This window comes from Lolium perenne, chromosome 4, assembly GCF_019359855.2.
Source record: "Lolium perenne isolate Kyuss_39 chromosome 4, Kyuss_2.0, whole genome shotgun sequence".
Classification (NCBI taxonomy): Eukaryota; Viridiplantae; Streptophyta; class Magnoliopsida; order Poales; family Poaceae; genus Lolium; species Lolium perenne.
The window spans coordinates 327,499,343-327,570,973 of record NC_067247.2 but is presented as its reverse complement, the minus strand read 5'-3'; the positions used below and the strand labels follow the sequence as shown (position 1 = coordinate 327,570,973).

At 44.2% G+C, this 71,631-nt stretch overlaps 5 protein-coding genes and 1 long non-coding RNA gene across 8 annotated transcripts; 5 read left to right on the top strand and 1 right to left on the bottom strand.

Moving 5' to 3' along the window:
- The first annotated feature begins 24,353 nt into the window (after positions 1 to 24,353).
- On the top strand, positions 24,354 to 26,435 carry LOC127296394 (3-ketoacyl-CoA synthase 1). The gene has a single exon (XM_051326456.2). It carries the CDS (start codon positions 24,492 to 24,494, stop codon positions 26,133 to 26,135), a length of 1,644 nt encoding a protein of 547 aa, XP_051182416.1. The 5' UTR covers positions 24,354 to 24,491; the 3' UTR covers positions 26,136 to 26,435.
- A 19,469-nt stretch (positions 26,436 to 45,904) lies between these two features.
- LOC127296390 (uncharacterized) lies at positions 45,905 to 47,086 on the top strand. The gene has a single exon (XM_051326451.2). The coding sequence runs from the start codon at positions 45,960 to 45,962 to the stop codon at positions 46,827 to 46,829; it is 870 nt and encodes a 289-aa protein (XP_051182411.1). The 5' UTR covers positions 45,905 to 45,959; the 3' UTR covers positions 46,830 to 47,086.
- Positions 47,087 to 48,984: 1,898 nt separating this feature from the next.
- LOC127296389 (uncharacterized) lies at positions 48,985 to 50,152 on the top strand. The gene has a single exon (XM_051326450.2). It carries the CDS (start codon positions 49,037 to 49,039, stop codon positions 49,928 to 49,930), a length of 894 nt encoding a protein of 297 aa, XP_051182410.1. The 5' UTR covers positions 48,985 to 49,036; the 3' UTR covers positions 49,931 to 50,152.
- Positions 50,153 to 53,101: 2,949 nt separating this feature from the next.
- Positions 53,102 to 56,327, top strand: LOC127296392 (uncharacterized). 2 transcript variants are annotated; one of them, XM_051326453.1, is made up of 4 exons: positions 53,102 to 53,693; positions 55,334 to 55,472; positions 55,688 to 55,774; positions 55,973 to 56,327. In XM_051326453.1, the coding sequence occupies exons 1-4, from the start codon at positions 53,579 to 53,581 to the stop codon at positions 56,133 to 56,135; spliced, it is 504 nt and encodes a 167-aa protein (XP_051182413.1). In that variant the 5' UTR covers positions 53,102 to 53,578; the 3' UTR covers positions 56,136 to 56,327. The 2 variants fall into 2 exon arrangements, with proteins under 2 accessions (XP_051182413.1, XP_051182414.1); XM_051326454.2 differs by lacking the exon at positions 55,688 to 55,774 and having other exon boundaries at positions 55,973 to 56,326.
- A 125-nt stretch (positions 56,328 to 56,452) lies between these two features.
- Positions 56,453 to 59,863, bottom strand: LOC127296393 (uncharacterized). 2 transcript variants are annotated; one of them, XR_011743874.1, is made up of 3 exons: positions 59,561 to 59,863; positions 56,791 to 57,840; positions 56,453 to 56,646 (listed from the first exon to the last, which is right to left on the bottom strand). It is a non-coding gene; the product is annotated as an uncharacterized lncRNA (long non-coding RNA). The 2 variants fall into 2 exon arrangements; XR_011743875.1 differs by having other exon boundaries at positions 56,791 to 57,825.
- Positions 59,864 to 60,295: 432 nt separating this feature from the next.
- On the top strand, positions 60,296 to 61,381 carry LOC127296391 (uncharacterized). The gene has a single exon (XM_051326452.2). The coding sequence runs from the start codon at positions 60,335 to 60,337 to the stop codon at positions 61,199 to 61,201; it is 867 nt and encodes a 288-aa protein (XP_051182412.1). The 5' UTR covers positions 60,296 to 60,334; the 3' UTR covers positions 61,202 to 61,381.
- The last annotated feature ends 10,250 nt before the right edge of the window (positions 61,382 to 71,631 follow it).

The window sequence follows — 71,631 nt, the reverse complement described above, 5'->3', positions numbered from 1 at the left end:
AACATTTTCATATGGTTCAAACTCAAATTGATCAACTCACTAAAGTGCAAAATGACTTGTTGGGAAATAATTCTAAAGAAAAACATGCTTATGAAGTAACAACTAGAGGTGGTGTTTCTACCCAGGATCCACTATATCCTAAAGGACATCCCAAAAGAGTTGAACAAGATTCTCAACGAACTAAAACTAGTGCTCCATCTAAGAAAAAGAAAAAGAAACATAAGAATGTTGTAGAATCCTCTGAACCTGTTAATGATCCTAATAGTATTTCTATTTCTGATGCTGAAACTGAAAGTGGTAATGAACATGATAAATATAATGATAAGAATGATACTCCTGATAAAGAAGAGGTTGAAGAAGAACCTGAAAAGCATGCTAAAAATAAAAAGTATACTAAAGAAGATTTTATTGCTAAGAAACATGGTAATGAAAGGGAACCTTGGGTTCAAAAGCAAATGCCTTTTCCTGCTAAGAAACTAAAATCAAAGGAAGAGGAACACTATAATAAATTTTGTGATTGGATGAAACCTTTATTCTTGCAAATCCCTTTGACTGATGCTATTAAATTGCCTCCTTATTCAAAGTATATGAAAGATATTGTCACTAACAAAAGGAAAATTCCTAATGAGGAGATTTCCACTATGCTTGCTAATTACTCTTTCAATGGTAAGGTTCCAAAGAAGCTTGGCGACCCAGGTATTCCGACTATTCCTTGTTCTATTAAGAATAATTATGTTAAAACTGCCCTATGTGACTTGGGAGCCGGTGTTAGTGTTATGCCTTTCTCTCTTTACAAGAGACTTTACTTAGATAAGTTGATACCTACTGATATATCTTTGCAAATGGCTGATAAATCTACTGCTATTCCTGTTGGTATATGTGAGGATGTTCCTGTTCAAGTTACTAATAACTGCTTGATATTAACTGATTTTGTTGTGTTGGAAATGCCTGAAGATGATAATATGTCTATTATTCTTGGGAGACCTTTTCTTAACACCGCAGTGGCTGTTATTGATTGCAATAAGGGAAAAGTTACTTTCAATATTGATGACAAGGAGCATACCGTTTATTTTCCCAAGAGGATTGAGAAAGCATGTGGAGTTAATACTATTTCTAATGTGAGAACTATCAAAGTTGGAACTATCGATTGTCCTATATATGAGCCTAAAGAAGAATATCAAACTCTTGTGATTGGATCAATATCAATACAATTCAAGGTAACATAATTGATTTGAGGTTTAATTCTTCTTATGTTATGTAAAATTTATTTGGTGGCAAGACTTGATCAACCTTGTTAACAAATTCATTTTATATGCATAGAAGAACTAAACAACATCTCTTTCTTCCTCCACTTGTTCTACTTGCTGTAGCACTTTTGTTTTGTAAAGTTCCTTAGTTAGTTAGAGATTTCAAAAAAATTCCTGGCCAGTAATAATAAACTTAATACCCAGAAATGTGCATTTTTCAAAATTTTCAAAAATCCACAAAAATTATACCGTTGGTCCTATTTTTCGACGAGGCACCATGGGATTGATCTCCACTTAGGCAAAAGCCTAAGCTTGGGGGGAGGTATACCAGCATCACTCATTCTTTGCATATTATGGTTGCTGGATACTTGTATATACTTGTTTAGTTTCTTTGAGTGGTTTTCTAATGAGAGGAAGATGATATTTGGGGAGGTGCTGCCTGAAAACAGATTCTGGACTGTTACTAGAAAAATTCGTGCGCACAGCCAGAACGTTATTTTGAGCTGCAAATTTTTGTGCATGTTCCCCATGTTGTTATCTAACTTTAATTAGTTTAACACTTTTCGATCTGAGCTACGGAAGATTTTTGTAAAAATCGATTTCTGTACTGCTGTCAGGTTTTGGCAGATTTCTGTCATCCTGCTTTTATGTGTTTCTTCTAGTCTTCATTCTCTTGTTTTTGTTTTGTTTCTTTCCTAAAACACAAAAAGATCAAAAATATTTCTGTTGTTTCTCTTTACCATTTGTTATTTTGGTTTCTTGCTTTCATTTTGCTTTATTTGCTATCGTTAGTTTGCTATAAGAAAACCCAAAAAGATTTTGCTTTGTTTGCTTGTTTCCTTTTGTTCTTGTTTCAAATTCGAAAACACCAAAAATATTTGCTGTTCTTCTTTGGTTTTGTAAAGTTCTTTATGAATTCAATGGTCTTCGGTGGCTGGAGCGTGGTTTTCATTCCATATCATTCAAGCTACACAAGTGAAAAGGCAATAATGACGATCTACGACAATCTGATTGTGGTGAGAGGCTGGTATGAACTCTATTTGTTTTTATTTTTGTACATATACTCATCCATGTGAGCATGCTTGGTTGGTTCATGTGAGGTATATGTCACTTAAGAAAGTCTAGTAGTTCATGATCTCTCATGTTAAGCTTCAATTTATTAATATGAGTAGCATGTCATGGATGTTTGCTTGCATTGTTTTATTCATAAATAGATATGATATTGTGGTATCCTCCTCTGAATAATTTGTTTGAATTAACTTGGCACATGCTCACGCATGCATATGACTGAACAAAAGTCAATTAAGCCTCAATGATTTACATTGCTTCAGAGTCCTTGTATCACTTTTATGCCTCTGTTAATTTATTTTGCCGCAAGCATGATTATGACAGTTACTGCTCTCTTGATTTGTCGCTCCCTAGTCTTTTGCTAGCCTTCACTTGTACTGAGCGGGAACACTGCTCGTGTCTCCAAACACATGAAAACCAAGTTATTCCAGAGTGTCCACCATAAATACCTATGCATGGCATTTCAAACCATTCCAAGTAAATTCTCATGTGCTACCTTTAAAACCCTTCAAAATGCTTCTCAATTTGTGTTAACGTTTTATAGCTCATGAGGAAGTATGTGGTGTTTATCTTTCGATCTTGTCATTTACTCCGGACGGACTTTCACCAATGGACTAGTGGCACATCCACTTATCCAATAAATTTGCAAAAAGAGCTGGCAACGGGGTTCCCAGCCCCAATTAACTAACTTTCATAAATTTACAAATAGACACTCCTCCATGGTATGAGATTGTTGGCAGGCACCCGAGGATTCGGTTATCCATGGCTTGAGAAAGAAAAGGTGGGGAGGAGTGTCATCTAAATAAAACTAAAATAAAAAGGCACTCCTTCATGGTATGAGATTGTTGGCAGGCACCCGAGGATTCGGTTAGCCATGGTTTGTGAAAGCAAGGTTGGAAGGAGTGCCACCCAAAAATAAAATTTCATGGGAGCCGCTCTTGAAAGTCCGGTTGATGAGGTAGTTAGAGTGCCCATTACCATTCGTTGACAACAACAAACACCTCTCAAAACCATTTTACTTCTGTCTTTATAAAAATGAAAAGCTCTAGCGCATGTTAATCCCTGCTTCCCTCTGCGAAGGGTCAATCTTTTACTTTTACATTGAGTCTCCATCCTTTCTTTGAGTACTTTCTTGAGAGCACAACTGTCATTCTTAGTGTAATATGCTTGTCTCAAAATATGATTGATTGTGGTATAACTTTGATGCTTTTATCTTTGACAATCACTATTTCTAGTCTTTCTATGAACTTCAGAGGTGCCTGAGCATTTATGTTTTGCTGATCAAATATGGGCAAGCGAGATACCACTCTATCATACTCTTTTATGAACATTGCAATCCTGCTTATATACATGATTCATGATGCTTATTATTAATTGTCGGTACCTTTCCATGATTGACATAGCTATTAGATGATCTTATTTGCATGTATCTTATTATGAACTGCCTAAGTATTAGCCATAGCATGAGAATATTTACATCATATGAACAAATGTGTTCGTGAAAGTTCTTTTATCGCTCAGTTGTTAACTGAATTGCTTGAGGACAAGAAATAAGCTAAGCTTGGGGGGAGTTGATACGTCCAAAACGTATCTACTTTCCCGAACACTTTTGCTATTGCTTTGCCTCTAATTTGTGTATTTTGGATGCAACTAACACGGACTAACGCTGTTTTCAGCAGAACTGTTCTGGTGTCTCGTTTTTGTGCAGAAATCCAACTTTCAGGAAAATCCTCGGAATTTATGCAGAAGGTCCTATTTTCCCAGAATATTGGCGGAGCCAGAAGGGCAAGCCAGGTGGGGGCACGAGGGCCCCACACACTAGGCCGGCGCGGCCCAGGAGGGGCCCGCGCGGCCCTAGTGTGTGGTGGCCTCGGCTGGCCCCCGACGCCCTCCTTCGGACTACTTATTGCCTTCGACCTAAAAACGCACGGGAGGAAGTCAAAGTCGCCAGAAACCCTCCAGAACGCCGCCACATCGCGAAACTCCGTCTCAGGAGCCAGAAGTCTCCGTTCTGGCACTCCGCCGGGACGGGGAATTGGAGGAGATCATCGCCATCATCACCACCGACGCCTCTGCATCGACCAGCCATGTTTCCCCCATCCATGTGTGAGTAATTCCCCCGCTGTAGGCTGAAGGGGATGGTAGGGATTGGATGAGATTGGTCATGTAATAGTATAAGATTGTTAGGGCATAGTGCCTAGTGTCCGTAATTGGTACTTTGATGATATTGTTGCAACTTGTTATGCTTAATGCTTGTCACTAGGGCCCGAGTGCCATGATCTCAGATCTGAACATGTTATTATTTCATCATGATATTCATTGTTTATGGTCTTACCTGCAAGTTGTATACACATGTCGCTGTCCGGAACCAATGGCCCCGAAGTGACAGAAATCGGGACAACCGGAGGGGATGGTAGTGATGTGAGGATCACATGTGTTCACGGAGTGTTAATGCTTTGCTCCGGTACTCTATTAAAAGGAGTACCTTAATATCCAGTAGATTCCCTTGAGGCCCGGCTGCCACCGGCTGGTAGGACAAAAGATGTTGTGCAAGTTTCTCATTGCGAGCACGTACGACTATAATTGGAACACATGCCTATTGATTGCTTTGTACTTAGACACCGTTTTATTATTATCTGCAAATGCCCTGCTTGATTGTTACATGAGTTTCTCTCATCCATGCAACGCCCGTTCATCCGTCCCCGTGCCTACAGTATTTTAATCCTGCTGTTTACTATAATCACTGCTGCTGTCTTTGTTACTCTGCTGCTGTTATTTCACTACTGCTACTGCTATAAAACTGTTACTACTGATAAACTCTTGCGAGCAAGTCTGTTTCCAGGTGCAGCTGAATTGACAACTCCGCTGTTAAGGCTTTCAAGTATTCTTTGTCTCCCCTTGTGTCGAATCAATAAATTGGGTTTTACTACCCGCGAAGACTGCTGCGATCCCCTATACTTGTGGGTCATCACCTGCTTCCCTCTGCGAAGGGCCATTCTTTTACTTTATGTTGAGTCAGTGTACCTACTTCTTTCTATCTTAGAAGCAAACACTTGTGTCAAATGTGTGCATTGATTCTTACATGTTTACCTATTGCACTTGTTATATTGCTTTATGTTGACAACTATCCATGAGATATACATGTTACAAGTTGAAAGCAATTGCTGAAACTTAATCATCCTTTGTGTTGCTTCAATGCCTTTTACTTTGAATTTATTGCTTATGAGTTAACTATTATGCAAGTCTTATTGATGCTTGTCTTGAAAGTACTATTCATGAAAAGTCTTTGCTATATGATTCAGTTGTTTACTCATTGTCTTCACCATTGCTTTGAATCGCTGCATTCATCTCATATGCTTTACAATATTGTTGATTAAGATCATGTTGGTTGCATGTCACTTAAGAAATTATTCTTGTTATCGTTTACCTACTCGAGGGCGAGTAGGAACTAAGCTTGGGGATGCTTGATACGTCTCAAACGTATCTATAATTTCTTATGTTCCATGCTTGTTTTATGACAATACCTACATGTTTTGTTCACACTTTATATCGTTTTGATGCGTTTTCCGTAACTAACCTATTGACGAGATGCCGAAGGGCCAGTTCCTGTTTTCTGCTGTTTTTGGTTTCAGAAATCCTAGTAAGGAAATATTCTCGGAATCGGACGAAATCAATGCCCAGCATCCTATTTTTCCACGAAGCTTCCAGAACACCCGAGAGCCGCCAGAGAGGAGCCCTGGGGGCCCACACGCCAGGCCGGCGCGGCCCAGGCCCTGGCCGCGCCGCCCTATTGTGTGGCCACCTCGTCAGCCCTCCGACTCCGCCTCTTCGCCTATTTAAAGGTCCCTGACCTAAAACCTCGAGACGGAAAAGCCACGGTACGAGAAACCTTCCAGAGCCGCCTCCATCGCGAAGCCAAGATCTGGGGGACAGAAGTCTCTGTTCCGGCACGCCGCCGGGACGGGGAAGTGCCCCCGGAAGGCTTCTCCATCGACATCACCGCCATCTTCATCAACGGTGCTGTCTCCCATGAGGAGGGAGTAGTTCTCCATCGAGGCTAAGGGCTGTACCGGTAGCTATGTGGTTAATCTCTCTCCTATGTACTTCAATACAATAATCTCATGAGCTGCCTTACATGATTGAGATTCATATGATGATGCTTGTAATCTAGATGTCATTATGCTAGTCAAGTGGATTTTACTTATGTGATCTCCGGAGACTCCTTGTCCCACGTGTGTAAAGGTGACAGTGTGTGCATCGTGTGGGTCTCTTAGGCTATATTTCACATAATACTTATTCACTGCTATGAATAGCATAGTGAAGTGCTTATTTATATCCCTTTATGATTGCAATGTGTTTTGTATCACTATTCATCGATGTGCTACTCTAGTGATGTTATTAAAGTAGTCTATTCCTCCTGCACGGTGTAATGGTGACAGTGTGTGCATCGTGTAGTACTTGGCGTAGGTTATGATTGTGATCTCTTGTAGATTATGAAGTTAACTATTGCTATGATAGTATTGATGTGATCTATGCCTCCTTCATAGTGTGATGGTGACAGTGTGCATGCTATGTTAGTACTTGGTTTAGTTGTGTTGATCTATCGTGCACTCTAAGGTTATTTAAACATGAATATCGAATATTGTGGAGCTTGTTAACTCCGGTATTGAGGGTTCGTGTAATCCTACACAATTAGTGGTGTTCATCATCCAACAAGAGAGTGTAGAGTATAGCATTTATCTATTTATTCTGTTATGTGATCAATGTTGAGAGTGTCCACTAGTGAAAGTATAATCCCTAGGCCTTGTTTCCAATACTGCAAACACCGCTTGTTTACTGTTCTGCTGCATGTTTACTTCCTGCAATATTACTACCATCAACTGCACGCCAGCAAGCACTTTTCTGGCGCCGTTACTACTGCTCATATTCATTCATACTACTTGTATTTCACTATCTCTTCGCCGAACTAGTGCACCTATACATCTGACAAGTGTATTAGGTGTGTTGGGGACACAAGAGACTTCTTGTATCGTGATTGCAGGGTTGCTTGAGAGGGATATCTTTGACCTCTTCCTCCCTGAGTTCGATAAACCTTGGGTGATCCACTTAAGGGAAACTTGCTGCTGTTCTACAAACCTCTGCTCTTGGAGGCCCAACACTGTCTACAAGAATAGAAGCACCCGTAGACATCAGAGAGCAATTTGCAAGACTTCAACAAGCAAGGACAATCAAGAAAAGTATTCCATATTGAGGTCGAAAACATCATCATCATCAAGCTCAAGTGGAATGTGCAAGCAAAGGTTTGTTCTTGATAGGTGTTCTCTTTTACCGGTATATATCATGTTGTTAGCTGGGAGACCAGGTTTAGGATCGATGGTCGTACTATTAACAGTGGGTCTCGAGTGAGGAACTTGATCGTACCATTCAGAGAGAGCTCAAACTTTTCATAATTGGTATCATCTTTCTTGGGTCTTATTTGGGTCTTATCTTTGTGAGGATTTAGAGCTTCTGAATATACTCATAACAAGCTCTAGTTCATCGAAAGAGGATTTCATATGAAAAACTTGTTGCATTTTTTATATTGAAGTTTTTTCCAATTCTTCATTGAAGGAGGTTCCTCTAAATTTGTGATAGAATATCCTCTATTGGTTCTTAAAATTTCCGTCAAAATTGATTTCATCCTATTTAAAGTTTGGATGTGAATCATGTAGCAGTTTTTGTTTTAGTTGTTTCTGTCTTTGGGGGTGGCATTTCTGGTGTGTGGTGTGTGCCACACTAGAACCATCGTAAGGATCAGAAGTTCTAGTTAGAACTTGCGGGGCAAATCGATGTCCCGTAAATTTTGAGTCGGGCCCGAGTGGTGTGCCTCTCGGATGGGGATGCAGATGGCCCTGAGATTCAGGATGGAGATAGGGCGAAATATCCGGCCCTCGTGGCCATGCTTGACTTCGTATATTCCAAGCCCCCGGAATCTCCAACCCTCACTTACAACGGACTTTTCGGTTCCTCGGATCCTGCAACAGCTAGAATTTGGAGGGACCTATAAAAGGACCCCTTCTCTCCCATGGGTTGGCTTCTTATTCTATTCATGTCTCCTCCATTGTTGACTTTGAAGAGGCTGCCCTAACAATCTATTCCACCCATGTTGTTGACTCTTTTTTAGGGAAAATAGATGGGAGATCTAGATGTACATTTCCACCAATCAATATACTTTCTAAGTTAGGATAACCTGGATCTAGATCTTGGAGTATTTTGTGGATTTCCTCTTATGTTCTTCCTCACTTACTCCCCGATAACTTTTGTAGCTTTGGTGGAAACTGGGAGTGAAGGATTTGAGCACCTTCTGCGTTTTTTACATTGCATTTACTGGATAGGTTTAAGTTCCCTACGAAGATCCAGTGAGGTGAGAGTTTGTGATCTTATTACTCTCGGTTGTTTGTACTCAGAGCTTGTTCCTACTGGATACTTGGAACAGACGGATTTCTGGACTTGTGGCTTGGTGGATTACTTGGGGCCTCCAATTAAGTTGTGGAGATTTCCTAAAGCTTGAGGCAATTTTTGTGATTAATTGGGAGCATTTAATTAAGTTGTGTAGATGATGCGTGCAGTTGACACACGTCCGTTGGAAACCCCAAGAGGAAGGTGTGATGCGTACAGTAGCAAGTTTTCCCTCAGTAAGAAACCAAGGTTATCGAACCAGTAGGAGTCAAGGAACACGTGAAGGTTGTTGGTGACGGACTATAGTGCGGCGCAACACCAGGGATTCCGGCGCCAACGTGGAACCTACACAACACAATGAAAATACTTTGCCCCAACGTAACAGTGAGGTTGTCAATCTCACCGGCTTGCTGAAAACAAAGGATTAACCGTATAGTGTGGAAGATGATGTTTGTTTGCGAAGAACAGTAAAGAACAAGTATTGCAGTAGATTGTATTTCAGATGTAAAGAATGGACCGGGGTCCACCGTTCACTAGTGGTGTCTCTCCCAAAAGATAAATAGCATGTTGGGTGAACAAATTACAGTTGGGAAATTGACAAATAAAGAAGGCATAACAATGCACATACATATATCACGATGAGTACTATGAGATTTAATCAGGGCATTACGACAAAGTACATAGACCGCTATCCAGCATGCATCTATGCCTAAAAAGTCCACCTTCAGGTTATCATCCGAACCCCTTCCAGTATTACGTTGCAAATAACAGACAATTGCATTAAGTATGGTGCGTAATGTAATCAACACAAATATCCTTAGACAAAGCATTGATGTTTTATCCCTAGTGGCAACAGCACATCCACAACCTTAGAACTTTCTGTCACTGTCCCAGATTCAATGGAGGCATGAACCCACTATCGAGCATAAATACTCCCTCTTGGAGTTACAAGTGTCAACTTGGTCAGAGCCTCTACTAGCAACGGAGAGCATGCAAGAACATAAACAACACATATGATAGATTGATAATCAACTTGACATAGTATTCCATATTCATCGGATCCCAACAAACACAACATGTAGCATTACAAATAGATGATCTTGATCATGATAGGCAGCTCACAAGATCTAACATGATAGCACAATGAGGAGAAGAAAACCATCTAGCTACTGCTATGGACCCATAGTCCAGGGGTGAACTACTCACACATCAATCCGAAGGCGATCATGGCGATGAAGAGCCCTCCGGGAGATGATTCCCCTCTCCGACAGGGTGCCGGAGGCGATCTCCTGAATCCCCCGAGATGGGATTGGCGGCGGCTGCGTCTCTGGAAGGTTTTCCGTATCGTGGCTCTCGGTACAGGGGGTTTCGCGACGAAGGCTATAAATAGGCGGAAGGTCAGAGTCGGAGGGCTGACGAGGGGCCCACCCCATAGGGCGGCGCGGGCCCCCCTCTGGCCGCGCGGCCCTATGGTGGCGGCGCCTCGTCGCCCCACTTCGTAACCCTTTCGGTCTTCTGGAAGCTTCGTGGAAAAATAAGATCCTGGGCGTTGATTTCGTCCAATTCCGAGAATATTTCCTTTGTAGGATTTCTGAAACCAAAAACAGCAGAAAACAGCAACTGGCTCTTCGGCATCTTGTCAATAGGTTAGTGCCGGAAAATGCATAATAATGACATAAAGTGTGTATAAAACATGTGAGTATCATCATAAAAGTAGCATGGAACATAAGAAATTATGGATACGTTTGAGACGTATCAGTAGATTTCCCAAACTTGTACCAGATTGGTGACCGCTCTTAGGAGCCCAATAGTAGATCGATGTTTTCCCTTTTTGTGGGAAGGCTCGAGGAGAATGTGTTGAGTCATTGCGTTTGGGGAGCATTGAGCCTACACACCGCACCAACGGAGAGTATCACACACAAGGGCGTTAGCTCCGACATACATTGATGTCTGTGCGACCCTTGGTTATTCCTATATGTGAAACTCTTTACTTATGCACTTCACTTATTGATAGTCTTCATGCTTGAAGTTATATATCTTACTATCATATGTTGTTTTTCTTGTTTAGCATTAGTTGTTTGTGCACATAGGTGAATCCTAGTATATAATTAGGTTTTGTGTTTGACCAAGTAAACACTAGTTAAACTGCATTTGTTCAAGCCATTTTCGTAAAAAAATTAAATCTCCTACTCACCCCTCTAGGAGACATCTGTGTGCTTTCACCTAGCGACACTTTTCCACCCCAACAACATTTTGGCTAGGTATTAACTTCATCTTGAAAAATGAGGTCATATCAAGTCTCGAGATTGTCACCCATAGTGTTGTTTCTAAGAGCATTGTCAATTTTTTCTGGTCAGAGTCCATGAAATTTCTTCTAACTTACTTGCAATGCATGTAATAAAAAGAACAAATATAACTTGGGATATATAACTCATTTTTTAACTAGATAGATAACAAGGAAGGCACTCAAGGTAATTCATACATCCATAAACTACATAAAGCTTTTGAACTTGAATATAATGTTTCAAATGTTACTTACCACTTTTTATTAGGTATTATATTAAATTATGTATATACCTTCGGAGGTAGAAAGTTCATTTCCTTGTTTATTACTTTTGGTTTTTCGTGAAGCCTCAAAGTTCACATAAATATGGAAGGATTTATTTTCAAGGACAAAGAGTACCAACACCGAAGGCACCGGAGAAATCCCACAACTGGACCTAGGGTTGTATACACAGTTTTAATTTAGTATTTACATTAAATTATATCTAATTCCTGTATTTAACTTCGCCATAAACCATTCGCTGAGACGTTCGTCTTGACCTAAAACGAGATATTTATAGCCTCTCGAATTTTCCCCGCGATGCATGATAAAATATGGAGACACAAAAAATAGAGATGTTGCGCATAAAGTTGTCGATAGAGAATTGATTGGGGAACCTCTGTCAGAATCACCCCGAGTCGCATCCCCTCCCTGGTCATAGCCTCATTCTTAATCTCCGCCATTCAAAAGGATTATTCTATCCCCTGGATGATGGGTTTGTGGTAGTAGATCGGTTATACCTCTCCATGAACTTTTATCTTTATAGATTTTGCGTGCCTTACATGATTAAGGCTGAATACTTATTGCAACTCTGATGGTGGAACCTTTTTATGAATTAAATTATCCTATAAAATTATTGTTATGTTATATCTAGATATATTTATAGACCCATATTATTTCTCCCGTTCTAGTTGCATATGTAATATAGTTGCACTATGGCGTGTTGAAGGGATGAGGGACTCCAAGATTGACAAAAACCATGTTTAAACATTGAGACCTCGAAGGCATATGTTGGAAACTTCTTTCTTAATAATTGCCTTGAATGCAAATGGATATAGCCTTGGGATCAACCGCTAGGGGTTTAATTGCTTATGAGTATGGATGCACTTAGTTATGTATTCCCCTAGATTTATTATTCTGAATGCAATTCTTCTAGTATTTTATCCCTCAAAGGTGGAACACGACGAGAGAATGGTGTGCGTTAGTTAGGGTAGTTGAATTGATTATTCAGACCCAAGGACAAAACGGGAGACATACACTTTATGCTTGTTGGTATTTCTGGATTACTCCACTAGGGATAGAAAAAGGAAAGGTGCCTCGCAGTAGTCGACCGAGTACCAACTTCATGTCATAGAATGTAGGCAATGATCCATACTTAGTACCTAATCAACGATGCTATGTGGATGCATGCGCTTAAGAAGAGAATTATTTTCAACTTCCATGGATACATGGTATGTTGATATTAGGACGGGATGCCCATACAGATGTTTCACTTTCTATCATATGGTTGCATTTTGGATAAGTCATTGCATATCTATGCTTTATTTTGTTCCACCATGTTTACTAGAGAGGGAGATGAATTGAACACATGTACCCCACTATTTCTCTTACACATTTGCAACTCATCTTTTACTTGCCCTGTTTATTTACTTCACTAGTTATTTACCCATCATTTTACTTTTATGTTGTGATGAAAGCGCAAAGAAGGCTATGTAAGTGACATAAGTAGTTTGAGAGAATAAATACCTCAACTATTGCTCCATCCGTTGGGTACTTTATATTTCCACATTAATCCGTGCCACAACTATCACGATGAATTCACAAGAGGAGAGCTTGATGTGGCATGGAAGACATGACAAGTGAAAATGTTGCCCCAATGAGCATCAACTCTATCCCTAGAATAATAAAGAAGGCGGATGGAGTTACTTAGGTGCAATGCACAAGATTAAAATATCATTGTTATGTATATGAAGGAGATGACGATCAGGCACAAGGAAGATGGAGGTGCCATTGGTGCTCAAGTGAGTGACATGTTCTAATAGAGGCGATATGAGTGAGACATAGATCAACCTTTGTGTTGTTTAGGGATAGAAGTCATGGGCAAGTTTACTGAGTTTGAGGACACGAGTGCAACAGTTATGTCATCACTAGTAGAAAAAACCCCCTTTAGTACCAGTTCCAGAGGGCCTTTAGTACCGATTTTTGAACCGGTACTAAAGATCCGGTACTAAAGCCTCTCCTCTTTCGTACCGGTTCCTTACGAACCGGCACTAAAGGTGTCTCCACGTGGGCACGGAGGAGCCCGTGGGGCTGGAGACCTTTGATACCTGTTCGTAACACGAACCGATACTAAAGGTACCGGTGCAATTTTTTATATCAATTTTTTTTATCTAATTTTTCGCTCCCTCTTTTTATCTATTTTTTCAAATTATTTTCCACTCCCTCTTTTTATCTATTTTTTCAGAATTTCTAATATTTTAGTTATTTGACAAGTTTAGTCTCTAACTACACTTACCTCTAGTCAAATTACTTACTCGTGGTCAAACTTCCCGCTCGGTCATCCATCCTCCCACTACTCCAGCACTAGCACGCTTAACTTCCGAGTTCCTTCTCATCTCACTTCCAAGTGCTTCGCGCGCATGTTATTGATAGTAGTATCATATCAATCCTACGAACATGTTGGTCACGATATCACATTTCTTTATTGTTTGAATTCCACATGATTATTTTAATAAACAAAAGTAAAGATTTAAAAATAATATTGAATAAATAAATAAACAATAAATTTTTAATTATTTTTTACTTTTTAAATATATTTTAAATTTTAATTTGTTTTTGCAAAATCTAAAACCTAAAAATTTGTAAATCTAAAAATTTACTAACCTTTAGGGTTAAGTAATAGTAATCTTTATGCAGGAAAGAATTATTAATTTAAATTTTAAAAAATAAAAAATATATAAAATCCTGAATTTCTGGTGAAAACTAAAATACTCCTGCTTTCATATTTCCATTTGGAATTTTGAGAATCTAAAAGTTGGCTAACTGGATAAACCCAAGTAGAATCGGATGTAACTTTTTCCCACGATTATTTTGATATATTATATGCTTTTTTCCGACGTCGTATGCAAAAGTTAATACCATTTTACCTTTTTCTAAACTTTTTATGCAAAAAAATTTGAAATTCAAATTTCTTAATTTCACCGAATAGTAGGTTACATAACATACAAGAATCTGAAAACATTTTATTTTCTAAATTTTCTATCATTTTCTTTTGTATTTTACAGAGCAAAAAAGGAGATCCAGGGGGGTGGAGGTGCGTGGGGAGCTGATGTCTACGCACGCTTCTATTCCTGTAGACAGTGTTGGGCCTCCAAGAGCAGAGGTTTGTAGAACAGCAGCAAGTTTCCCTTAAGTGGATCACCCAAGGTTTATCGAACTCAGGGAGGAAGAGGTCAAAGATATCCCTCTCAAGCAACCCTGCAATCACGATACAAGAAGTCTCTTGTGTCCCCAACACACCTAATACACTTCTCAGATGTATAGGTGCACTAGTTCGGCGAAGAGATAGTGAAATACAAGTAGTATGGATGTATATGAGTGGTAATAGCAATCTGAATAAAATATGGCAGCGAGTAAACATGCAACAGAACAGTAAATAAACGGAGTTTCAGTGCTTGGATACAAGGCCTAGGGATCATACTTTCACTAGTGGACACTCTCAACATTGCAATCATAATGGAATATAAATAAGCACTTCACTATGCTATTCCGAATTACTCTCTGGCAAGATAACGAACTCTAATTCATCATGTAGGCAAACCTTAAAGATGTATTCCCAAGTACTAATGAACACCCCACGCTGTCACTTTGAGCATTCATAGGAGGTACTAACACACCACAATTTCATAGAGACATCCAACTCAAATCATAACCCAGTGAACAAGTATTCTGTGAAATATAGCCTAAGAGACCCACACGGTGCACACACTGTCACCTTTACACACGTGGGACAAGGAGTCTCCGGAGATCAAATAAGTAAAATCCACTTGAATAGCATAACGACATCTAGATTACAAAGCTCATCATATGGATCTCAATCATGTAAGGCAGCTCATGAGATCATTGGATTGAAGTACATGGGAGAGAGATTAACCACATAGCTACCGGTACAGCCCTTAGCCTCGAGGGAGAATTACTCCCTCCTCATGGGAGACAGCAGCGGCGATGAAGATGGCGGTGGTGTCGATGGAGAAGCCTTCCAGGGGCACTTCCCCATCCCGGCGGCGTGCCGGAACAGAGACTCCTGTCCCCCAGATCTTGGCTTCACGATGGCGGTGGCTCTGGAAGGTTTCTCGTACCGTGGCTTTTCCGTATCGAAGATTTAGGTCAGGGGGCTTTAAATAGGCGAAGAGGCGGAGTCGGAATGGGTACGGAGCCACCACACAATAGGGGGGGCGTGCCCCCCCCTTGGGCCGCGCCAGCCCCATGTGTGGGCCCCCCAGGGCTCCCCTCTGGTGGCTCTCCGGTGTTCTAGAAGCTTCGTGCAATTATAAGATGCTGGGCGTTGATTTCATCCGATTCCGAGAATATTTCCTTACTAGGATTTCTGAAACCAAAAACAGCAGAAAACAGGAACTGGCACTTCGGCATCTCGTTAATAGGTTAGTTCCGGAAAACGCATCAAAACGATATAAAGTATGAACAAAACATGTAGGTATTGTCATAAAACTAGCATGGAACATAAGAAATTATAGATACGTTTGAGGCGTATCAAGCATCCCCAAGCTTAGTTCCTACTCGCCCTCGAGTAGGTAAACGATAACAATGATAATTTCTTAAGTGACATGCTACCAACATGATCTTTATCAATACTATTGTAAAACATATGAGATGAATGAAGTGATTCAAAGCAATGGAAAAGATGATGATTAAACAACTGAACCATATAACAACGACTTTTCATGAATAGTACTTTCAATACAAGCATCAATAAGTCTTGCATAACAGTTAACTCATAAGCAATAAATTCTTAGTAGAAAGCTTTGAAGCAACACATAGGAAGATTAAGTTTCAGCAATTGCTTTCAACTTGTAACATGTATATCTCATGGATAGTTGTCAACATAAAGCAATAGGTAAACATGTAAGAATCAATGCACAGTTGACACAAGTGTTTGCTTCTAAGATAGAAGGAATAGGTAAACTGACTCAACATAAAGTAAAAGAAAGGCCCTTCGCAGAGGGAAGCAGGGATTAAATCATGTGCTAGAGCTTTTTAAATTTTGAAATCATATAGAGAGCATAAAAGTAAAGTTTTGAGAGGTGTTTGTTGTTGTCAACGAATGGTAATGGGTACTCTAACTACCTTATCAACCAGACTTTCATGAGCGGCTCCCATGAAGGACGTTATCTCTACCAGCAAGGTAGATCATCCCTCTTCTCTTTTGTTTACACATGTATTTTAGTTTCATTATTGATGACACTCCTCCCAACCTTTTGCTTACACAAGCCATGGCTAACCGAATCCTCGGGTGCCTTCCAACATTCACATACCATGGAGGAGTGTCTATTTGCAAAATTAAGTTGCTTACTGATGGATCAGGGCAAAGCATGTGAAGAGAATTATTAATGCAAGTTGTAATTTATTGGGGCTGGGAACCCCATTGCCAGCTCTTTTTGCAAAATTATTGGATAAGCGTATATGCCACTAGTCCATTGGTGAAAGTCTGTCCGAAGTAAATGACAAGATCGAAAGATAAACACCACATACTTCCTCATGAGCTATAAAACATTGACACAAATAAGAGATAATATCTTTTGAATTGTTTAAAGGTAGCACATGAAGTATTTGCTTGGAATGGCAGAGAAATACCATGTGGTAGGTAGGTATGGTGGACACAAATGGCATAGTTTTTTGCTTAAAGATTTGGATGCACGAGAAGTATTCCCTCTCAATACAAGGCTTTGGCTAGCAATGTTGTTTGAAGCAAACTCAAGTATAAAACGGTGCAGCAAGACTCACATATGAACATATTGTAAGCATTATAAGACTTTACATCGTCTTCCTTGTTGTTCAAACACCTTAACCAGAAAATATCTAGACTCTAGAGAAACTAATCATGCAAACCAAATTTTAACAAGCTCTATGTAGTTCTTCATTAATGGGTGCAAAGTACATGATGCAAGAGCTTAAACATGATCTATATGAGCACAACAATTGCCAAGTATCAAATTATTCAAGACATTATACCAATCACCACATGCAGCATTTTCTGTTTCCCACCATATAACAATGAACGAAGCAGTTTCAACCTTCGCCATGAACATTAAGAGTAAAGCTAAGAACACATGTGTTCATACGCAACAACGGAGAATGTCTCTCTCCCACACAAGCATGAATTTATTCAAACAAAACAAAAACAAACAGACGCTCCAAGTAAAGTACATAAGATGTGACCGAATAAAAATATAGTTTCAATAGAAGAAACCTGATAAGTTGATGAAGAAGGGGATGCCTTGGGCATCCCCAAGCTTAGATGCTTGAGTCTTCTTGAAATATGCAGGGATGAACCACGGGGGCATCCCCAAGCTTAGACTTTTCACTCTTCTTGATCATATATCATCCTCCTCTCTTGACCCTTGAAAACTTCCTCCACACCAAACTCGAAACAAACTCATTAGAGGGTTAGTGCATAATCAAAATTTCACACGTTCAGAGGTGACACAATCATTCTTAACACTTCTGGACATTGCCCAAAGCTACTGGAAGTTAATGGAACAAAGAAATCCATCCAACACAGCAAAAGAGGCAATGCGAAATAAAAGGCAGAATCTGTCAAAACAGAACAGTCCGTAAAAACGAATTTTTTAGAGGCACTGGACTTGCTCAGATGAAAAAGCTCAAATTGAATGAAAGTTGCGTACATATCTGAGGATCACGCACGTAAATTGGTAGGTTTTTCTGAGTTACCTACAGAGAACCCTGCCCAAATTCGTGACAGACAGAAATCTGTTTCTGCGCAGTAATCCAAATCTAGTATCAACCCTACTATCAAAGACTTTACTTGGCACAACAATGCAATAAAATAAAGATAAGGAGAGGTTGCTACAGTAGTAAACAACTTCCAAGACACAACAAAACAGTAGCAAAATAAAGACATGTGTTATCTCCCAAGAAGTTCTTTCTTTATAGCCATTAAGATGGGCTCAACAGTTTTAATGATGCTCACATAAGAAATAAGAGTTGAAGCAAAAGAGAGCATAAAGAAGCAAATTAGAAACACTTTTAAGTCTAACCCACTTCCTATGAAAAGGAATCTTGTACACAAATAAATTCATGAAGAACAAAGTGACAAGCATAGGAAGATAAAACACGAGTAACTTCAAAAATTTCAGCATATAGAGAGGTGTTTTAGTAACATGAAAATTTCTACAACCATATTTTCCTCTCTCATAAAGATTTTCAGTAGCATCATGAACAAACTCAAGAATATAACTATCAAATGAAACATTCTTATCATGAGCTATATGCATAAAATTATTACTCCCCACATAAGCATAATCAATTTTATTAGTTGTAGTGGGAGCAAATTCAACAAAGTAGCTATCATTATTATTCTCATCAAGTGTAGGAGGCATAGTATAATCATAATAAAATTTACTCTCCATAGTAGGCGGCACCAAAAGACCACTATCATTATAATCATCATAAATAGGAGGCAAAGTATCATCAAAGAAAATTTTCTCCTCAATGCTTGGGGGACTAAAAATGTCATGCTCATCAAAACCAGCTTCCCCAAGCTTAGAATTTTCCATATCATTAGCAACAATGGTGTTCAAAGCGTTCATACTAATATCATTGCTACTAGCATGCAAATAAGGTTCCATAGGTTTTTAAATTTTCGCAGCAAACAATCCATGTCTTAACTCAGGAAATAGAATAAGAAGCTCATTGTTATTTTCCATTATGCCTAACTAGTGTAAACAAGAAACAAAAAGATGCAATTGCAGGATCTAAAGGAAATAGCTTCGAGCACTTACAACGGCAACAGAAAATTACTTAGTTACCTGGGACCGGAGTGTGAGTGCCTTTTACCTTTCCTCCCCGGCAACGGCGCCAGAAAAGTGCTTGATGTCTACGCACGCTTCTATTCCTGTAGACAGTGTTGGGCCTCCAAGAGCAGAGGTTTGTAGAACAGCAGCAAGTTTCCCTTAAGTAGATCACCCAAGGTTTATCGAACTCAGGGAGAAAGAGGTCAAAGATATCCCTCTCAAGCAACCCTGCAATCACGATACAAGAAGTCTCTTGTGTCTCCAACACACCTAATACACTTGTCAGATGTATAGGTGCACTAGTTCGGCGAAGAGATAGTGAAATACAAGTAGTATGGATGTATATGAGTGGTAATAGCAATCTGAATAAAATATGGCAGCAAGTAAACATGCAACAGAACAGTAAATAAACGGAGTTTCAGTGCTTGGAAACAAGGCCTAGGGATCATACTTTCACTAGTGGACACTCTCAACATTGCAATCATAATGGAATATAAATAAGCACTTCACTATGCTATTCCGAATTACTCTCTGGCAAGATAACGAACTCTAATTCATCATGTAGGCAAACCTTAAAGATGTATTCCCAAATACTAATGAACACCCCATGCTGTCACTTTGAGCATTCATAGGAGGTACTAACACACCACAATTTCATAGAGACATCCAACTCAAATCATAACCCAGTGAACAAGTATTCTGTGAAATATAGCCTAAGAGACCCACACGGTGCACACACTGTCACCTTTACACACGTGGGACAAGGAGTCTCCGGAGATCACATAAGTAAAATCCACTTGAATAGCATAACGACATCTAGATTACAAAGCTCATCATATGGATCTCAATCATGTAAGGCAGCTCATGAGATCATTGTATTGAAGTACATGGGAGAGAGATTAACCACATAGCTACCGGTACAGCCCTTAGCCTCGAGGGAGAACTACTCCCTCCTCATGGGAGACAGCAGCGGCGATGAAGATGGCGGTGGTGTCGATGGAGAAGCCTTCTGGGGGCACTCCCCCCTCTCGGCGGCGTGCCGGAACAGAGACTCCTGTCCCCCAGATCTTGGCTTCGCGATGGCGGCGGCTCTGGAAGGTTTCTCGTACCGTGGCTTTTTCGTATCGAAGATTTAGGTCAGGGGGCTTTAAATAGGCAAAGAGGCGGAGTCGGAAGGGGTACGGAGCCACCACACAATAGGGGGGCGCGCCCCCCCTTGGGCCGCGGCAGCCCCATGTGTGGGCCCCCCAGGGCTCCCCTCTGGTGGCTCTCCGGTGTTCTGGAAGCTTCGTGCAATTATAAGATGCTGGGCGTTGATTTCGTCCGATTCCGAGAATATTTCCTTACTAGGATTTCTGAAACCAAAAACAGCAGAAAACAGGAACTGGCACTTCGGCATCTCGTTAATAGGTTAGTTCCGGAAAACGCATCAAAACGATATAAAGTATGAACAAAACATGTAGGTATTGTCATAAAACTAGCATGGAACATAAGAAATTATAGATACGTTTGAGACGTATCAGGAGCAGGAAAACCTTTAGTACCGGTTCGTGACACGAACACGAACCGGTATTAAAGGTCTATCTAAAGGTTTTCCGGCTGACGCAAACCCTTTAGCATCGGTTCGTGACACGAACCGGTACTAAAGGTCCCGCACAAACTGGTACTAAAGATTGTCAGCGGTCTGAGCAGTGCAACCGGTACTAACGCACCCTTTAGTACCGGTTCGTAAGGAAACCGGTACTAAAGGCCTAGACGGAAGCCCCTTTTTCTACTAGTGCATCCACAAAAGCACATCAAGGGCAAAGCCGCAACATCTCAGATACATATCTAGAACAATCAAGTGCCACCTCCAGAGTTTGTTGAACCCTACAAAAAAGAGTGGCACACCAACTGTAGTACGATTCTATAGGATGAGATTAGACCAGCCATGCGAATTTTCCTAAAGTGGTTAGAGATCCGTAGTACTCCCTCCGTAATTATTTACCTCGTGTTCTAGGTTTAGTCAAAGTCAAACTTTGCAAAGTTTGGCCAAGAATATAAGAAAAAAACTATTTGCATTCATAATACCAAAAACCATGCATATGATATAAAAATATATTCTATAACGATTATAATACAGTAGATCGTACATTGTTAGTGTTGATACATATTTTTCTATATATGTATTCAATCAAACATTACAAAATTTGACTTTGATGAAGTCCAGAATGCGAGGTATTTGTGACCGGGGGGGACAAGGGCAGTGACTAGCTTAGTCAAGTTAGAGATATAGTTCATTTTTGTCGATGCTTGGTAGCTGTCAGATCAAGATTTTATCATCTCAATTTCAGAAAAAAAAAACTTAGAAGCGGAAGGGAATCTGGTGAGAAAACGCAGACCTTTGAGCAGACTGGTCATTCATCCTAGTCCCAATCCGACTGATCCATCCAACCACCAGAGTTTTTTGTAGCCTCGCGAAGTTGCAAGTGATGGAGATCCATGAATGAATGCTGCAAAACGTTTTCCATATTCAAAAACCAGAATAGACCTGTTAGGTGAAGGAAGATCGAAGGAGCTAGCTCGTGTCATATGTGGTGCAGCAACGGGCCAACAGCGCTGGGAGCTAGGAACCTGTCACGAGGCTGCCAAGATTTCTGGTTTTAAAATGGAGGAAAGCTAGGTCAACCGAATGAATTGATGAACGAACAAAGAGGCAAACAGTGCAACACGGCTGACCTGTGCCGCTGGATATAGCTCGCGGCGTTGGCTGCCGCTGCCAGGCGGATAGATCGATCACGTAGAGTACGTAACGTACGTACGCGTCGTCTACCTGTGGCTCCTTAATTCCAAGTGGTTGAGCGCCCGCGGTAACCACCGCCATTAATTGGCCACCCTCCCTACCTGTCTACCTCTCTTTCTCCCGTCTGCTGACTGACTGCTACCGCGCGCGTGCCGGGCCCGCACCCTGACCGTTTCTTCTCCTTCCCTCCGGCCGCGTCAATCCAGGAGTAAAACCCAAGGTCGTAATTAACATAATTAACTGTACGTACCACATTCGGATTACAGTACCCTACACGAGTCATAGTCATCCTCTATTGCATGTATGATTCATTCATCATAGAGTTATCTTTTTTGCCAAATTTTAGCTACAATATTTTATGTCACACTTTTATGGCTGATCGTAAACTATTTCGAAATATAACCCATAGGTTCAGCGACCGCCCGGTATAGACCAGAAGTAGTGCAGGTCGGCAGTAAGGATGGTCGATGCCATCACCGAAGTGAGGGCATCTCCAGCGGCGCGATGCATTTTAGCGTCCGCGCGCATCCGTTTGTGTCGGCCGAAATAGTCGAAATCGATCGCGCGTCCGTTTGCGTCGGGGGTGGCTCCAGCGGCAGGACGCATTTTGTTTTGGCTGAATTATTTTTTTAATACATGAAACATAATTTACATAGTTAAAACATGAAAAAAAACCCCAACGCCTACTGCTGCTCCTCGTCGCCGTCGAGCACGATGAGCTCCGGTATCACCCACGGCCAGCTGCCATCCGGGGGAGCGTACGCCGGGCGCGCCGGCGGTGCTGGAGGTGGAGGAGGCGCCCAGGGCTGCGGCGGTGGAGGCGCCCAGAGCTACGGCTGTGGCGGCGGTGGAGGCGCCCAGGGGTATGGTTGTGGCGGCGGTGGAGGAGGCGCCCAGGGCTGCGGTGGTGGAGGCGCCCAGAGCTACGGCTGTGGCGGCGGTGGAGGCGCCCAGGGGTATGGTTGTGGCGGCGGTGGAGGAGGCGCCCAGGGCTACGGCTGTGGTGGCGGTGGAGGAGGCGCCCAGTGGCTGCAGCCGTGGCGGCGGTGGAGGAGGCGCCCCAGGGCTTCGGCTGTGGTGGCGGTGGAGGAGGCGCCCAGGGCTGCAGCTGTGGCGGCGGTGGAGGAGGCGCCCCAGGGCTTCGGCTGTGGCGGCGGTGGAGGAGGCGCCCAGGGCTGCGGCTGTGGCGGCGGTGGAGGAGGTGCCCAGGGCTGCGGTTGTGGCGCCGCCGAGTCCTGTAGTGCCAGTCGAAGGGCATCCATCTCCCGTGCATGAGCCTCCCCAGCGTGACGGGGAGCGGCACCCTCTTGCAGCCGCTGCCGGAGGCCTCGAAGTCGTTCTTCTTCCCCATGGTGTTGCGGCGGTGGTGGTGCGAGTGGAGGTGTGGGGGAAGGAGGAACGCGGCCGGTGGTCTTTTAAGCGCGGCCGCGCGCGGGATACAATGGCATTGAAGGCAGCGCAGAAGCCCAGCCGCCGCCCGCTAGTGCGCGTGCAGAAGAGGCAGCCGCGCCATTGATGGCGAAGGCTGCGGCGCAGACGCGGAAGCGCTGACCGCCGAAGCGATGCCCTCGATGCAGACTCGCTGCCAGGCGGACCCGGTGGGGAAGCGAGCGGACACTTTGCGCGTCCGCCGAGCGTCCGCATAGACGCAAACCTGGCGCATATTTGGGCCAGGTTTGCGTCTCCGTGGACGGCCCGTCACTTGGTCGCCCCGCTGGAGGTGGTGCCAGACGCATTTCCGGTCCACGCGGAGCGACCGTTTGCGTCGCGCCGCTGGAGATACCCTGAGGTGCCGAACCCATTGAATCCATTTCTTGCGAAATTTATTAGTGACTTCATCCTCAATGAGATTTAGTAACTCTAAGTTGGTGTATGGTTCAAACTTTTTTTTAGTCTAAAGCAGTCGTATCTGCTATTCGATTATATAGAAAGAGTTATATGCATAGAATGATCCCCGGGTCCAAAAGCCATACATTGCTTGATTTATAAGAAAAAACAAAATGAAAAACCACACAAGCGAGAAGACCCATCATCCACAATGCAGATAGGTTCAATTCTGTTTGCAGTCAGTTCATTGAGTAGTACTATAGCAGCTATTTTTCTCCATGAGTATTACAACTTACAAGTACATGAATACAAGCCGTTGGTTACCTTCTACACAGTTGTACTCCATACCCCATGACTCTATGGACTCCAAGTCTACGTACGAGTAGAAATTTGGGTACGCGCCCAACTCTACGCACGTACTAGTATACGGTTCAATTCTGTTTCCAGTCGTGTGACTGACGTGTCGTAGGTGAGTCAGTACGCCGATATGGAATACAAGTGGAGCAAGCTTCCGTCGCTGCACCCTCGTTTGTTTGGGCGGGCGCCTATAAGTTTGATCGACCACCCCGGCAACCGCACAAGCCACAACTTCGTTTCCGAAGCGGGAGAGACGAGACCGTCGCGTTCTCTTCCGGCGCGCACCCTATATATTCATCAGCCACCCTCAACCCCGACTCGACTCACGCTTCCGATCCCGGCTCCCGGTCCAACTCACGCCAAAGGCGACTCGTTTCGAGCTTACGGAAGAAGAATCCATGGAGCCGGTGCCCGCGCCGTCGGCGGTCATGGAGCGGGAGCGCCTCACGGCCGAGATGTCCTTCCGCGGCGACGCCGCCCAGCAGCCGGGCCTCGAGCGGCTGCCCAGCATCATCATCAAGATCCGCCGCCGCCTGCCCGACTTCGCCCGCTCCGTCAACCTCAAGTACGTCAAGCTGGGCATCCGCCACGGCGGCAGCCCCACGTCGTACCTGCCCATGCTCTGCGTCCCCGTGCTCGCCTCCGCCGCCTACTCCTTCGTGCGCCTCGACGTCATCTACCACTCCATCGACCTGCTCACCTGCGTCGCCTGGCTCGGCACCGCCATGCTCCTCCTCACCGTCTACTACTTCAAGCGCCCGCGCCCCGTCTACCTCGTCGAGTTCGCCTGCTACAAGCCCGACGACCAGCACAAGATCTCCAAGGACGCCTTCCTGGAGATGACCGACAGCACCGGCGCCTTCAACGACGCGGCGCTGGAGTTCCAGACCAAGATCACCACCCGCTCCGCGCTCGGGGACGAGACCTACCTGCCCCCCGGCGTCCAGGCGCGCCCGCCCAGGCTCAACATGGCCGAGGCAAGGCTGGAGGCCGAGGCGGTCATGTTCGGCTGCCTGGACGCCCTCTTCGCGTCCACGGGCATCAACCCGCGCCGCGACGTGCGCATCCTCATCGTCAACTGCAGCCTCTTCAACCCGACGCCGTCGCTCGCCTCCATGATAATCCACCACTACAGGATGCGCGAGGACGTCAAGTCCTTCAACCTCGGCGGCATGGGTTGCAGCGCCGGCCTCATCGCCATCGACCTCGCCAAGGACATGCTCCAGGCGCACCCAAACTCCTACGCCGTCGTCCTCAGCACCGAGAACATCACGCTCAACTGGTACTTCGGCAACGACAAGTCCATGCTGCTCTCCAACTGCATCTTCCGCATGGGCGGCGCCGCCGCGCTGCTCTCCAACCGCCGCGCCGACGCCGGCCGCGCCAAGTACCGCCTGCTCCACACCGTGCGCACGCACAAGGGTGCCACCGACGAGTGCTTCAACTGCGTCTACCAGAAAGAGGACGACGGCGGCAAGGTGGGCGTCTCGCTAGCGCGGGAGCTCATGTCGGTCGCCGGCGACGCGCTCAAGACCAACATCACCACGCTGGGTCCCCTGGTCCTGCCTCTGTCGGAGCAGCTCAAGTTCCTCAAGTCCCTGATGATGCGCCGCGTCTTCCGCGCCAAGGGCGTGCGCCCCTACATCCCCAACTTCCGCCGCGCCTTCGAGCACTTCTGCGTGCACGCCGGCGGCCGAGCCGTGCTGGAGGAGGTGCAGCGCAGCCTCAGCCTGGAGGACAAGGACATGGAGCCCAGCAGGTGCACGCTGCACCGCTTCGGCAACACCAGCAGCAGCTCGCTCTGGTACGAGCTCGCCTACGCCGAGGCCAAGGGCAGGGTCAAGCGCGGCAACCGCGTCTGGCAGATCGGCTTCGGCTCGGGCTTCAAGTGCAACAGCGCCGTGTGGCGCGCGCTCCGCGACGTGCCGGCAGTGTCATCGCCCGCCGCCAACGCCGACGCCGCGCCGGGAGCGGAAAAGATCAGGAGCTGCAACCCCTGGGTGGACTGCGTCGCCAAGTACCCGCCCAAGGCCTACGTCTGATTCTGAAGATCGATTATGCATGCTGCGTGACTACTTCACACCAACATTACATGATTCTTTTCTCCTCACGGTAAAGAACAAACCTGCAGTGGGGAGATTACATACAGTACTCCATATATGTTTTCATTTCTTCTGCATTTCCCTCCCGTAGGTAACTGTAAACAGTGCTAGTTTCTGGAACTCAGATTCCATGAGCAAGCAGTGCCATTGTTTTCAGCTTTTGTACTGGCACTGGCTTACACTGGTTGCCCATCAAGTGTGAATTACTACAAACGATAAATACAATGAAATTTCAAGCTACATGAATTCTATTTTTTGTTTGTACTATCTCACATGGATTCTATTTCCGATCAATGTCAGTGCTAGGCCTCAAACTGGGATTCAGTTATTGAATCTCATCACGCGAGACACTATTTCAGTTCCGAAAACTGTCAGGTCAGGCGTTGCTTCGATCAGGTCCCGTGATATCCATACAGGAGGATACAGCCAACCCAACCAAGGAAGGAAGAGTCCATGCTGCTGCTGTGTTTGGTGCAACCATACAAGACATTATGCAGGAAATATGTGTGTTTCGAGTACGACCTCTATTTAGTTTGCGTGGAAAACATCCAGTTCAGGGCATGCTTGATTAATGTTGGTATGGTAGTTCGGTGTTGGATTGACTTGCCAATCCATGCAGTTACAGGTCACTCGTCAAATTAAGTGCGGCATCGTCCGTCTATTCTGCGTGACCATCAAGCGACGCTCGTCTGACTTTCTGCATTCATCATAATGTACAACGGTCAAAGAAACGAAAGGTGTTTATGGAGTTACGAAAAAAGTAACACTGCTACTACTACTATTTGACAACAACATATTCATACCAAACATAAGTTTTCGTGTAGGAACTAGAAAAGGCAGAAAACATACAAATTGGAAAATTTGTTGCTCAACTACTTTGCCCTGTTTCTTGAGAATGAGTTTGGTTTATCCCACAGTACCTATGCACATCCATAGTTTGCAAATTTAGCAGCGCTGCATCGTCCCCAGATAATGGTTGGATGTGATTGCAGATATTAATAAGCATAGCCTGATACACTTGGTTGGATAGAGTCTTTTCCATTTAAACCCGGCAGCTAAGCAAACACTCCTTGACAGCTTAGCTCTACCAATCCTCCATAAAACCCTTCTTTTTAATCACATTTAGGATGATGGCAGCAGAGAAATGCCATTTAAGACAAGCTAATCTTCAAAGAGAAACCGTGGCAAGAAAGATCAGGGAACTTCAAAGTGGCCAAGCAACAGCAGTGAGAAAGTGACCAAACAACTCTCAACCGCCAACCAGCCACTTTAGGACTTGTAAGAACGCATGAGAAAATCTAAACGGAGGCCAACTCAAAACCGGAGTCCAAACCATTCAATTCTGACCGCGCCGCGGCACCGGATACAGCCTGCAGACCTGCATTCATTGGGCGGCCACTTTCGTGAGGCGCAACAAGTTGAATTCTCTCGTCGAGTTGATGATGAGGCGATGGACGGCAGCCGGCTGCACAAGGTACCACTACAGATATGGCACTATGTACCGGCATACGGTTACGGTTACAATCTAGGACGTGCTGAACGGTGGCCAACCACAATTCGTACGTCTCCAGACGATAGATCATAAGAGCAGTAGCAGAACCCTTTCACTTGTGAAAGTTTGGGTTAAAGTATCTTACCCCTTTCGGAGCACACCTTGCGTGTTTATATAAGGAGTTTAATCTAACAACTCCAAAAGGAATATACATGGTTTGTTACAAGGAAGGGTCTAGATTACATAGTCTAGATAACCACTCTGACCTTATCAATACGGGCCATACGGCCGGTGGGATACAACACGAACACGCACACGTCACATTGTGTGACAAGCCTAACTCGCTAACACACCCCCTATATCACAACTTATCTAGGTTGAGATTGTTACGAAAGGCTTCGAGCTGGCGAACCGTCAACGGTTTTGTAAACCCATCTGCAACTTGATCTCCTGTTGGTATAAACTTTATATCCAATAATCTTTGAGCCACTCTTTTTCGAACAAAATGATAATCAACTTCTATATGCTTAGTTCTTGCATGAAAAACTGGATTAGCTGAAAGATAAGTTGCACCCATGTTGTCACACCATAACCTTGCAGCCATAGGATGAGAGATTCCCAACTCGGTGAGTAATGTTTGTACCCACATGACTTCAGCCGTAGCATTAGCAAGGGATTTGTACTCAGCCTCTGTGCTAGATCTAGAAACAGTAGCTTGTTTTCTTGCACTCAATGATATAAGATTAGGACCAAGAAAAATAGCAAAACCACATGTAGATCTTCTATCATCTGGACAACCTGCCCAGTCTGCATCAGAGAAAGCACCACAAGCATAGAAGGTGATTTACTGAACCTTAGCCCAAGATTAGATGTATCCTTAAGATATCTTAAGATCCTTTTAACAACAGTCCAATGAGTAATGGTTGGTGCATGCAGGAATTGACAAACCTTGTTGACAGAAAATGAGATATCTGGCCTTGTGAGAGTTAAATACTGTAAAGCACCAACTATGCTTCTATACCTTGTGGCATCCTCTACTCCAAGAGGATCTCCTTCGTATGCAGACAACTTTTCACTAGTTGACATGGGTGTATTTGTAGGTTTGCACGTTAGCATCCCTACTCTCTTAAGGATATTTGTAGTGTACTTTTCTTGTGTCAAGAGTAGACCATCATTTGTCTTCTTCACCTCAATACCAAGAAAATAGTGAGCATCACCAAGATCCTTTAGGGCAAACTCCTTCTGAAGATCTCGAAGAAGAGCTGTGGTTGCCTTTTGACAAGAACTAGCAACAATTATATAATCAACATAGATAAGCACAAAGATAGAAATATTCCTCTTAAAATAGAAGAAGAGTGAAGTATCAGCCTTAGAGGGCCAAAAACCAAGTGCTTGAAGTTTAGTGCTTAGCCTTGAGAACCAGGCTCTTGGGGCTTGTTTCAACTCAGGGTGGGCATTCGGTTTTAACCGAAATTTCGGTTCGGTTTTTGCGGTTTTTGAACAAATTCGGTTTTCAAAAATGGTAACCGAAATTGGCATGAAAATTTAGGAAACCGAAGATTCGGTTAACCGACAAATTCGGTTCGGTTTTCGGTTAAAACCAAATGAACCTACTCACTTGAACAAATAGTAGGCATCACCGAAGAAAGCAAATAGTGATTGACATATCAACACAAAAAGCATCAACTGCGCAAGAAATCGACAAATGAGCACCAATCGTGGAGGGATGCTATTTGGTAGGCTGTGGCACTCGTGGTACAGGTGCATCACTCGTGAGCAATTAAAAGGGGTAGCTAAGACTTCGAGCGACGTGTTCTATTATGCAGGCTTCAAACTATATTCAGAAAAAGCTAGTACATCAAAGACCAAAGTCATACATTGAATGAACAATTTTTGGAGCATCAAACGCAATTGGGCTTCTATGAATGATCGGTTTATGCACAAATTGATGGTAGGTTACTCAATTCGGTCAACTCGGTCTTGCTCGGTTGGTGGGGCTAAAAACCGAATTCTACCAAATTTAATTCGGTTAGTATAAATGGAAACCGAAAAAATAACGGTTAATGGAAAAAAACCGAGATTTCGGTTAGTTCGGTTTCGGCTTCGGTTCGGTTTTCGGTTTCACGGTTTTTATGCCCACCCTGAGTTTCAACCCATACAAGGCTTTATCAAGTTTGCAGATGTACTGAGTTTTTCCTTTGACTTCATACCCAGGTGGTTGTCTCATATAGACATTTTCCTCCAGAATACCATGGAGAAACGCGTTCTTCACATCTAGCTGTCGAAGATTCCACCCCCCTGGAGACAGCAATAGACAAAACAAGATGAATAGTAGCTAATTTTACTACAGGACTAAATGTGTCCTCATAGTCAATCCCACATCTCTGCTTAAATCCTTTAGCCACTAAGCGTGCTTTATATCTATCTATACTACCATCAGCCTTGTGTTTAATTTTATAAACCCACTTGCAATCTATTACATTTTTGTCTGCATGATTTGGTGGAACTAAGTGCCAAGTTTTATTCACCATGAGTGCCTCATATTCTTCATCCATTGCCCTTTTCCAATTTTCATTTTTAGTGCATCATCTAAATTACTAGGTTCTCCTGAAGCAGCGAGATTCGCATACCTGACCATATTTTTGTATTGTCGCGGTTGTATTTTCCCAGCTTGCAACCGTGTAGTAACACGTGGCACAGGCGGTGCAGCACGTTGTGTCGGCACAGAAGATCTGGCAGCACCTGGGGTGGATCCCGGGGCAGATCTTGTCGGGGCAGCAGTGTCCTCCTCGGAGTCATGTGTCATATCTGCCTCGGGATCAGCTGGCTCCGTACGAGATCCGGGCGCGCGCGCCGGTGTGGCTTGGTGCAGTAGTAGAAGGCGACGCAGACGATCCCGCTTGCCGCTCCGAGCCACGTGGGTGGTCCCCACCCATCGCAGGGTTCCGCGCGCGCACAGACGCTTGGCCTGACGTGGCGCGCGCCGGTTGGAGGTGCGGTCAACGAGACGATCCGGGCGACGCGTTTTCAGCAGTTGAGGACGCGTTTTCGCCAGAGGTGGGTCCCGCATGACCCTGGGCTTCCGTGCCGGCACGATGGAGCATGCGATTACGCTCCGAATCGCTGTGTTCAACAGCAATTTCAACTCCGTTTTCTGCATTGCTGTTTACAACTTCAAGACCATTGTTAGCTGCAGCAGTAGTATGAATATTATTCTCAATTGGATCAATTCTAAATTCGCCCCCATGATCAAATTGAGAGGGATTTAGGAAGATGGGACGGTAAAAGGAGAATTTCCGAACGAAGCGCTGGCCTGCATTGGCATGGAGTTTGGCAAAAGGAAATATTGTCTCATCAAAGATAACATCCCGAGAAATATAGATTCGATCAGAATTAATATCAAGACACTTGAAACCTTTGTGAAGGTTGCTATATCCTAGAAATACACATTGTATGGAACGGTATTCTAGCTTTCGAGCATTAAATGGTCGAAGGTTGGGGTAGCAAGCACATCCAAAAATGCGCATGGACTGATAATCGGGTTTGATTTGCTCAAGAACTTCTAGAAGTGTAGAGAAATCAAGAAGTTTAGTGGGGAGGCGATTGATGAGATATACCGCAGCAATGAATGCTTCATCCCAGTATTTTAGTGACATGGATGCTTGAGCAAGAAGTGATAGACCAACTTCAACAATATGCCTGTGTTTTCTCTCAGCGGTGCCATTCTGTTGATGTGCATGAGGACAAGAAACATGGTGAGTTATACCAATTTGTTGAAAGAAGGAATTTAATCGTTCATATTCACCTCCCCAATCGGATTGGAGAGTGATGATTTTCCTATCAAAACGCCTTTCAACAAGTGCTTGGAACTGATGAAATATGCTAAACACTTCAGAACAATGTTTAATCAAATAGATCCATAGAAATTTGCTGAAATCATCAATGAAGCTAACATAATAGTTCTTACGACCAAAAGAATCAGGGGCAGGTCCCCATACATCGGAATAAATCAACTCTAGAGGATGATGTGAAACACTAGTGGATCTCGAATAGGGCAATTGGTGACTCTTTGCCTTTTGACAAGCTTCACACACCGACTCATTAATTTTACTAGAACAAGGAAGTTTATTGTGACTAATGATTTTCTAAACTATGGGAGAGGCCGGATGGCCTAACCGACTATGCCATCTATGATGGGATGGCTTGGAGACTCCATAAGCTTGCTTGGATGATGGTGAAAAGGATGATGACTCGGGAACGGGGTAGAGACCATCTTGGCATGGTCCATCAAGCAGCACCTTCCTCGTGACCTGATCCTTAATGCAAAAGAATTCAGGATGAATTTCAACAAAAGTATTGTTATCTCTAGTGAGTCGATGTGCGGAGGCAAGATTCTTTGTGGCATCAGGAACATGGAGAACATCTTTTAGATGGATATTTTGATCATGAGTGGGAATAATAGAATTACCAATATGAGCAATATTCATACCTGCACCATTGGCAGTGTGCACCTGGTCAGCGCCATGGTAGCGTTCATGGGCATGCAGCCTTTCTAGTTCACTTGTGATGTGATCGGTGGCGCCGGTGTCGATGTTCCAGCCGCCACCGCCATTTTTGTTGTAGTTGACGTTGGCGGCTGTCCGCTCGCGAGGGACGAAGTCCTGGTCGAAGCGGTACCATCAGTTCATGGCGGTATGGCCCGCCACGTTGCAGAGCTGACACAGTGCACGATCACCACCACCGTGGTTGCCACCGTTGTTGTTGTAGTTTCCGCGACCACGACCATTGTTGTTGTAGTTGCCGCGGCCACGGCCGTAGTTGCCGCCGTTTTGGTAGCCACAATTGTTGCCTCCGTTGTGGTAGCCTCCTTGGCCACCATTGCCACCTCGTTGAGGATTGCCACGGCCTTGATCACCTCGGCCTCCACCACCACGACCACCGAAGCGACCACGGCCACCGCGAGTAGCGGCATTGACAGAAGATTGGGAGACTCCATGGAGCATCCGTTGACGACTTTCATAAGAAAGGAGCTGCGAATAAAGTTCGCTCACCGTGATTGGCTCGGTTCTGGCGAGGATGGCGGCGACTAGCCCGGTGTAGGAGTCGTCCTTGAGGCCTGCGGGGATGTAGGAGACCATGTCTTCATCTTCAAGGGTCTTCCCGGCGGAGATCATCTCATTCTCTAGAGATTTCATCATGGTGACATATTCACCCATAGATTTGTCGCCCTTTTCAGCACTGGAAAGGGCGATGCGAGTGTTGGTGGTGTGTGCACACGACCTGGCCGCGTACATATCTTGCAGAATCTCCCAGAGCTCGGCCGCCGTCTTGACACCAGCGGCGTAGGGGAGCACTTCCCGTGAGAGAGATCCCACAAGGAAGCTAAGGACCTTTTGGTCCGACGCCACCCAGTCTTCATAAGCTGGGTTCAGCTCGGTGACGGTCTCGTCACCCCTTTTTACTTCAATCTCTTCCTTGGGTGCCTTGATGGAGCCATCTAGGTAGCCCATGAGGCGGGCACCCCTGACAGTCGGCAGGACTTGGGTTTGCCAGAGGATGTAGTTTCCCTTGCCCAGCCGCTCCGTCACGCCTATCCCGAAGGTGGAGCCTCCCGAAGGATTTTGCGTCGAGGAGGAAGAGGACATGTTGGCTAGCGATGATGGCGTGAGATGGGATCAGCGGCGAGGGGGGGGGGGCTTTGTCGCTAGATGTGTTTTAGGAGGGATAGCTCTGATACCATGTGAAAGTTTGGGTTAAAGTGTCTTACCCCTTTCGGAGCACACCTTGCGTGTTTATATAAGGAGTTTAACCTAACAACTCCAAAAGGGATATACATGGTTTGTTACAAGGAAGGGTCTAGAACATAATCTAGATAACCACTCTGACCTTATCAATACGGCTGGTGGGATAGAATACGAACACACACACGTCACATTGTGTGACAAGCCTAACTCGCCAACATAACTAAAGAAGGAAATTGTGCCATCTACTAATTCACTAAATCATAAGACCAAAATTTGCAACAAGGATATCATCTGGTACAAATTTGAACTAAAACCACCACAAGAATTATGAAACGGAGAAAGTATGTATTAACCATTTTTTTGAGGAAGATGCATGTGGTGTGAGCCATGACAACCTGCTTTCTCCTATTATCTTGTTTAATATTGTTGCTTACATGCTCGCAATACTCATCTAACTAGACAAAATAGATAGTGTTGAACCATATGTTTAATTATTATTTTTAAAGGTTAGATGCACATTTTTCTTGTATAATAAATGAATGATTTCTATAACCTCGTGAACAATTATTTTAGACCATGTGAACAATTTTTACTCATATGAACATTAACTCGCAAACAATCAATTGAATTCTACGAACCTTTGGATGAAGCTTGGAGAGCAGCAGACATAATATTTTCATGCTATGGCAACAGTTAGGTACAGAAGAAATTCCATTGTCAGTTTGCCAGTGGTGATAGATATGAAGAAATGGTTGATTTGGCTCCGAATTGCTATACAAACAGAATGGGTACTTCCAGAGGTATTGACATATGCCTAGATCTCGAAAATTTGTTGAAGAAGGTGGATAGTATAGATGAGCTAACAAAGCCTTTCTCTGAGGAAGAGATGGGTCTTGTTATCACAAAAATACCGAATGATAAAGCGCATGGCCAGATGGGTTTAATGGTTTAGTCTTCAAAAAGTGTCAATCTCTAATTAAACATGACTTTTATAAGTTTGCAGATGATTTCTTCCATTCAGATGTGTTTGGAGAAGGAGAGTACTCAAGCATCAGACCTACCCCCCAGGTGGTGGTGTCGCGCCACTCCGGGGAGCCCCTGCCCTTCCCCAGCCACCCTCCTCTCTCTCTCTCTCCCTCCCCTCCCCCGCCTCCACTGGAGGTTGCTGGCAAATCCCGCGTGGCATGGCGACGGGGGGCCTTCTACACGGTGCGACCTTGGGGTGGGGTGGCAGCCTCCCGAGTCCCGACATCCCCATCGTGGTGTTGTGCATGGTGGCGGCGTCCGGAGCATGGCGGCAGGCAGTGGCGGCCGGACCTGATCTCGGCCCTTGGGGCCTGGAGGAGTCTGCGACGGCTGCACCTCCTACGTGCAACAGGCTGCTCCGCCCGCATCATATGGAAGACGGGACGGCGGCCCCGAGCACGGCGGCAGAGACCTTGCGGGGTGAGGATGGTGTGGGTAGCAGTGGCTAGTACCGCGTGGCATGGCAGTGCTCCTTTGCCGGCATCCGCCGGGAGGGCCTGATCTCAGACACGACGCGAGGCTCGTTTTTGGGCCGCATGGACTTGATCTGGGACGTGCAGGCCTCGTCTGCTGTTTGTCCACCGATCTCTGAACCTTCTTCGTCTTCGTTGGGCAGGGGATGGTGGCGTGGGGCCCTAGCATTGAAGAATAAATGTGGCGGTCCTAGGTTTCCTCTTCTACGAAGATGTTGGCCATCCTAAGGTCGGTCCTTCTTCATCTGGCCGGAGTGGTGAGTTCCGGAAGGCTCCACAAGAGAATCTAACAATGCACCTTATGCCTGGAGTTTGCTAGATCGGCTGGTATTCAGTCATGCGCACTCACACTTTTATTTCGACCATTTGGTTCTGGGGGGAGCAACGCGAAGCTCTGCTCTGTGTTGCCATCAGATGACATTCTGGTCCATTTGAAATCTGAGGCGGAGAAAATAATGAAGGCCGGATTGGAGGACTAGCAATGGAGGTTTGACTAGGAGCTTGTGGCATGAATTGTAAGCAAAAAAGTAAGGGTTGTTTGTGTATTCTAGACTTCAAAAAAGCAAAACGAGGCTTTATTAATTAATCACATGCATAAATTTTACAACAAGGAAGATGTGCCTTGGTCAATCTGGTTTGGAATTACTATCCTAATGGAGTCCCACATGCTTTTAACATGTGTGTCTCTTTATGGTTGAGAGAAATCTTGAAGCTGGTTGATGAGTATAGATCTATCTGCACCACTTCTGTCGGCAAAGGAGACACATTGTTATTCTCAAATGATAGGCGGAATGGCATGTACCTTGCTAAAGATTTCCCAAGACTCCATTCTTTTGCTCTTGATAGCTCTCTTTCGGTTAAGGAAGTAATCCAGTGTGAAGGTAGATCCCGCTTGTTTTATCTTCCTCTGCCTTCGCAAGTGTTTGATGAGTTCAATAGAATGCATGAATGCTTGAGATCAATGATGGAAAACTATTTGGAATGATGGGGTTTACATTGCTAGCTATTGTGTATTACAACCATTGTTTCAGAAACATCACTCCTAGCAAGAAATTCTCATGGATCTAGTAGAGTAAAGTTATGTTGTGCATCAAGGTATTTGCTTGGCTGCTGCTTAGTAATCACCTGAATACACGAGATGTGTCGAAGAGAAGGAATTGGAACGTTACTAATGAATTCACCTGTGTCATCCCTCCCACTCATGCATATGAGGACTGGGTCCATATGTTTTTTGACTGCAATTTTAGCACATGTGTGGAATTATTTGCAGATAAGTGTGGCTCAAGGTGGTTATACTGAGCATATGTTTGTTGCAGCAAAGAAGGAATATCACAAGCCTTTCTTTTTTGTATTATCCTAGCTTGCTGGCACATATGAAAGCAACGCAATGCAACAACTTTTTAGAAGGATAAGCCTTCTTTTTGTGCTTGGAGAAGGAGTTTCATACATGTGCATAGGGTAAAGAACAAAGGTTAAACACACTGACGGCTTCAAAACATGGATTAGTAGCTTATTGTAATCTAGCTAGATCTTATGTACATATTCTGTAACTATGTAACTTTGTTGGACTCCTAACAATGACGGCTTCAAAAAAAGATTCTAGGAACATTTTACACTGAATACATTTTTTGAGTAAAGTTATATTAACCCCGTGACCAATTATGTTAAACTTAATAATATTTTCCTCCATTTTACAAAAAAATAGAAATTTTGAGATGTACAAAAAAGTACCTTTTTATTAATTGGCCTCATCAGATGTAGCCCATGTCTAAAAGGATTCAGGCTTTAAGCCCGTATTGGACGCTCTGGAGCATCATAGCCCAAGAACAAAATAAAAAGGGAAGCAAAAAAAAAAGGCATGTCTTGGCCCACCCTGGTGGATAATAAGAAAAAGATGAGGTGAGGGTTGCTGGCTCAGGTGGCCTGGGCCGAAGAGGATAGACTAAATAATGGACCAAAGAAGATGCGGCCCAAAAAAGAAGAAAATGAAAAATAAAGGAAAACCAAGATGGGCTTGACCCATTCGGATGGAGGAATAAGGAATAAGAGAGAGCAATAGAGAGAGAATGCGGGCAAACCCTATACACCGACCAGGTCGGCGCGCATCGCGCGCCGTGTGCGGCCGGGCCGGCCCAGTTAGGTGCGGGCTGCCTCCTTTTGTGATTTTTCTTTTCTTTTTTGTTTCTTTTTTTTCCTGTTTTTCTTTTTTCTATTTTCTGTTTTTGTTTTTCTTTCGTTTTTTCTGTTTCATTTTTTTACTTTTAGTTTTCAGATTCAAAAAATAGAAATATTTTAAAAAATAAATTAAAAAAATGTTCAAATATAAAAAACCGTTCAAAATCTGAAAACTGTTTAATTTAAAAATCGTTCAAACATGAAAATGTTTAAATTTAAAAACCGTTCAAATTTAAAAATCGTTCAAACTTGAAAATTGTTCAAACATGAAAAATGTTCAAATTTAAAAACCGTTATTAAAAAACCGTTCAAACGTGAAAAATGTTCAAATTTTTAAAAATATAATTTTTGAAAAATATTCAAAATATAAAATCATTCGAATTTTAAAACTGTTGAATTTAAAAATGTTCATATTTTGAAAAAAATCTTGAAAAATAATTTCATAAAAAAATGAGATTTTGAAAAAGAAAAATATTAATAACAGAAAAAACAGAAGAAAGAGAAGAAGAAAAAAAAGAAAAAAATCGTACCTGAGCTAATGGGTCGCGGCCCAAACTACCCGACCTGGTCGCTGGGGGTGTGCGGCACCCCGCACGCGCCGACCAGGTCGGCGTATAGCAGTTCCCGAGAATGCGCGCGCGAAGGCGTGAATTGAATTGGCCTAGTTCAGAATTTCTAAAAATCTAATAATATGTAAATTTATTAAATGGCAGCAAAATTATTATGGATTTCATTAGAGCCACATTCTTTCGTAAAATCCAAGAAAATTCCAGCATATCACAATAGTTAGAAGGTCCATACAAATATAGTTTCCACCCAATTATAATTTCACTTATATTTTTTTAAAATATCGTCTAAACCCCTAATAATTCCTCCGAAGGAGTTTTTGTGTTTATTAAATTCCTAAAAATACAAATAAGAACTTTGTGACATAAAATATACCAAGACAAAATATTTTCCACACATGCTTATTATAGTTGATCCTCTTTTATAAATTGAAAGAAATGTTGGAAATTTTTTGAAATATAAAAAATCCAACTTGGTCTAACATAAATATATTTGAGTTGTATATAAAAGTATTTCAACCATGCATGATTTTTTTTTTGAAAAATCCTATATTTCACATGGTTAACAAAGCATTAGATGACCTCAAAGGTTTTAATTCTTTTTGAAGCAGAAATAAAGTAAGAGAGAAAAATAAGAAATTCATTCCACGTAGTTATTTTCATTAAACATTCTAGTATGGATTCAGGGCCGGTCCTGACATTTCGAGGGCCCGGGGCGAACCTAAAAGCTAGGGCCCTATAAATCTAGAAAATTTGTATGTGTATACCAATTAAAAATCTCGAAAAATGTGGATGCTCTTTAATCTCTGCACACAGTCATATATTGTTGGTTATTACTCAATAATGTGAAGCAATTGTGTTCTTTGTCGAACAAATCGCTAACTAGATTTTTTTTGGCCATCCAAAATGGACCGTCTCACGATAGTATCTTCACAAATCCTACACAAAACCTATGACCAGAGACCATCGAGCCGGACCCGGTGACGCCGCAACTGGCTGCGGCGAAGGCGGCAATGACGAGCCGGAGTTCGGTGAGGAAGAAATTTAGCATTGGGGGTGCGAGGTGAGGGGTTGCCGATGTAGGAGAAGAAGGGGCATGACTTAAAGAGCTGGATGTGGGTGTCGGTTGATCGGCGAAGGACGAGCTTTGGTCAAGGTGGCGTGACAAGACGTTGCGGTAGTTCACCGACGATGGGCGGGGTAGGCAGGGGTTTTGCTAGTGGTGGTTTCAGGACCTACGCTGCTTGCCGAATCGAGGGAAGGAGAGGAGCGTGAGGCTCACCGAAGAAAAAGGAGACCACGAGAGGAACGAGGTAGACGTCAATAGACTAAAAATTAGGCTAATTATCAATCAACTTACATTAGACGGAGAAGATTCTTCCTAACTACGGCTTGAAGTGTGCTACGTCTATCAACGAGAATAAAAATGATCAATTGTATGCTGCAATTTTCCTTTTAAAAAGGGCGCCACGTTGATTGGATCGTTCTTGTGTAGCCACCCTAGAAACTATACTCCATACGTCCCATTGCTTTTAATCAACCAGCCCGTCCATCTTAATCCATTCATCTAAGGGAAGCCCAGGCTAAAGAAATAAAATAAAGCCCAAACTAACTAAAGGAAATAGGCCTTGATTCTATTGTCCACAAGAGGAAACATCATAACGCTTTGTCCCCGTTGCTTAGAACTGTTCATGAGAAGAACTCATGACCTACTCTAATGGCGCGGTAGTTGCATCTACCTTACCTAGCTGGGACTTGGGGCCCCTTGATTCCGAGGGCCCGGGGCACCCACCCCGCCCGCCCCCCCTCAGGGCCGACCCTGTATGGATTTTTTTGAATCTTATAGAGATGCTACTGGATCGAATCAAGTGGACCAAGAGGGGAGAGAAGTCGCATACCAGAGAAGGGAAGTGGGTGGATTGGGGTGGAATGAGAAGGTAGCACTAAGAAAGGGGGAAATCCAACTCGTCGTGTGAAAATATATTTTAAAGTGTCAAAAAATTCTAAAATAAAATTTGCATGTATATCTAGACATTCTACGTTCGCACACAAGTTTTCAGAAAAAAAAAAGAATATTTTTTGTGTCTCATGTAAAAAAGACAAATTTTGATGCTCTAGCATAACTACGTACAAAACATTTTTTTATCTTTTTTATACATACCACATAAAATGTTGTTTTCCCACAAATGCCTATGTAATGTTAAGATGTACACCTCAAATTTTATTTTAGAATTTATTGATATTTTGATATTTATTTTTAAATGCACCTATGAACCAAAACGTCACCTCCAAAGAAAGGAGTAATTTTAGTTTAAATGGTGCAGGGGCTTTCGGTTGGGATGAAATTGACTATTAATTAATTTTTTAATAGGCACCAAGTTGTCGTCATTGCTGAGTTTAGTAGTACTTATAAGACGTAATATGATCAGGTAGTTTCAATCTACTCGGATAGATTTCGAGCCCTTTATCTCATGTATATAAACAAGGAAGGTTACAACGTGGGGTTACAACGTAGGTTTTGTGAACTCTACAGAGACTAGGATTCGTACTACAAATCATATTCGGTTTCCAAAACTATATCTCTAATACCCTCCCTTAATCAAAACTTCGACAAATTGAGATTATCCTTGAAATTTTCAAAAGCTCAATAAGGCAGTGGTTTAGTGAATCCATCTGCAACCTGATCTTTAGAAGCAATGAATCGAATCTCCCGCTGCTTCCTCAATACTGGTTCTCGAACAAAATGAAAATCAATCTCAATATCCTTGGCTGTTGCAAGAAACACAAGATTAGCTGATAAATATGTAGCTCTCAAATTATCACACCATAAACAAGGTGTCTGTCGCTGCTGAACACCCAACTCAGCAAGGACTGAACCCACATCACTTCAGTCGTTGGTATAGATGCAGACTTCACAAATGTTAACCCAACTGTCATGGTAGGCTTGAAATACCTCAAAATCCACTTAGCGGCAGTATAATGAATAGTACAAGGAGCATGCAAATATTGGCAAACTTTGTTAACTGCATATGAAATATCTAGGCGTGTGAGAGTTAGATACTGTAAAGCTCCCACTAAGCTTCTGTATTTGGTACTATCATCTGGACCCAACGGAGCTCCTTGTTGTGCAGTAATCTTCTCAGAAGAAGACAAAGGCGTAGGCATACTTGTACAATTCAACATACCAACACGGGCTAGAATATCATGAGCATACTTGGACTGGCTGAGGACTATACCATTATCAACTTTACGTAGCTCCACACCCAAAAAGAAACTCAAGTCACCAAGATTTTTCAAAGCAAATTCTTGACTTAGATCTTTCAATAGTGCATCAGCTGCAGCTTGAGAGGAACTAGCAACTATGATATCATCCACATATATAAGCATAAAAATGGTGACATTGCACTTACGATAGATGAATAAAGAAGGATCAGATTTGGAGGCAAAGAAACCAAGAGCAAGTATCTTAGAGCTCAACCGAGAGTACCATGCTCCGAGTTGCATGTTTCAGTCCATAGAGCGCCTTGTCTAGTTTGCACAGAAAATGAGGTGTACTTCTGCTTTCATATCCAGGTGACTGTTTCATATATACTTCCTCTTCTAAAATACCATGAAGAAACGCGTTCTTGACATCCAACTGTCGCAAGCTCCATCCTTGGGAAACAGCTAAAGCCAAAACAAGACGTACAGTTGCAATTTTGACAACATGATTGAAAGTGTCTTCATAATTAATTCCATACCACTATTTAAAACCTTTAGCAACAAGGCGAGCTTTATAACTGTCAATCGAACCATATGACTTATTCTTGACTTTATACACCCATCGGCAGTCAATGATATTTTTACCTTCACGTGGTGGTACCAACTTCCACGTCCTATTATGCATGAGAGCATCATATTCCTCATCCATTGCTCCCTTCCAATTTGGATCAGCAAGAGCAGACTGTAAATTAGCTGGTTCATCTGTCATAGCCGTCAAAAGCCAACGAATTGTTCCATCTTTGTACTCACGAGGCTTCACAATTACTTTGGACGCACGTGTAGTTGGGCGCTGAGAAGCCACAGGCTGGATTACACAGGAAGAAGGAGCAAATCCAGCAGGGACAACAGATCCGGGCAGGCTTGGCGCTGATGGCAAGGCACGTGGATCGTCTGCAGCGTTGCTATTTGCTATGTCCGGGCTGCGCGTCGAACGCGAGAAGCTGCCCGCAGAAGATCTAGGGTCGGGCTGCGCTGTCTCCCGCCCATGTGCGCGCTATCCGCCAGGCGACACGGAAACTGGTTTGGCATGCGGCGATCCTGAGGCTGCAGAGGAGGATCCCGAGGGCATCTGGCACGATCCCGGAGCGGATCCGGTCAGAGAATCTGCCTAGGATTCAACGCTGGTGTTGTTTTCTCCTGAATACTCAAAAGAGTCAAATGAACTGCTCCAGGCACTGTTTTGACTAGAATTTTTGCATGTTGATGTGTCTCGATGAGCTGCACCTTGAAGATCATAAGGAACAACACTAGTAGATGGGTTAATAGCATGAGTATTTTCCATAACAAAATCATTAGTAGTACCGTCCCCCTGCTCAAATTTGCAAAGAGAAGGATCAAGGAGAAGATTTTTTTTCGAAGAAGAGCACCATCATTAGGATGTAGGGGTTTAAAGGGAAAGAGAGTCCCATCAAAAACGACATCGCGAGAGATATAGACTCGTCCAGTGAATACTTCAAGGAACTTAACTCCTTTGTGGCAAGGGCTATAGCTGAGAAACACACACTGTTTGGAACGAAACACAAGTTTGCGCTTGATGTACGGACGAAGGTATGGCCAACATACACAACCAAAGACATGAAGGGATGAATAATTAGGATGTGTACCAAGAAGGCGGTGGACAGGAGTGTCATTATTAATAACTCGGCTAGGGAGCATATTGATTAGATATGTGGTTGTGAGAAAAGCTTCATCCCAAAATTTTAAGGGCATACCAGTATGAGGAAGAAGAGTGAGACCTACTTCAACAATGTGGCAATGTTTCCTTTCGGCAGAGCCATTTTGTTGATGAGCATGTGGACAAGAAACATGATGTGAGATATCTTGAGTTTGAAGAAGTGAATTGAGTTTATTGTATTCCCCACCCCCAATTAGGTTGGACTGTAAGAATTTTCCTATCAAATCTGCGTTCAACAAGTTTTTGAAAATTGACAAAGGCATCCAAGACATTAGACTTGTGTTTAAGCAAATAGATCCAAGTAAACTTGCTATAATCATCGATAAAACTTACATAATAATCATGTCGTCCAACAGAAGTAGGGGTAAGGCCCCCAACATCAGAAAAAACTAATTGAAGAGGAGTTGTAGAAACACTAGTAGAAATAGGATAGGGAAGTTGATGACTCTTGCCCTACTGACAAGAATCACAAACTGAAACAATGCTGCTATCTCTAACACATGGAAGCTTATGCTTACTTATTATTTGTCTAACAATAACTAAGGAGGGATGACCTAAACGACTATGCCACTGGGACTGGTCAAGCTTGGCGGTGACAAAGGCATGCTTCATAGATCATGAAGACGCCAAAGATGAAATAAGAGGATAGAAGCCGCCAACACACCGTCCTCTAGGGATGATTCTCCGGGTGACCTGATCCTTTATGAGAAAGAAGAAAGGGTAAAACTCGATAGAGACACCATTATCATATGTGAAACGATGTACGGAGAGCAAATTTTTAGAGGCGTGAGGAACATGCGAAACATTGCGGAGGTGAAAATCTCGAGTAGGGTTACGGACTATTGAATGACCAATATGGGAAACATTCATACCTTGCCCATTGGCGGTGTTGACCTTGTCGGAGCCCTTATATGTGTCCCGAAGGTCAGATTGTTGAGCTCACTCGTAATGTGATGGGTGGCACCAGAATCTTGATACCAATTTGTGTCGACACCATAGGCAGCATGGATTTCCTTGTCACCATAGTCATCATCCTCGGAGTAGCGGGACCAACAATCTTTCGCGGGATGGCCCTCTTTGTTGTAGATTTGGCAGGTAACATCCACCCATGGCGTTGTATGGCGACGTACCCGGCCACGGCCGCGCCCTCCTCCAGGGGGTCCATGGCCTCCTCCACGACCCTGATAGAAGGGACGATCGTCACGGCGTGAATCACGGCGATCCCCACGGTCGGCACGTTCGCCGCGGTCACCGCGGTCACCGTCACCGCGGGTTCTGGTGTAGTTGCTCTTGCCAGAGCGGGGACGCCACTGTCTGTTCGCGGCGTTTGCAGAGGTCTCGAACTCAGGCGGAGATGGGCCATTGAGCATCAGCTGCCGTTGATCATATGTTTGCAGGTGAGAGAAAAGGAGGCTCAGGGAGATCGGCATTGTTTCCACGCCGAGAGCATCCACCAGGGGGTTGTAGTCGGTGCCAAGACCAGCAAGTATATAGGAGACGAGCTGGCGATCGGTGAGAGGATGTCCAGCAGCGATAAGATCATCTACAAATCCTTGCATCTTGGAGAGGAACTCCGAGGTCGTCATCTGTAACTTCTTGGTGTTGGCAAGGGCAACGAGAAGGTTGTTGACTTTAGCTTCGCTCTGGGCGGCGAACGAGGACTTGCTGTGTTTGTATTTGTGATTGTTCAATCCGATGAACGTGTGGCATGATCTCACGAGAGAGAGATTGCAGAAGGTAGGAGAGGACGATCTGATCGCAGCCAGGAGGCATAATCAGGGTTTGGCCCCATCTTTGGAGCAGTACTGGTGGTTTTTTCTGCGGGGGTGACTTCAACTTCGGTCGGCAGAGCGGCATCAGTTCCGTCAAGGAGGCCGACAACTGAGCACCGAAGATCGCGGGAAGGACTTAGGAGCGTCAGATTGGGTAGTTGTCTCTAGTCAGAAGCTCTCGCGGAGGGAGGCCGAGGTTGATCGGCGGATTGGAGGAAGACGCCATGGTGGCTGGGCGAAGGCGACCAGCAACAGCGACGTCGAAGCTTGCGATCGGGACTAACGGCGGAAGAGCCAGCCTGATGCCATATAAGACGTAATATGATCAGGTAGTTTCAATCTACTCGGATAGATTCCGAGGCCTTTATCTCATGTATATATAGAAGAAAGATTACAACGTGAGGTTACAACGTAGGTTTTGTGAACTCTACAGAGACTAGGATTCGTACTACAAATCATATTCGGTTCCCAAAACTATATCTCTAATAGTACTGACGGGCCCAACTTTGTCCCGACGGTGGTAACTAGTTACCATTGACGACTTCAGGTTAGGCCTTTGAGTGGTACTTCTTCATCAAAACAATTTGATGCATTATAACTTGCCTCAATAAAAGATAAATAGAATCCTCAAACTTTGGTGGAGTTGTTGAGCTGTACTACTTAGGGTTGAAAATGAAACGAAAACGGACGGAAACATGATTTATCGTTTTTGTTTCCCTCTATCTTGTCGGAATCGAAAACACCGGAAACGAATATGAAAACGGAAATCATCAGATATGAAAACAGAACGGATACGTAGAGGATACGTTGCGAAAACTTATATTTGCGATAACACAATGCGGCATAATACCTTGATTTGTAGACTGAAAGACACACATAAATAAAAAAAGACAAGATATATCACTTAACTTCGATAAGCGGTAATTCAACATAAAGTAACACACATAGTTAATTATACAAAGTGATTAGAGTTAGAGTAATTAGTGGACTTGATACGTGGCCAAGCCCATTTGCATATGTAAATGTAGGCCTACTAAATGCACGGGCCTCTCTAGGTTATATTTCCGGAAACTTTCCGTATTTATTTTTCCGGAATTTCCTCCCTCGTTTTCTTTTCCGCTTCCATTTATGATTTTGTCGTTTCCGTTTCTTTTCCTCCAAATGCCGCTTCCTTTTCCGTATTTGGCCCTCCATTTCCTTTTTCTTCGGAAACAGAAGAAAAGTTTCCCTTCCATTTTCAACCCTAGTACCACTAAGGTCTTCAGCTGAAATTGACTTGTGAGAATTTCTAATATTATGTCAAAACTCAAAAAATAGGTCGAGAAGTCGTATATGAAAGCATTATTCCTAGGCATCGTGCTTGTTATTGTTCCTAGCTAATCTCCTAATGTCTAATGGTACATTGGAACCGGTGATTCCAACCACTCAACGTTGCCTTTATAGCATCATCACGTACCACTCCACTGCCAGGTCTCGTTATAAAAGGCGCACACTAATTCGTGAACAATCACAAATACAAACACAGCAAGCCCTCGTACGCAATAGCAACTGAGCAGAGCACAAAATCCAAACCATTAGCCATGGAGCGCATCCCTATCTCCTACATTGCCATGGCCCTCTCGTTGGTGCTTCTCCTCCCTTCCTATGCAACGGCGTCGGTGCCAACCGGCATGATAGAGCGGGAAACCAAGCAGCAGATTCTGGCGAGCATTCCGCCGCATGGGCAGGAGAACCCCGTGCTGTTCCTGACATCGCCGTCTGGCAAGTACGCGGCGCACTTCATACGCAGCCAGACCGTGCCAGGCGCCGGTGGCCTCGGGGCGGACTTCTGCTATGTGGAAATTCTCGACGCCTCCGAGCCAGGCGCGGAGGGCCAGAGCGTGTGGGAGTCAGAGTGCTTGGCTGTGAGCACCATCAACACCTGCGCACTCGTGTTCTCGTGGAAAGGTTTGGAGGTGTTTGACGGGAGCAACTCAGTGTGGCACACACACGACACAGAGTCGGTTGACAACAACTTCCTCAGAACCCTGGAGCTGGTGGACGAGGGTGACATGCGCATCCTTGACAAGGGCGGTGAGCTGGCGTGGAAGGCCAGCGATGAGCCACGGGCGGCGCAGCACTGCGGCATGCCCGGCTCGCCAGGCCTGGTCTCGGCAACGGCGCCCTTCGCCCAGCCGATAGGACAGGGGAGTGGCAACCTGCCATTTGGACAGGATGTAGGAGGCAATGGAAACGGCAACGCCGGCGTTGCAGTGCTGCCACAAGATGCATCGTATGGTGATGTCTCTGGGCAGGGGCACGGCGTGGAAGACGTGGGGCAGTCGATTGGATTTGGCAGCCAACCGTTGGTGGACAGCAGCCCATACGACAGTGGTGCACTGAAGCATGGATGCAGCTTGCTTGGAACTGGACTTGCCTTGGGTGTCATTACCATGGCTCTCAGTTTCTGATTTCAGTATATACTTGCGCTCTCTCCGCGTGAGGGGTTTCGTGGTTTCTGAATTTGTTGTTATTATTTCTGGCGCAATAAGCCAGGGATGTGTTGTAAACTCGTGATCATGCGTGTTAATTTTCTGGGTGTGGGCATGCTTGTAGTATTACTGTGTTGTATCTGTAATTTCTTGTGATTGTTTAAGTTTGGTTGTAAGACTTGCTTGTCTCGATTCTATTGGGCTACCCTACTCAAACTGATGATTTCAGAATTTCACATGGATGTTTTTGGGATGTTGTGTACTCATTTCTACAGTAATGCCTGCAAGAGACTGTTAAAAGACCGGTAGGCCTTTTTGTGGATCAGTGATGCTTGAGATTGACCCCGGTGATAACCTGCTATCATAGATGGTTTGTCATTCAAGTCATGATGAACTGTTTGTGATAATGGAACATCAAATAAGGTTATTTACAACAAACCATGTGTGTTTATGTTCATATTCATAAAACAATTAGAATTTGTGGCATTTTAGAAATACTACATTATTTTTTGGGTAAGGGGGATTCCTATGCGAAACAACAAAATGGAAGTAAGAAAAGTAAGGTGAATTGTCAAACTCAAGCGGGTTTTGGTAAAATCATAATCTTACTCCACTTTTTTCATAGTAAGCTAGACGACGGTTGGATACAGAGATGGATGTTGTATTATATTGGATTTGGACATGGTGCCGAAATAGATTACCAACATATACCATATATGTATATAAATAAAATCTATTATATCAATAAAAACATGTGATTAAGGGCTCCGATGGTACGACACTACAAAAGGACGTGTGCACCAATATGTTACAAGAAGACATGCATGTACGAACAAATATATTTTCAATATATTAAAGCATGTTGATATACAAACTACATACCAAAATGTAAAATTAATATACTTCAAACAAAATATATACTGATTCAATGAGAAAGTATTTACCTAAACACATTATGGACACAGAACACCAGAAGTCTATAAATCTGTATCTCTTATAGAGCAAAATCTCACTATAATCACTTGCTATCTTAACATACAAGCTATCCACATCATCTCATTCTTCTATCCACTAGGTATCCATGTTATTGTCATCCCACTAATATTCATTAATTTTAATCTATATCTACATGTAACCTATCCACACCCTCCATTCTTTTAGACATACTGTTGTCCGCACCATCAAATTTTAGGCATCTAATACACAACCATTTCCCTTAAATTTAGCATATCGACTATTATGATCAATTGAATCTTAGACAATTTCATGTTGCATGCATGGTATACCATTTTGTTTACATGATAGAAATCTTGAAGAGACTCTCGCCGCAACACACGAGATATATATCCTTCTAGTTCCCCAATAAAACACTAACAAGGATCAACGCTATCATATAAACAAAGGCAATATCCGCATATGTCAAGTTAATATCTAAAATTCACTAATTGTTGTCATATTAATTTTGTAAAGCAATAACACTAATCTAGATAACTTAAAAAATACTATTTATGCTAGACAAGTACAAAAATTATTATAAGCTAGATAAATACAATAATAAATGTGAGATAGATAAATGAAGAATCGGAATGTTTTAGCAAAGCACATCTATAGTTTCTAACCTTTACTTAGATGCATAATTTAAAGATGTCATAGGAGAATCTGTATCTATAGAGTTATAAAATGAAATTAAAATATACAAATAAAAAACGAAACATCTATGAATCTCCACTCAACTGAAAGCGCAAAGATCACAAAAGCTCAAAAGGATAACGCACATAAAACCCCATAAACAACCATGGAAGAATTCTAACTAATCACAGATTGCACTAAGCTATTCAGATGGTTAAGCTAGTTGACTAAGATTTAACGAAATTGTGGTTGAATAAGAAGTGAAACCCTTAGAAAAAAATGAGCATATGATATTATTTCCTAGTCAAACTTGTTGCTGGAAAGTCCAAATTCTGACGCTGGCAGACTTTGTGCTGGTTTTTGCTATCCTAATCTCCCACTGATGCATTGGAGCTGGTGGCTTCAACCACCCAACCATGTCTTTGCACCGTCATCATGTACCACTCCATTGCTAAGTCTCACTATAAAACCGGTTCACCACTCCATGAAGAAGCACAGGCACAAATACTACAAATCCACACGTACGTAGCATCTGAGCGAAACACAAACCAGTAGCCATGGAGCTAATCACCTACATTGCCATATGTCTCTCGTTCTCCTTTCTCCTCCCTTCCTACGCCACAGCAACTACGCCAGCCGGCATGATAGAGCGGGAAACCAAGCAGCAGATTCTGGCAAGCATTCCGCCACATGGGCAGGAGAATCCCGTGCTGTTCCTGACGTCGCCTTCCGGCAAGTACGCGGCGCACTTCATACGCAGCCAGACCGTGCCGGGCGCCGGTGGCCTCGGGGCGGACTTCTGCTATGTGGAAATTCTCGACGCCTCCGAGCCAGGCGCCGAGGGCCAGAGCGTGTGGGAGTCAGAGTGCTTGGCTGTGAGCACCATCAACACCTGCGCACTCGTGTTCTCGTGGAATGGTTTGGAGGTGTTTGACGGGAGCAACTCAGTGTGGCACACACACGACACAGAGTCGGTTGACAACAACTTCCTCAGAACCCTGCAGCTTGTGGACGAGGGTGACATGCGCATCCTCGACAAGGGCGGCGAGCTGGCTTGGAAGGCCAGCGACGAGCCACGAGCAGCGCAGCACTGCGGGATGCCCGGCTCGCCTGGCCTGGTCTCAGCAACGGCGCCCTTCGCCCAGCCGATCGGTCAGGGGAGTGGAAACCTGCCATTTGGACAGGATGAAGGAGGCAATGGAAATGGCAACGCCGGCGCAGCACAGCCCGAGCTGCCGCTAGCACCGCTGCCACAGGCGGCAGCATACGGTGGTGTCGCTGGGCAGGGGCAGGGCGTGGAGGAGGTTGGGCAGACGATTGGATTTGGTAGCCAACCGTTGGTGGACAACAGCCCGTACGACAGTGGTGAACTGAAGCATGGATGCAGCTTGCTTGGAACTGGAGTTGCCTTGGGTCTCGGTGTTGCCATTGCCATGGCCCTCGGTTTCTGATTTTAGTACGTGTGCTCTTCCCGCCTGACGGCTTTGATGGTTTCTTGAAATTGTTCTTATTATTTCTGGCGCAATAAGCCAGCAGGGATGTATTGTGAACTCGTGATAAGGGTCGTGCCATTTCTAGGTGTGGGCATGCTACTAGGAATCTAGGATTAACGTATTGTACCTTAATATGTAATGTGTAATATTTTGTGATCGTTGAAGATAATGTTTTGTAAGACTCGATTATTTGGTTTCTATTGGGCTATTGCCTATTGCGTCACTTCTTCAGACTACAAGTGATAGTCATATAACTGGATGGTAACCCATTCCGATTTTTTCCGGAAACCCGAAGGCGAGGCCAGCGGCACCCACATAAATTTTGCCAAGGAGCAGGTATGATCCTTCTTCTCCCCCCCTCATGAAGCAAGATTTTGCATTTCTCTGTCATGTTATTTTTAACAAATTAAGCGACCACAAGTATGGTGAGGTGCTTACTAGCTAGTTTAGGTCATTACCCTTGCTCGCCGTCGCACACTTTGTACTCCTACTCTTGGATTTATGATAGGTGTGGATGTTAGTATCAAGAGAACTCTGAATTTTCTCTAATCGTCTGTCTGGGAAATTTTGCTAGTGGAGTTTAACTTGTAATCAAAAAATCTGTGGATGATCAAGAATGTTTGGAAACTATTGTAGTTGGAAGCGCTGTGGATATTGGTATCAATATAATTCTGAATATCTTCTGTAATCGTCTTGCTTGCTGGTTTGGTGATCAAGAAAGTTTTCTGAACTTGCTGTAATTTTCTTGGTTCTTGATCAAGAAAATCATGAACTCACTGTAATTTTCTTGCCTGCTGGTAAATAACAACTCAACCTTTACCAGTTTTCTTGTTCAGTAATCATGAAAATCTTCGACTTCTTTTAATTTTCTTTCTTGTTTGTAGCAATTATTTCAGAAAGATTTTGCGTTTTGGTATGCTTGATGGGAATCAGGATTTGACCTTCTTGATAAGTACTCCCTTTTTTGCAAGGTTCTTGATAAGTACTCCAGTTCATTGCATTTTACCAAGCGGTTACACGCATCATCGTCAGGAAAGTAATATTGAAGGACGCAGTTGCTTGCACTGAATTAATCAACACCCAGTCCTTATACTGAAACAGCTAGTTCTAATTATACTATTTGGATATGAAACTAGAGTGTCCGTTGTGAAGCACCCTTGTTTCAGTTGTTTGCATTGAACTCTGAATCCTGAATCAGCCGAGATTGCAATGCTTGTTTCTTATCTAACCCGACTGAAGGTTAGACTAGTTTAATTCCAACCTGGGATATTTAGCTAGCTTTCAACCCCCTTGTCTCCGTCCTTTGTAGTGACAAGAAGCCACAAATTGCAAATGTATTTTTACATTTTGTGTAATACGCAAGGGACCAATGGACTAATAATTTTATGCTGATGCAAGTGCCAGTTCTTAACAATAAAAATGGTGCTTTTTTATGTCTCTGAGAGCTGAAATAAGGTTTAGTTCATACAGGAAATGAGTGTCGGTATGTTTGTTCAATAGAGCTAACTGAATAACTAGTCAGGTTTCCTAGTACTGTATTCTGGCTGGCACTAAACTTTGTGTGATTTCAGTGCATGATCCGTTTTGTGTTTTAGGAAAAGGTTAGAGCATCAGATATTATAGCATTTTCCCGTTAAGGTGTCAAGTGGGATCCATCTAAATCTCACTTAGACTACCTCAGTTCATAAAAGGATATCTTAACTTTGTCAAAATTTGGGTGTATCTAGACTCATTTTAGGACCTGAATAAAGGCGGCGGTCCTAGGGCCTCTCTTGCGTGAAGAGGAGGACCTACCGGAGGCCTGGACTCGTGATCTGGCCGGAGGGTTGAGTTCCGGAAGGCTCCGCCGGCGAATGTAACAGTGCTTTGCCTGGAGTTTGTTGGATCGGAGGTATTCGGTCGTGCGCACCCATGCGTTTATTCCGACCGTTTGGTTCTGGAGGGAGCGGCGCGAAGCTCTTTTTTTGTGTTGACATCAAGTGACTATGGATCCATGATGAAAGTCGGAAGAAGAGAATTTCTTGAAGGCTGGAGGGGAGGACTAGCTAAGGGAGGTTCAATTCTCCGCGCTGTTGAGGGGCTTGCTTGGTGTCCCGGCTTCACAGCAGCGGTTTGGAAGTGGGGGCGGCAACACAGGTGAAGCGCAGAGTCCTACCTTTCAGGGTGAAAACCCAAGGTCTGACCGTAATGCTTGGTTGTGCACAGCGGTGACCTTGGTGGAGGCATTGTTTTGAGAGCGGGGACTATCTTCAGGGTGAAAACCTAAGATCTTTGATCAGGCGACGACGGTGTTTGAGCACTGTTCCCTTCTTGAAGGCGTCGTTTTTGGGAGAGTCTGTAATTCAAGTGTTGTCATGGTGGTGGATGTATTGCTGTTGTTAGCCCGAGATACTATAGCGGGACTTTTGTTTCTTAGTTTTCTTTTCCTTTTTTTGGCTGTGTGCATCCGTAGTGCCATTAGGGTGGTGCGTTGTTGCAGAGGCTGGGTGTAATTGGTATCTTCTTGATATTAATATATTCCCTTTATCGAAAAATTTGTCCAAAGTTCAGACATCCTTTTATGGATGGATGGAGTAGTTCATTTTAACTTTTCTACTGCAAATTCTGGGGCCAAAATTTGCACTAGAAATGCATAATTTAAAGATGCCAAATAGAGAATCTGTAACTACATAGTTATAAACCAAAATGAAACATAGAAATAAAAAAAAAATCTTTGATTCTCCACTCAGCTGAAAGCACAAAGACCACAAAAGCTCAATATGATAGCACACATAAAAATCCATAAGCCACCATGGAAGAATCCCAACTAATCACAGATGGCATTAAGCTATTCAGATGGTTAAGCTAGTTGCTAAGATTTTACGAAATTTTGGTCAACTAAGAAGTGAAGCCCTTTGAAATGGAGTTCTTTTGTGGTACCTTCAAATAAATAACAGCCGTTAATTTTCGTTTATCTAATGGTCCAGATAGTTTCATACCACAGGTCAAAACTTGAGAGGTATGTTACATACCTCTCAGAATTTTCGCACCTCAGTAGAAAAAACAGTAGATAGGCCGGCCCAGTAGACGAGCCCAGTCCAGTAGACTAGTCCAGCCCCATGAGCTGCCGACCACAGCGGGTGGGGATTCCTCTTCGTTCTTCCGTGACCTTTGCTGAGAGAGGTTCCGCCGGCGCCGCCGCTCTGTCCATTCCCCGACTCCGGCGCCACAGCCCCAGATGGAGAGGAACACGACGGTGGACAGCGACTCCTCGGACGTCTTCCTCACCTCCCCGTCCCCATCCCCGACTACGCCGTCTGCGCCGCAGTCGACGTCTTGGTCGTCCTCGCCATGGACGTGACCGACTTCTACTGCACCCTGTCGTTTACCGGGGGATCCGGGGTCACCTCGACAACAAGGAAGGCGCGGGCCACGGCCGGCGCCCTTCCCACCTCGTGCTACAGAGATCGACCCGTGGCGACCGAGCCGACGGACGGGGGCGAGCGTTCTGAGGGAAGGGGAGGCCATAGCTCAACGGGTGCTCATATTGTCCTCTAGGGAGGAGCAAGGCTGCTCAACGGTGGCTCCCGACGACGGCCACCGCGGCGCCATGTTCAACGCATTAGCATGCCGGCGAGGTGCTTCCGGCCACCAGGACGCGTCGGCAGCGACGCGAGATGGCGTCCAGCGCAACGCCTGGGCTACCTCCTGCACGTCTCCCGCCACAGCGAACACCATACAGGTAATGAATCTTTCTCTGAATATCCTCTTCTATCTCGCGTGAGCTGAGACGGGGGGAGTGAGATTCTAGGCTACATTCAGCAATAGTTCAGTTTGACAGACTGTTCCTGCCAATTCCTTTGTGTCAAGCATGAAAGAACAGCGACTGTTCCTGCCATGTTGCCTTCTTGCGCTCAACTATTTATTCCTATGTTTATGTTTATACTCGATAATTTGTGAGGTAAATCCATTGTATAGAAGAAAAAAATCATGCTTAGTGCCTCTGTTTTCCGCAATTTGTGTGACCGGAATTTCTGAAGTCTTATGTGATCTTTCAATTTCGGAATTTATGTGATGTATGCATTTTTACTCTATCATGCGTGTACAGTTACACACCCCTTACTGAAGTTATCATGTTTTATGGATTATCAACCTTTGAGGCAACTACAGTTGAACAGTGTTGCCCTATTTGAAGGTTTTCTTCTAGCTTTCAATCTATGTTAGATTTTTCTCAATTAGTCAATCATCTGAAAAACAATGCTTATGCTTATTATAAAGAGGAAGAGTGAATCATTTGCACAGCTTACTCGGATCTAGCTAAATTTGGCCAGTACCAAGACCACCACTAGAGGGCAAACGGAAAAAGAAATCCTTCTCCCTCCCGAACCAGCTCTCTCCTCAGCCTCTCCAGATCCCGGCCGCCAGGCCCCTCCCCTCTCCTCTCCGGCTCTGCCGGCGTTGAGATTGGGTGAGGGACCCTCCCTGTGTATAGCAGTAGCTTAGATCTAAGGCTAGTAGTTTTTTAGGTCCCTAGTGGCGTCTGGCTTTTTGCCGATGTGGAGCTTGGCGATGGGTTCTGTGGGCCGAATCCATGGCTATCTGGTGGTTCTTGCTCTCGTCATGGTGCTCCCTTGGTCGGAGCCGGAAGTGGCGGGGAGGAGAGGCGCTGGAAGCTCCATTAATAAGGCCCTTTTCTGCGGATCGCTCGCTCAAGTCTTCTCTGCGACTTCTGGCCGCCATGGAGGTGGAAGAAGTTGTGGAGTGATGTGGTTGAGAGGTCAAGGGGATGCTCGTGGTGCTGCATCCGGGAGTTCATTCTCGGCGGCGCTTTCGCTGTCGACTTCTATGGCTGAAGGGCGGCCACTCCCCCCTTGGAAGCTGGCTTATGCAGGTCAGCGCAACATCTTCTTCTACCTCCAGGCTTTGCCAAATTGGAGGCCCTACAAATCCAGTGTGGTTGGCTCCCGCTGCTGCGACCCAAGTGGCCTCGTCCCCGGCGTCACTGCAGTTGACCATCGCTGGAAGCTTTGTGAGCTCGGTGGACATGGAGCTGGACCGGATTGCTTTTTGCTATTTAGATCTGAGGTCCTTTGTGCCAAATGCCAGGGCTTGGTTGTAATTTTATTTCTTTTTAAGGTCCTGAGTGTATGTTGTAATTTCACCGCTCAATAAAAAAAAAAAATTTGCACAGCTTGGGTATGATTAGTCATGAAGAAACATGACATGAGAACGATTGTATTTCTGGTTGCAAGTGCAACTTCGATTTTTGTACTATTCCTCTTCAGACCTGAATAAGAAGAGTAGGTCATCAAATACTACAGACGAGTATACAGTAGTAGGTGAACTACCAAATAATTCAAAGTCCACACATCTTTCTTTTAGATTGGAGCGCGGTGCGTAAACCATCAGCCAAGGACAAGCTTACCAATGGCAAGGCTGATTCCCTCCAAAACCAGGAGTATGTCCTTGCTTATGAAGACAAGGACGGCGGCTGGATGCTTGTTGGTGACCTTCAGTGGGAGTAAGTTCCTTTGATTGTTACATGTAAATCTGTCCACCAGTTCAAGGCTTAATTCCAGAATATGTTGTACGATCTTCCCTTGTCAGTACTATTTTTGCATGTGTATTAGATACAAATCTCGTTCAACTGAATCTTCATTTGTTGTTGCTTCTATGTCTCTGAATTCTAGAGTACGAGGGCCAGGTTTCGCTATATTAACATTCCGGATTATGCAGCCCCTTGCAATCATTTGAGGCAATCTCACATGGATGTTCACTAGGCTACAAGCACTGGATAGCAAACTTACATTTCCTCATATGCCGGTAATAACGAAATTTTAGTTACATTAGGATTTATAACTTATGAGTCTTATGTTTTGGTGAAATATATTAAAATGTTTTTCAATAATTTTTCTGAATTGATTACTATGTCATATTGCTGTAGCTTTCATTCACCTATAGGTTATGAACTGAATAAGTGATAGTTCCAGTAATTCCTGACCTCAATATTTTTCATTGCAGTTTGTTTACATGCCGGAAACTGAAAATCATGATGGATGACACCGATTTCTACCCTGATGATGACAAAGACCTGAGCCGCAAGCATAAGTTTAAGACTTGGCGTAGCAAGATCGACGGCACAGGTTCCGGTCTTTATGGCGAGGCTGATTGTAATTTCATATGATCATGCTCTCCGGTGTTTAGTTTACGATGTTTCGAACTGGAGTTTGGTACTACAAGTATATTTACAAACGTTTAGTGCTCTTGCAACAGTTGAGACATACTCATAGCATTTGTATGGAATTGTGGAAGTACTCATGATTAACATACACAAGCCAGATTTGGTAAAGGAAAATGCCTCACTGGTTAATGGAGAATGGGTCAATTCAGTTTACCCAAAAAGGCTAGAGGTTTCTTTTCCAATTCTGAATGGTTCATTTCCTCCATCAAAAAGCCATTTAATTTGCTCCTGCTCCCTATCTATACTGGCGTATGTCATAAAATTGACACTGAACACATATGTAACTGACATTTCAGAACAAGCAAATAAGCAAATGTGTTTCATGTTTCAGAGCTAAGCCTAAAACCTTATCAGAACATCGCCACATCCATGTACCAGAATCATCACACGTTGGGAAGAGAACCACCTTCGGAAGACGACACAGCAGCACCTTTTGCTTCAAATCACATACCACCTGGTATATGTTTAAACAAAAGAAACAGTAAATAATACATATCGTATACCAGAAATAATATTGGCGGAAAAATATAGATACAATGAAGATAACATTTGGTGTTCATTACATGCAGCACACAATTTATTATTATGGTACAGTTACCTTAGTCCGCGGGTCTGAATCTCTCATGGAACGCCTTAGGCCTCTTCTTAGATGGAGCACCTTTTGGCTTTATCGGAATTGGATCGAGAACTTTCCCAGTAAAAGCTTGGTTTGCCCCTGAAAAATATGCAGGCAACGGACCAAATGTTCTGGAAGCAGTATTGACATCATTCTCGCCAGCCTCAGCATTCTCGTCATTCTCGTCGTCATCCAACGAAATAGTGTTAAAAAATTCCATCACTCTATGTGATTCCTGGATGCTCAATGAAGCTTTGAATAGAAATGTATTCGCCTTGTTTCGGAGTGCTGTCAAAGATTAGGACTCCGCCAAATGCATCGTAGTCCAACCGAGACTGTGCATCTGCCCAGAAAATGTTTGTCAGATGCCCTTCACTGTCAGTGTCATGTCTGTAGAAAAAGTCTGCATCCATGTCTTTCTGTGACGCCATATAGTTCAGCATGTATTCAGCATCTCTACCTTCAATCTTTTTCTTCTTGTACTCCGCGACAAAGTTATACAAATCTCGGATATAAACCCAACCTTGTCGGGACCACCGGCCTGATGTTCCATTACGTCCATTATCTTGTGTGTGCGGAGGCCACCAATCCCATACCCAACTACATCGGCCTTCTGGCCGTCTGTCATCCGGCGGTGAGAGAACAGGTAAGCAGACTGGCCTTCCTTAGCAAGTGGATGGTTATGCTTGTCCTCAAAATTCTTCACGAACCATTCCCCGGTAGCCGCACTCAGCTCAATCTCTAAACGAGCTCGGCATCCACAACGAGTAAGAGCCTTTGGAGTTCTTTTTGGTTCAGGCTTTTCGAAGTTCGCCAATGTACGGTATCCTTCTTTAAAGCATGTGTAAAGCCGCCTGAACCGAGTGTGTGTGCCTGGCAAGTATTTCACCTCCTCCTTCCTAATACTGAACCCTTTGACCTTTGCGTACTCATTATAGAACTCATATCCTTCATCCTCACTTCTGAAGGTCTTGCTAACCAAGAGGCGATACTCTTCACTCTCCTCGTCGCCAGGGCCTTGACCATCCATGTCTGAAAACCACAACATGTTACTAGTCTAATAAAATGGATATGTTGTTTCAAGTGATAGGTCAAGCAACTCTCATACATTCAGCAGCCATGACAATTCATAATATGCAGATATGAAACAAACAAAGTAGTTCCCTAGAATTACATAACACTTCAGACCTCAGCACATAGCAGATACCTGGGAATCGAAGAATGCACGGCGTTTTGTTAACATGCTATTTTCCACAACTTTCAGCTGTATGTACCACATTCATGCGTGTTATTTTTTAGGTACAGACAAAGCATGTACTATCTAAATCGAAGTGGTCAAAAGGCCATCTCCAGAATATATATTTTGGGATATATGCACCATCTCCAAAATATATATGCACCATTCAAAACAGCCTTTGGAGTTCTTTTTGGTTCAAAAGACCATCTCCACAATATATGCACCATTAAGCTGGCCCATGACCAAAAGCAAAGGATGTCTCTGACCAAAAGCAAAGGATGTCTCTGACCAAAAGCAAAGGATGTCCATAAACAACTACTCCAAACAGTAGGAAAATATTTAGAGAACACATTAAACAAAACTAGCAAATGAACCTATACATATTAGAATAAATACATATATTGATCATCTCCACAATATATGGATTTTAGAATATAAACATCCATATTCTATAGATCAATAAAACCATATCCAGAATATATATACACTATTCATCTGGTCCATGACCAAAAGCACGGGATGTCTAAATACTATTTCAGTCATAAAAATCATGGTTACTGGGAATCAAAATTTGTAACTCTTCTGAGTCTCTATTTTTGGCACTATAACTGAAAATACTGGTTTTAGAATAACATAAAGTTAACATACTCTATACTGTATATATGAAAGTTTCAGTTTAGACATCCTGATGCTTAAATAGCAGTATCTTATTTTGATTGCACGACTCAAGGACTCAAGGTTCTCTTTCTAGAATTGAGGCCTTGATACAGTTAGAGACTAGGATGCTATAATTTCTCATTTTGATTGAATAACTGAAGGTTCTCTTTCCATTGTCACCAACATTCTATGTAAACACTAAAACTGCGAACATTTCTGCTGATCCTGTCATGCAAATTCATTGAAGATCGATGTGCACGGGACAATTGTGTTGTCGAGCTAAAAAAAGAAAAGAAATGATAATTAACCACACATAAAGTATTCTTCTGATTTTGCAGAGGAGAATTATCATATTTAATTTCTTCATGTGATACACTGAAAACAACTTAACAAATCTAATAACAGTATACGTCATTTCTGCTAATTTGGTCATGCACTTGAATTAAGATATGCAAGGGACTTCTTATTTCCTGTAACAATAGTAGTAGCACTGTAGCCCACTTCGCCCATTCTATGTCTGCTGCCTAGCCATGACTAGTTACTGAATTCCGGCAATTTTGTCCTATGGTGACTTGACTCAACGATTTCATATCTCTGCAAGTCATTTGTGTACCATTCTCTCTAAAAGATGCAATTAAGAGCCTAGTTACAAACCTAGAAATAGGCCAATACCCACGTCCCACGACATACTCATAGCTCAAATACCGACATGGCCTGCATCCACAATACCGTGTCCAGTGTCGCTGCGTATCAGCGGATGCTGGCCATGGCATTCAAACCTTCCAGATGCACCAAGTGGCAAGACAACACCATGCCTATTTTTCAGTTCGCTCGATGGGATGGTGAGAAATACGGTACCTAGAGTCGGCGTCCTTCGATGTTGCGGCGGCGTGGACCTGGTGCCGGTGATGCAGAACGGGGACGATCCGCTGGCGGCGGCGGTTGCCCTCGATGCAGGACGATGGGGAGTCGATGGCGGCGGCGGCTGTCGCCCTCGATGAAGGAGGACGGGGTGTCGATGGTGGCGGTGGTCGCGCTCCACGCAGGACTACGGGCTGTCGAGGGTGTCGACGGCAGCGGCGGCGGCGGTCGCCCTCCGCGAAGGATGACCGGATGTGTACGCGATGGCGGCGGCAGTCGCGCTCCAGGACGACGGGATGTGAATGTTTTTTTTTCGTTTGTGTCTCGTGCTGGGCCAATTGTTGGGCCGCTCTCAATACAACTAATTTTAATTTTTTTCCCATCGTCTCCGTCTTGATGGGCTGTCGGGCCGTTTAATCTTGACCGTTGCCTAATCATACCTCTCTCATTCTCAGGTGTGGTAAAAGATACTGTAAAAGAAGCCTTGAAATGAGCATAGGATATTATTTCCTGGTCAAACTTGCAGCTGGAAAGTCCAGATTCTGACGCTGGCAGACTTTGTGGTCGTTTGCTTTCCTATTTTCCCACTGATCCATTGGAGCCGGTGCTTTCAACCACTCAACCATGCCTTTCCAGTTTGCACCGTCATCATCATGTACCACTCCATTGCTAAGTCTCACTATAAAACTGACACACCACCCCATGCACAAGCACAAATACTACAAAGCCACACGTACGTATAGCATCTGAGCGAAACACAAACTAGTAGCAATGGAGCTAATCACCTACATTGCCATGTGCCTCTCGTTCACCTTTCTCCTCCCATCCTACGCCACAGCGATGGCGCCAACCGGCATCGTAGAGCGGGAAATCAAGCAGCAGATTCTGGCGAGCATCCCACCGCACTGGGAGGAGAACCCTGTGCTGTTCCTGACGTCACCGTCCGGCAAGTACGCGGCGTACTTCTTGCGCAGCCAGACCGCACCGGGCGCTGGCGGACTCGGAGCTGACTTCTGCTACGTGGAGATCCTCGACACCACGGGCGCAGAGGGGCAGAGCGTGTGGGAGTCGGAGTGCCTGGCGATCAGCACCGTGAACACCTGCGCGCTCGTGTTCTCGTGGAAAGGGCTGGAGGTGTTCGACGGCAGCAACTCTGTGTGGCACACCCATGACACGGAGTCAGTTGACAACAACTTCCTCAGAACCCTCCAGCTTGTGGACGAGGGTGACATGCGCATCCTCGACAAGGGTGGTGAGATGGCCTGGAAGGCCAGCGACGAGCCACGCGCGGGTCAACACTGTGGATTGCCCGGCTCACCTGGCCTGGCCCCGGCAATGCCGCCGTTCGCTGATCCAATCGGGCAGGGGAGCGGCAAGTTGCCCTTCGGACAGGAAGGAGGCAATGGCAACAGCTACGGCGCCTATAATGGAGCCGCACAGGCCGAGCTGCCCCTCGCGCCACTGCCACAAGCGGCAGGGCTCAGTGGAGAGCAAGGCGTGGAGAGCGTGGGAGAGCCACTGGTGGACAACAGCCCCTACGACAGCGGTGCAACAGGTGATCGATGCAGCTTGCTTGGGATTGGAGTGGTTTTGGGTCTGAACGTGGCAATTGCCATTGCCATGGGCCTCGGTCTCTGAATTTGGTACTTTTGCTTCATGCTTTGATATTGGTGGTTTCTTGGATTTTTTTCATTAGTTCTGGCGCAATAAGCCAGGGGATGTGTTGCAGACGTGTTGGGGCTTTGTTTGGTGATTTTTCCTGTTTCATATTGTATCGTTTTATTTAATATACTCTTATATAAAATTGTTTCACGGTTATCTATTTCTGTTGGGAAAAAAATTGCCATCCGTGTTATGTTTTTACCAAACCTTGTTGAGTTTATTTACGACTAGCTTTCATACAGTTTCTCCTCCGCAAAAAAAAAACTTTCATATAGTTTTTGTCAATCTTTAGTAGTCTCTCCATGAATAAGTTCCATGCCATAACTCTGCTGCATTGAGTTCGTGAGGAAAAGAAACAAGTAAGAGTTTAGCCACTTGAGCTGTAGATGAATAGTGCAGATCAAAATGCAGCTATCATGCAAGTATGTTTCACTTGATTTGTCAGGGATTGCTAGACAGATAAGGATTAGCAAATATACTCATCTCTGATTTCACATGAGCAACAGAGACATAACTACGTCTAGTTTTACCCAAAATATAGGTGCATACGTAATGAATTTACCATCTAGGAGTTCTTACCAGGTGAAACTTGTGGGGTAGAGGATTGACGCATAGTGACATTCACACAGATGACTGAAACTTTCTTTTGTAGTCGGGCCATCTGTTCATTCTTCTCATCAGATAGTCCGGAATACCACTCATGTCCACTTTAGTTTTTGCGTCTCACGTTATTTACTTCAGGTCGATGATCACTCCTTGCAAAGCTTGCTGCCGTACATGTCACACCTGGCATAGAAGAGGAAATAAAACTCAGAAATCATGATTAGATGGTTCATAAATAGAAGGAATTAGAAATGGCAATAACAGCTAACAACATACAATGTACATACTCCAGGTACATGGTAACAATACTGAAGATGACAAATAGAATAGATTACCAAAATGGCATGAACAGAGCAAACAACCGGTAGTTGAAAAGGGCAGAGCTATGATTCGGCTACAAAATAATTACATCCTACACAAGAAAATCGATGACCTAAGAGCATTCTCCAAAAAATCCTGTGACCTAAGAGCATCCCCAAAAAAAGGCTAAAAGGTGGATCCGTTCAGTCGAGGTGACACCCCTGAAGTTTTGAAATATGGTCAAGAAGATCTTCGTGAAGGGAAATAAGATCTCCCATTTCTTCGGTGGAAACAGGAACCCTTCTGCTAGTTTTCCATTTCCATCACATTGATGTTTTTTGAAAATAAAACCTATTACCAAGTCAGAAACGCTTGTCATTTACTCAAGTATGTTTCTTTCATGCATCAAGTTTCCCCAAAATCATTTGATGTTTCCAGGGACAAACACAAATGCTTCTTCTGGCCCAGAGTTTAATATACATTGGTACTGATCATGAGTCAACTACTACACAATATTGGCTTCACCGTTCAGAGTTATCAAACACGTGCAAAACATATTGTGTTTGATAGACAAATCTAAGGAAGAAAAAAAAGGAAAATTTGGGTCTATGCTCAACGGAAAAAAATTATCAAGAGCAAAGGTCTATCTTTTTTATCAGAGGTTGAATCGATCATCAGAAGAAGAATTAGGCCAAAAATAAGGATACATTCTGGGAAAATGACACTTCCATTGAAGAGAAGCAAATGAAATGCTACAGGAATATCGATCGAGTCATCTGTTCCTTTACCCAAGAAAAGGTATTTTTATTTTCCATGTCCAATCACGGATCCCTGAATTTCTACAATTTTATGTGATTGGTTTAGTAGGTGTTTTTTTTTACGGTTCATATTCTGGATTGGGCTCATCTCTATAGTAATTGGAGGGACCAGATTGTAAACATGAAAAAATAGGAGCTTAGCGGGTCGTTACCACAGGTTAGGTGGGCAGGTAGAGAAGAGTATACCTTTTTCGATAAAGGGAATATATTAATATCAAAAGATAGCAATTACACTCAGCCTCTGCAACAACGCAACACCCTAATGGTAGTACGGATGCACACAACAACAAAAAGAGAAAAGGAAACTAAGAAATAAAAGTCCCGCCACAGTATCCCAGGTCTAGCAACAGCAATACATCCACCACCAAGACAACACATGAAATACAGACTCTCCAAAAGCGACGCCTCTAAGAAGGGAACAGTGCACCAGCGCCGTCGTCGCCCGATCAAAGATCTTAGGTTTTCACCCTGAAGATAGTCTCCGCTCTCAAAATAATGCCTCCAACAAAGTCATTGCTAGGCACAGCCAGTTAAGGCCAGACCTTGGGTTTTCACCCTGAAAGGTAGGACTCTGAAGCGAATCCCAGAACACCAAGCAAGTTCCTCAACATCACGAAGACTTGGACCTTCTTTAGCTAATCTCCCAATCTCGCCTTCATGATATTCTCTGCTTCTGACTTCACCATGGACCAAAAGTCACTTGATATCAACTTAGAGAAGAGCTTCACGCCGCTCCCTTCGAAACCAAACGGTCGGAATAAATGCATGGGTGCGCGCGACCGAATACTACCCGAACCTGTGAACTCCAAGCAAAAGATGCACATATCCATTAGCTATCGGATCCTTCCGAAACTCATGACTCGGGCTATATGAAGAAAGATCGGCATTCGGAATGTCTTCATCTTCGCGAAAGAAGAAATCCTAGGACCACCACCATGAAAGCCGGAACGGATGGCCCCCACACCGCCGCCATGACTGGGAACCACGGTCCATCTTCCTCCTCCAACTCGACCGGTCGAGGCCAGCAGCCGTCAGGATAGCGGCTACGCACGCCCACGACGTGGAGACGGCCGGCTGCTGCCCGCCAGGATAGCCTGGCCGAGCCTCATTGCCGCTGCCTCGCGACCATGTACCTTGCCACTGCCGCCCGGTCCCGCTGCCACCCTTCCGCCCCGCCGAGTTCCGCCACACCATGGCGTCCCCCACCATGATCCAGGTGATGTAGCCGAAAGCCACCACCACCAGACCTGCCGTCCACCGTCGCCGCCCGTGAAAGACCTCGCCTCCGCGCGAAGGGGAGTCCATGGGCGCACCACCACCGCCCCTGCCTTTGGCAGCCGGGCGCGGCCGCCACCGCCGACCTCGACGGCGGAAGCGACGGGAAGAGGAAGATCAGCTGCCTTTTCTAGGGTTTGGGTCTTCGCCCGGAGCCGCGTCGCGCGAGACGACCCGCGAATATCGGGTGGGGAGGGAGGAGAGGGGGAGGGAGGGGACGGTGGTGGAGGGTGGAGGGACGGCGCTGTAGGGAGGGGTCGGGTGGGGAGAGAGGCGGCGGCTAAGAAGAGAATACCTAGGGGCAAGAGACAACTCTCTCTAAGGAACTCGGCAAAATAGCCCCGTAACTTCGGGAGAAGGGGTGCCCCTCACAAAAGAGGGTCGCATTGACCAGGCCCAGGCAACTGCTTACCAGAAACACACAGGTTTCCGCAAAGCCGTAACTTTCATGGGATGGAGGAAGTACAAAAAAACGTAGACATACAAAATCATGAATTGGAATGTTTCCAAATAAATCGATGTACTGATTGGTGTAGAAGCAGTGATCAAACTGTATATTACACACCAGTATACTGATTAGGGTGAATCATCAGGCTGATTGTTTGACGGATTTGGAAGATTTCCTGCCAGTCGATCTGAACAAATATGTATTCTAAAATCTGAGCCAATACATGGTACACCACTCAACTATTTAGACAACCTGAAGCAATACATAATCTACGACACAATCTGAGCCAGTACAGAAATGGAAACGATAACCAATGTGAGAAATTTCGCATCGTTGATACTGAGTACAACAATGCAACAGGGGAAATTAATCTAGGTAAAAAGATTGATGAAAACTAAAATGAGAACATCAAGACTACCTTGAGCTAGAAGAAGGGGCGGGTATGCCGTCGGATAGGGGCGTGGAAGAGGAGGCGGCGGCTGCGAAGTCATTGTGGGCGGCGGCAGCAGTACGCGCGGCGGTGGCGTCGGTGAAGTGCGGATTCGGTGGAGCGCGCATTCGGCGGCGGCAGCTTCGGTATACGCGCGGCTGTGACTTTTGGGGATGGCAGAGGCGCCGGGCGCGCGCTATGTTGGTTTAGGGGTGTTTTTTAAATTTACCTGAGCAGCCCGGCAGTTAAACGATGTATGGATCGTTAATGTATTCCTTGAAATCTACTCTTCCTAATTCCTAGTACTGGCCGTTAAATGTTGAATCGATGTGCACTATTTGTGCGTACGTAGCGCACGGATGGATTGCTCCCTTTCTATAAGGGCGTTGCACATCTCTAGCTACGAACCCTACTCCAGCTATTTCCTTTACTTGATCAGCTTCTTCAGATGTCTCCTCTTCAACTCACCTGACAAGACAGGAAACTCCTCTTCAATTCACCTGACAAGACAGGAAACCTTTTAACACGCGCCACACAAAAATCTAACTTTTCTTTTGCATAACTTTCAATTTCGAGAGAGCTTTTCATTTAGTATTACCTCTATCTAAAGCTTCAGTTCGTTGTTCATTGTTCTTCAGATGTCTCCTCTTCAACTCACCTGACAAGACAGGAAACTCCTCTTCAATTCACCTGACAAGACAGGAAACCTTTTAACACGCGCCACACAAAAATCTAACTTTTCTTTTGCATAACTTTCAATTTCGAGAGAGCTTTTCATTTAGTATTACCTCTATCTAAAGCTTCAGTTCGTTGTTCATTGTTGACGCGTTCATCCAACAAGAGTTTATAGGCTGATAGAATAGTATAGTTTGTTTCTCTTAACGAATGCCCAAGCCCACACTTCTTCTCGGAATCTGCCACTTCTACACGCTTGCCCTCCCCATCATCCTTCAACTCGGCATTACACAAAGAGAGCCGCCTCCTTTTTACGGAGGAGCGCAACCTACGGGCTAGCCTAAAGAGGAGGGTCGTGAGCCTCGCCATCATTGAGAGAGATGGAAAGAAGTAAATTCCAAGGATCAACAACATTAGAGAAGGTGACACTAACACAAAATTCTTTCACCATGGGGTGAATGCGAGGAGAAGAAAGAACCATATCCAAAGGTTGAAGCATAATATAGAGGTTAGAGCACCAAACATGATCAGAAGTATAAAATATTCATTCATGATCACTTTTCAATTGGAAGGGCCCACACTTTCCCAATACGGACATAGAGGGCATTGATGCCCCTTTTTTGAAGGAAGAGGAACAAAAGGCTATACATGACATGCCTACCAACAAGGCTCCCAGCCCCGATGGGTTCGCTGACTTGTTCTTCAAAAAATTGTTGGGAGATTATTAAGGTTTATATGATGTGTGACATCCAAAAGTTCAACAATCTTCAAGTTAGGCACCTAAAATAGCTGAACTCGGCCAACATTGTACTCTTGCCAAAGAAGGAGGGGGCGAGGCCATTGATCTAGCTATTAGCTTGTTTCACACCTTCGCAAAGATTATTGCCAGTTATTGCTTTAAGGCTAGCCCACTCATGAATGACCTCCTCTCCAGCATGAAGTGCGTTCATTAAAAGAGGAGCATCCACGATAACTTTACGTATCCGCGGAACCTCGCTAGAAGACTACACAAGAGCAAAATCCCCACGCTTCTATTCAAGCTTGATATTTGTAAGGCGTTTGAGTTCGTGAGATGAGAGTTTATCCTAGAGCTACTACAACGCCATGGCTTCCCTCCTAAGTTCTGAGATTGGATCACCACACTTTTATCTATCTCGTCATCGCGTGTCCTCTTGAATGGGGTGACCGACCTACCCTTTAAGCATGGGCGCGGCCTAAGGCAAGCAGACCCTCTATCATTGCTTCTCTTCGTCCTCGTCACTGAACCTCTTAAGAAAATCCTTGAGTTCGCCACCCAACATGAGATTCTTCACAAGATTAGGGGAAGAGGAACGGTTATGAGACCCTCCCTTTATGCTGACGATGCAGCCATTTTTGTGCACCCGAGGGTGGAGAACATCAAAAATCTTGAATCCATTCTTGCAGCCTTCGGCGAAGTCACCAGGCTTGCAACAAAATTTCTTAAGAGCATGGTGATTCGGATTATATGTGAAGAGATCGACCTTGATGAAGTGCTCAACAACATACCGGTAATTAAAGCCTCCCCCGCTTCGCCCACTCCCACCCGCGCGCGCCAAGCCGCCTCCGCTGCTTGCACCGCATCGTTGCCTCACCCGCGTTGATTTCCGCGCCTCGTCCGCGATTCCGAAAGAGCGCTATCGTGATGGCCACACTCTTGCCTGTTTCCCTGCTTCCCTCGCCCGGCTCGCCACATGTGGTTTTCCGGTCGTCGCCCGCTCGCTGACCGCTTGTCCGTTTCCCGTTGCCTGGCTCGCTCTGCTTTCTTTTTTCCTTGTTTTTTGAAAGGAATACGGTAGGGGAAGCCCCTACATTGGGTTTTTTAAATAATAAGAACCCAATTCTGTGTCTGTGAGGACTTGAACCTGTGTGGCTGGGTTGTACATCCACTTCCCTAACCGAATGAGCTAGGCTCACTTCTTTTTCCTTGTTGGTTGGGCAGTAGTACCGCGCCACAGGCAGGTACTACCGGCCCATGCCATTTTCAGCCAGCCCAATGGGCAGAAAATTGTGGTGTCTTTTTAAGCCCCCTTCTCTCTCTCTTTTACACAAGTTATTCCTCCTCCCTTTGCTCTCTTTAATTGTTATAAATTTGAGAGCTTCCTCTCCTCAAATCTCTCCATGATTCTTTCTCATATTTGAAGAAAAGAGAGAGAAGATCTAGATCTATATTCTCACCAATCGAATTCCCCTCTTTGTGAGAGAATCCCTAGATCTAGTTTTTGGAGAGAAATATGGTGTTACTTTTCTTATTTGTTCTTTCTATTTTATTCCCCAGTAGCTTTTATAACTTTGTTTGAATTTGGTAGAAAAGTATTTGAGCATCTTTGTGGTGTTCTTGTCATTGTATTTGGTGCATCGGTTTGAATTCTCTACGTGATATGTGGAGATAAAAATTTGTGAGACATTCACTTCGGGATCTTGTTCCCGGAGCTTCTTCCTCTTGGGTCTTTGGACCCTAGACAGCTTAGTGGTCTTTTTGGTGTTCTTGGGGCCTCCAATTAAGTTGTGGAGTTTTCTAAAGTGTGAGGCCTTTGTGCCGATTTATTGGGAGCCTCCAATTAAGTTGTGGAGATATTCCCAAACTTTGTGCGGGTTTGGAGATCACCCTCAAGGGTTCCATAGTGGATCGAGGACTTCCCTTTTGGTGGGAAGGCATAGGAGAATTCGATGATGTCTTTGTGGCGTTTGGGGAACATTGTGCCTCCACACCACTCCAACGGAGAGTAGCACTCGCAAGAGTGTGAACTTCAGGATACATCGTCGTTCCCGCGTCACCTCGGTTATTCCTATACCGATTCTTTACTTATGCACTTTATTTTGTGATAGTTATCGTGCTTGAAGTTATATATATGCTATGACATAGTTGCTTGTCTTGCTTAGCATAATTCGTTGATGCACATAGGTGAACCATAGTATATAGGTTTTGTGCTTGACAAACTAACGCTAGTTTTATTCCATATTTGTTAAGCCCATCTCGTAAAAAATTTAAACCGCCTATTCACCCAACCTCTAGGCGGCATCAGTGTCATTTCAACCTCTCAACATCCCTTCAGGTTGCATAGCAAGCATGAACAAAATTGAGTGTGCCTTCCTTTGGGTGCGGGAACTTAGGCTATTTCTGGAGGCAAATGCAAAATAAATTTGGAAGAAGTTTGTAGGCATAAGCCTCTTGGAGGTTTGGGGATCCTCCATCTTGAGAAGTTCGCTGAAGGCTCTCCGTTTGCGATGGCCATGATTTGAATACTACTAGAAAAATACCTAGCCGTAGGATGACTAGCAGTGGCACACCACTATACTGGTGAGCCACTGTTATATAGCAGTGACACACTTGGAATAGGTGCTCCACTCCTAGGAAAGTTACCACTGTCGCACTTGGTCAGTAGTGCGCCACCAATAAGGCTTTGACTGGTACCACCCCTCCCCCTGGATTACCGGTGGACGCGCCACGGCTATCTCACATAGTAGTGGCGCACCAAGTAGTGGTGCACCAAGGAGGAGGGTGGGACCTGGCCTATTACAGATACGGGAGATAGCAGTGGCACACCTTTATATCATGCGCCATTGCTATGTCTAGGGGGGCATGGGAATGTTAGGCACCATTTAGCAGTGGTGCACCATGCTTGGTGCGCCATTTCTATGTGGTGCCCAACATTAAAAATCCTTCTGAGATGTTCTTGTGTTATGTCATCTAGTTGCAAGAGAAATTAACAAAAATGAATTTCGATGTTTTTTGCAAAATAGCGTTATGTATCGGTAAAACAACCATTCTGGTTCCATATGACCTCCGATGAAAATGTTTTTATATGAAAATATATCTACGTGAAATTTTACATCCAAATTCAACCACCTAAGGTCGTTTAGACAATTTTTAGATTCCCCAAAAATCAAAACGGACACATGAGTTTTTTCAGGTTTTAGATTTTGAAAATTTACAAAACAATAGCAGTGGCACGACATGAAGAGGTGTGCCACTGCGAAGCTTGCCTCCATCAAAATTTAAACTGCACGGCCACCACCTACACCCACTACCATCTTATCCACCTCCCCATCCCTCCTCCACAGATTACTCTCCTCCATCCTCTCCTCCTCCTCCTCCTCCTCCTTCCTCTCCTCCACTCCGGCGCCCCTTCCTCCTCTTCAGCCTCCTCTCCCCTAAGAACTTTGGCAACCCTCCTCTCCTCTCTTCTCCTCCTCCTCCTCCAATTCTCCATCCTCTTCTCTCCTCACCATCCTCTTTCCTCTCCATCCTCTCCTTCCTCTCTTCTCCATCCTTCAACCTCTCCCATGGCCCATATAATTGTGGAAAAAACGAGCAAAAAATGGTGTGAGATAAACAGGACAAATAATTCGAAAAAAAACAAGAAAAAAACAGAGCAAAAAATTTACGAAAATTTGGTGCTAGATACAGATCTGGATCTGGATCCAGATTCAAATTTCAAAAGTTTACTAGTGGCGCACCCTAAATATTATTAGTGGCTCACCCTAAAGATTAGTAATGGCGCACCAAGCAGAGTTAACGGTGGCGCACCATAAATATAGCACTGGCGCACCAAATAAGAAAAAAATTCAAATTTCAAAAATATAGCAGTGGCACACCAAAAATGTAGCAGTATCACACTAGGTGGTGCGCCACTGGTAGGGCCACATACCAGTGGCGCACCACCTGGTGTGTCACTGCTAACATTTAGTAGTGGCGTGATAACAGTGGCGCACCATGGTGTGCCACTGATATGTAAAACATGTGTGCCACTAGTAAGATTTTTTCTAGTAGTGGAATGTGGAGGCACCTCCAAGCTTTGGGTCGGCTTGGGAAATCCTTATGACTCATCGGACATGGACATTTTCTATGCCTCCACTGCTATCACCATATGCATTGGTGGTATTGCCCCCTTTTGAAAAGCCCATTGGCTCAATGGTAGAAGCCCCTAAAGAAATAGTTCCCCTTATCTATGGAACTTCCATAATGAAAAAAATGGAAAGTGAGACAAGCCTTGCAAAACAATGCGTGGATATCCAAAATCAAGATGGATGCAATTGTAACCATCCCTCACATTCAACAATATATCCAACTTTGGTTGGAGCTCAATACCGCTCAACTTAGGCATGAGGTGGAGGACTTTATTGTTTGGATGCTAACTTCGAATGGGGCGTATCCTACAACTTCGGCATGCAACACTCAATTCTTTGGAGCCACTACTACTTCTCACAAAAAAATGTTTTGGAATGCTTGGGCGCCACCAAAAAATCAATTTCTTTGCTTGGCTAACTGTCCACAATAGACTTTGGATGGCGGGCACCTTGACAAAATAGGTTTGAGTAATTCCAGGTTTTTCCCACTATGCAAGCACACTCAAGAGTCGGCGACACATCTCTTCTTCCATTGCCGTTTCACCAAAAGTCTTTAGAATATGATCAAGGCATGGCTTGGAATCCCTTGCATCCGAACCATGAGTGGTCCAATGAGCTCTCAATTGAGGATTGGTGGGATTTTATGACTTGCAAAGCGACATCCAACCACAAAGCTATGGCATCCATCACCCTGCTCACTTGTTAGACGATTAGGAATGAAAGAAACACAAGGGTCTTCCAAAACAAGTCCGCCCCTACAAAAATTCTACTAGATACTACAAAGAACGAGTTCAAGCATTGCATCTTGGTGGGTGTTAAGAATTTGAGTCGTGCAAAAGTGGGAGAGTGACCCATTTTGCAACTTTTGGTTCGGTACCTTGTCATGTCATGACTATTATCCTTACTTAATCAAATGACACAAATCTGTTTTCTTCATTTTAAAAAAAACTTCCACTTTGTACTAATATGCGCATTGGGTGCACCATGT

Excerpts from the sequence above, each read along its gene's own strand:
- LOC127296389 (XM_051326450.2), top strand. The coding sequence starts at position 49,037 with ATGGAGCTAATCACCTACATTGCCATATGTCTCTCGTTCTCCTTTCTC.
- LOC127296392 (XM_051326453.1), top strand. The coding sequence starts at position 53,579 with ATGCCGGCGAGGTGCTTCCGGCCACCAGGACGCGTCGGCAGCGACGCG. Across the intron at positions 53,694-55,333 it reads CCACAGCGAACACCATACAG|ATTGGAGCGCGGTGCGTAAA; the intron begins GTAATGAATCTT and ends TCTTTCTTTTAG. Across the intron at positions 55,473-55,687 it reads GTTGGTGACCTTCAGTGGGA|CCCCTTGCAATCATTTGAGG; the intron begins GTAAGTTCCTTT and ends CGGATTATGCAG.
- LOC127296394 (XM_051326456.2), top strand. The coding sequence starts at position 24,492 with ATGGAGCCGGTGCCCGCGCCGTCGGCGGTCATGGAGCGGGAGCGCCTC.
- LOC127296390 (XM_051326451.2), top strand. The coding sequence starts at position 45,960 with ATGGAGCGCATCCCTATCTCCTACATTGCCATGGCCCTCTCGTTGGTG.
- LOC127296391 (XM_051326452.2), top strand. The coding sequence starts at position 60,335 with ATGGAGCTAATCACCTACATTGCCATGTGCCTCTCGTTCACCTTTCTC.